Source organism: Amaranthus tricolor, chromosome 2 (assembly GCF_026212465.1).
Source record: "Amaranthus tricolor cultivar Red isolate AtriRed21 chromosome 2, ASM2621246v1, whole genome shotgun sequence".
Classification (NCBI taxonomy): domain Eukaryota; kingdom Viridiplantae; phylum Streptophyta; class Magnoliopsida; order Caryophyllales; family Amaranthaceae; genus Amaranthus; species Amaranthus tricolor.
In genome coordinates, this window is record NC_080048.1 from 13998874 (window position 1) to 14070962 (window position 72089).

General features: G+C 32.4%; 3 protein-coding genes across 4 annotated transcripts; 2 read left to right on the top strand and 1 right to left on the bottom strand.

Moving 5' to 3' along the window:
- Positions 1-7926: 7926 nt before the first annotated feature.
- On the top strand, positions 7927-14425 carry LOC130804985 (BTB/POZ domain-containing protein At3g19850-like). Its single transcript, XM_057669575.1, has 3 exons — positions 7927-8228; positions 8347-9546; positions 13725-14425. Exons 1-3 carry the CDS (start codon positions 8166-8168, stop codon positions 14253-14255), a joined length of 1794 nt encoding a protein of 597 aa, XP_057525558.1. The 5' UTR covers positions 7927-8165; the 3' UTR covers positions 14256-14425.
- A 3042-nt stretch (positions 14426-17467) lies between these two features.
- Positions 17468-26378, top strand: LOC130805562 (uncharacterized). Its single transcript, XM_057670340.1, is given in 3 exon segments — positions 17468-18154; positions 22161-22371; positions 26269-26378. Coding segments are annotated over 3 exon segments (1008 nt in total).
- Positions 26379-31296: 4918 nt separating this feature from the next.
- On the bottom strand, positions 31297-47563 carry LOC130804986 (uncharacterized). 2 transcript variants are annotated; one of them, XR_009040119.1, is made up of 13 exons: positions 46745-47563; positions 45520-45636; positions 45241-45427; positions 44894-45063; positions 44571-44745; positions 40317-40378; positions 35000-35081; positions 33951-34008; positions 33586-33713; positions 32815-32898; positions 32670-32740; positions 31509-31742; positions 31297-31424 (listed from the first exon to the last, which is right to left on the bottom strand). XR_009040119.1 is itself a non-coding variant. In XM_057669576.1 (12 exons), exons 1-12 carry the CDS (start codon positions 47167-47169, stop codon positions 31604-31606), a joined length of 1698 nt encoding a protein of 565 aa, XP_057525559.1. In that variant the 5' UTR covers positions 47170-47563; the 3' UTR covers positions 31297-31603. The 2 variants fall into 2 exon arrangements, 1 of the variants encoding a protein (XP_057525559.1); XM_057669576.1 differs by having other exon boundaries at positions 31297-31742.
- Positions 47564-72089: the final 24526 nt, after the last annotated feature.

Here is a 72089-nt window from a genome sequence, read left to right on the forward strand (position 1 = left end):
AAAGTTATTGTGATGAAAATGATTATATGAACTTTGAAAATATTTGAAATTCATTTAGAAAGTATTTTCCAGTACCTATGTGTTAAGAAAATCTCTTAGATATTTTTGTTTAAATTATTCATTAAATTAATATTTTAATGGATTTTAAAGTGTTAAATACTCTAATTATAAAACATGGTATTAGATAAACTCTTGATCATCAAAAATATTTAATAAAACCATATTATAATGTCTCCAACAAGATTTGGCCAGAATATATTTAGTTTGGAATTTTTCAGGATTTTTAGTAATTGTTAAATTGTTTATCGGTAAATTGTGAAATAGTAAAATATAAAATAACTACCAAATAAAGACATGTGGACTTGAAATTTTTATCACATACCCATATAGACAGTAAATAAAATTGTTAAAATTTTAGGAAGATTTTGTTGACGTTTCAGGACCTTAATAATTTTTACTTGCTTATTAATAATCGGTAAATTAGAAAACGGTAAAATATAAAATAAATACTAAATGACGTCTTTTGGATATGAAAATTTTATGAGAAACATATGTAAATATTAGAAATATGTATAAAAATTTATATGGATTTTCATGACCATATATGGACTTAAATAAATTCTATTTGTTTTATCGATAAAATAATAAAATTATTAATTAAAAATACCTCAAGTGGTTTATAATGGTTATTTAAAATTTTATATCCCTTAAATTAGTTTCTAGAATATCAAAGAATTTTTATATTATTTTATTGGACTTAAATAATTTTAAATCGATTTTATTTTATTTATCGATAAAATGCCTATACAAAATAATAAATATCATACTTGACTTCTAGAACATTGGTATAATTTTATTAAGATATTTATTAATTATTTAATAATTTAATAATTTGTCAAATTAATAGAAATTGTTTATTTAATAAAAGGTATAATATTGTTAATTAAATTTGAGTAAAAATAGACCTATATCAAAAATTTATAATTGTATTAATAACCTACTGCCTGATAGTATAAAATAAGTTTAACTTAGATATTTTATAAATTTTATGGATTTAAGACACCATTTAAATAACGGTAAATACCTAAATTGTCGAAAATAATCGTAAGATCGTTATAAATTTGCATAACCAATTATAATATGATGGGACAACCTTAAATTCATTTTAAATAAGGTATTATAATGACTTGATTAATTTGGGTCTTGTTGGAGAATTAATATGTATTTTGTAAATCAATTATTGATTTTATTACCGGCAAAACTATCTCGTATTTACGAAAATGGTGTTTTATGAAATCTTTTTTCATAATTTTATAGACTTATGAATTATATTGTAGTTGGTTTGAATGCTATTGAAATTATAAGATATATATTATATACAAAAATATTTTAGCCTAAATGGAGGGTAGATATGCCACAGCAAATGTTGTGTGCATGATTAAATGGCTCACCAATGCTGAGCGCGTATTGTTCACAATACCATTGTGTTACACTTGCCGGACATGTCGCGAACGGTAGACCGACTACCAAACGAGTCATAGGATGACTCAAAGAGTACCCATGCAAACTTATGATATAAGTTTGAAATTGATTTGGATCCATTGAGATCTTATGATTTATGATGAAAAATGAAATTTAGAAATGACTATAGAACCATCGAACTGGGTTTGAATGATAATATGATTTATCAAATGAAAAAGCATATTTCAAAATGAATTTACTCAAATCAAAAAGATTTTAATAACTTGTTTGACGGACACTAGTGTGTTTATACTCAGCCTTTTTGCTGATACTATGCTTTGTATGATTTTCCAATGGTTTTGTTTTTCGAGTAAACCCCTATGGCACCTCGACGGAGAATGGATATGCGAGCAGAAGATGAACCCAAGTTACAGTGTGACTCCCCTTTTGTTTAGATCTCTTTATTGTAATTGAGAGACTATTAGTTTAGTTGATTAGGTTTGACTATTTTAAGGATGTAATTTGAACTTTGGACTTATATCGATTTGATTGTAATTTTCCTTTCTTTTAGATAGTAAACACTTCTGTTATATTGCTTTGGTTTTGGTTCAAGTATTCTACTTGGACATTGGTTTACCCTTTAAGTAAACCCTTAGTTGTGTTGGCAAAATTAAGCTTCTGCTTGATTAATAGTAAATTCCAGTCACTGTTGGCCTTCATAATTCGAGGCGGTTACATACATCTTAGAATATATATAGAGAATTTTGATCACTAAATATGAAATAGAATAATAGCCTTATTACTATAATCTAAGTATGGAAAATAAATATTCTAATATGTAGTTTCCTACACTCCCCCTCAAGTTAGGTTATAGGATTTCCAATGCCTAACTTGTATAAAGCATCTTCAAAGGCTTTAGTTGTGACTGTCTTTGTGAGAATATCAGCTAGTTGATCTTGAGATCGTACAAAAGAAAGGCTGATGACTTGCTTTTCAAGTTTCTAATTAACTTCGCATATATAAATCATTTTGGGCATATGATTGGATTTTCTAAGTCTAAATTAATTAACAATAAATTAGTTATGTAAATTTGTTACAGTTGAGGATTATAAAGAAAAAAGTCGTATATTCGATTTTGCCAATATTTCGATCCAGATCCGGTTCTAAAATTCAAATTAATTATCCAATTTTTAAAATCAAATCTCTAATAATCGGATTGGATATTTTTGAATATCCCTAATTTTAACCACATCAAAACTCCTCTTCCTTCATTCTACCATATAATAATTAAATTATTATTTACTAATGGCTAGTTAGCAACATACTCAAATAATACATAAAAAATTTCCTTTACTAATTATAAATTGGTTATTTATTAACCATACTTATTTTCTAGCAAAGGAAAATTGCTAATTGGCTTTTCAAAAAAGAAGCATAAACCAAAGCTTGGAGTAGGGTGTAAATCACTAGGGATTCTAGTTTGGTGTGGACTTGAGTTATTTTAGTGACTGATAGAAATTAATTAACAATCTTTTACAGGTTGGATTAGTAGGACAATAGATATTAGACTATATAGTTTTCTTACTTATAGTATAGTATTAAGGCTATTATTCTATTTACTTATTTAGTGATAGAATTCTCTGTATAAATTCAAAGTAGTATAACTCATTATAATCAACACAAACAGTGTTCTTAAATCCCAAATTCCATACTCTTTAATTCTTGATGGTATTAGAGCCGTAAGGTATAGATCTGAAAATCCGATAACCTCTTTAATGTTCTCATCATTTACCTTACTTACCTGTGATGATTGAGCCATTTGACGAGCCAACACAAACTCAACTGATCTTTATGGAGCAAATGGAATAAATGTTCCAAATGTTTCAGAAATTATACAAATCAACCAGCCGAACAGAAAACACATCTACAAACCGAATTTCTGAGAAGTTAACCTACCATAACTATACCAAATGGTGCAAAATGCATATAGCCATTGGCGGTCGAGGGCGGCTCAACCATATCACTATCGTACCTTCAACACCCACTAATTTAGAATACCCACAATGGGCTTAACGGGAATCCATGGTAATTAATATCATGGATCATTGAAAACATTGATGCAGACATTGTAAACCAGTTTCTAGACAATATCATTGCTCGAGATTTATGGTAAGGAATTGAAAATCTCTTGAGTAGTGGTAGAGACGAACACCAGATCTATGATTCGAGCTCAAAAGCAGTTACTTCAACAAAAGCCAATGATTTAAAAGAAGTTTACTTTAGCAAACTTAGTATTCTATGGAAAGAGATTGACAGACGGATGTCAAATCCAATGGTTTGTTCAGATGATACCACAACATTTAATAAGTTCATACAAAGGCAAATATTGTACCTATTTGTCACTGGAATTAATGAAGATTTAGACAAAGAAAGAAGGGATGCCCTTCATATAGACCTACCGCCGACAATTAACGTGGCCTATGACACTATATAGCGAGAAATTTCAAACCAGAAAATCATCACCGATATCTCATCATTAGCATCTAGTCCCTCAGAGATTGGAATAGGGCTAGCTATGCAAAACAGATTCACTCCAAAAAAACCAAGAAGATGACGACCGACGAAAACTCCGGTGTAGTCAGTGCGGTGGCTCATGGCATACAAAGGAGGGGTTTTTCAAGCTAGTTGGGTATCCGAATGGTGGGATGACCTACAGAAGAGGAAGACTACCACCAAGGCACTGATGAACTGGACCGGTGGCAAGATCCCACCTGGCGACTGCTGACCACCCTAGTGAGCTCACCTCATCACATGGTGCATCAGGTAAAGTGCAGGGCTGTGAGGGGGAAGGAAGAGTAGTAACCACAACAAAAACAAAAGAGAGAAGGGAGGAGATAGAAACAACCACAACATATGGGGACGAAGACAATAACTATCCTAATTCTCTTATTTATACTATGATCCTACCCACTCTAACCCTAAGAAAATCGGATGCCCCACAAAAATCAAGTCCACCCATTTCTTTTAACCAAATGACCACTTCCAAATTCCATACCCTTAAACATATGGGCCTCTTGAGTCATCAAGCTACCTCTAAGTGGATATTTTTTTATATCCATTCAAACCACACCCCAATCCCACATTCAAACAACCAATGGGGAATATATAATGGTGGATCAAGCGGGGCCAGTTGACATTTTATTTTCTCTTCGTATTAAAAATTACTTGTTAATACCCAGTCTGTCTCATAAATTATTGCTTGTTAATCAGCTAATCAAAGAACTTAATTGTACTGTTCTTATGACTTTTGATGGTTTAGTTGTGTAGGATGCTCGTACATCGTTGGGCATGAAACTGAACGGGGTAGTTTGTACTATGTGGATGAGGTTCACACAATGCTTGCTCATAGGTCTCCCGATCATTAATTATGGATGTGACATCGTCGTTTAGGTCTCATGTCTCTAGGTTATCTACCATCTCTACATAATTGTAATATCTCTTTGGATTATGAAGCTTGTGTACTAGTTAAGAGTCATAAACATTATTATTTTCCATTATGTCTAGGACTGATAAACCATTTGTTTTGATACATTCTGATATGTGGGGTCCCGCTCCCGAAATAAATTCACATGGTTTTCATATTATGTCTTATTTGTGGAAGATTGTAATCGTATAAGCAGGATTTATTTTCTTAAACACAAATCTGAGGTTTTGAGATTTTTGTTAAATTTTATAACATGATTCTCACCCAATTCCATACTCAAACACAAATTCTTCGATCTGACAATGGTGGTGAATATGTTTCCCCCAACTTGAAACGAATCATCTAAGAACATGGTCTAATTCACCAAACCACATATCCAAATACTCTACAACAAAACAAAGTCATTGAAAGGAAAAAACTTACCTTACTTGAAATATCCCGTGCCTTTATGTTTGAGTCTCATATTTCTGCTCATTTCTTGCTAGAGGCCATTGCTACTGCCACTTATTTTACTAACCGTCTTCCCACAAAGTTTTTCAATTTTCAGACTCTTCTTGACACTTTGAGCACCTTTGCCGCTATTTTTTCAACTCACTTTTTACGACCTGTGTCTTTGGGAATGTGGTATATATCCATCTCTCCAAAAGCTTAGAACTAAGTTAGAACCTCAGGCTGCTAAATGTGTCTTTTTCGGGTATGGGGTGACCTAGATGGGATATTGGCATTATGATCCTACTCAAAACAGATTGTATACCACTATGGATGGTGACTTCTTTGAAAACTCCTACTATTATACCCAGCCTACACCTTAGGGGGAGAGTGTAAGCGATGATCTAAGCTGTTTAACATATCTGTTAGTAGAAGTTCAAAACCCTATAGAGTAAGTAGGTATCACCACATATATTGTTACCGAAACCATAGTTTCACCACCTCTTTAGTTCACTCTAGTCCCTAAGCATCCAACTAAACAAGAGGTAACACTTGAGCCCCCCTTAATTGATATATCTAATGATGATGATGTGCCTAGTGTTGATGTACCCAAGAAGATATGAGTTACCACCCAAAAGCACAAGAGGTGTTCCTCCTAAGAGGTATGATTCGGAGTTTGAATCTCAAGAAACTCGATATCCCATTAATCGATATCAACATAATGAAGCAGTTAACAGTTATTTGCTGTGATCATAAGCAAAACCGCAGCAATTATTCTGGGTCAGAAGGCACTCCGCGAGGCGCGGAGTTGGGTATGTCTGCCTTTAAATTTTTTCTTCATTTTTTTTAATACTTATTTGCTGCGATCCTTAGCATAACTGCATCAATTAATTGTGCTACTGAGTATTTGCTGCGGTCAAGCCTTAAAACCGCAGCAATTAATTGTTTTTTTTTCTTATTCTTTTTCCTATTTATTGCTGCGTATATATGAAAATCGCAGCAAATTACACGCAGCAAATACGTTTTTTTCCATTAGTGCGAGGAAGTGCTGAATAATTATCTGAGACAACATTTGCCTTCAACACTTCTTTGTACTCTAATGTTCTACCAAAAACCACCGAAGAGGCTCTTCAAGATCCAAAGTGGAAGAAAGTCATGAAAGAAGAAATCACAACTCTTAAAAAGAATAAAATTTGGGATCAATGCACTTTACCTAGAGGAAAGAAAACAATCGGATACAAATGAGTTTTCTCAATAAAATATCATACTGATGAGATCATTGAGAGGTACAAAGCTCGACTTATAGCCAAGGGGTATCCTTAGACTTATGGGGTTGATTATTCAAAAATCTTCTCTCTGGTTGCCAAGATTGTTACAATCAAAGTCCTATTCTTAGTGGCTGCAAATATAGATGGGTTATTGTACCAATTTGATGTGAAAAATACCTTCCTCCATGGTGAAATTAAAGAAGAGGTCTATATGAAAGCAACATTGGGGTTCTTAGATGAGTTTGCATGGATCACAATAAAGGTGTAAACTCAAAAAGGCATTGTATGACTTGAAATCCCCACAAGCATGGTTTGTAGGTTCACTACAGCAATGAAGAAATTTGGATATGAGCAAAGTATTCCGATCACAAATTGTTCTTCAAGAAGGAAAAATGACGAATTATTGCTTAATTATCTATGCTGACGATATGGTCATCACTGGGATCAATGAAGAAGATATTACTAACCTTAAGAAGAAGTTGTTTATGGAGTTCGAAATGAAAGACCTAGGAACCTAAAAAATTTCGTTGGAATTCAAGTTCTAAGGTCGAAACGGGGATAATATTAGAAGAAGTATATGCTCGATCTTCTGGTAGAAATTAGGATGCTTGATTGTAAACTTGCTGAAACACCAATTTTCGCCAATTATAGGCTCCAGATAGTGCAAGACGGAGAGTTAGTCGATAAAGAATAGTATCGGAAATTGGTGGGAAAACTCATCTACCTATCCCATACTAGACCTGATATATATTTCATATGCTGTTGGGTAGTTATTAGATTCATACATCTCCCACAAGAATCACACATGGATACCGTAACAAAGATTCTTTGGTATCTTTGAACTAAAAATACAAATAACTGTTATTTGTATCTTTGGTTTTCAAACGATACACATAATGTGTTATTTATAAACCCTCTTATTAATTACCCGCGCGCAATATAAGATACAATAAGCTTAAAACCAAGATACAAATAAGGATCTTTTTACAAGTGTAACTTAAGTATTAATGTGTAAAAAATGTAATTATTTAAAAAAAAACCTAAATAATATAAGTATTGAAAAATCGGATATATATTCGATATTTGATCCGCATATTCAATTTTTTTCGAACCGCAACCGACTGCTTTTCACTATCCAAAAAAGCATATTTACGTAACCGAATCGATCTGGTATCCGGTTACACCCCCTAATCAAATTATAATTTTATCCGAAAAAAATGGTATATAATTCGACTAAAACATATTCGAATTGTCCATTAATAATTTATATAATTGTAGTTGCGTAGACAATAGTATTGTTGTTAGCTAATAAACTTGTATAAAGAAAGGGCAAGAATATATATTGGTGTTTTTCTGCCACCACACTACACATGCTGTCCTATATTCCTATTACCCGAACCACTGTCTGCTTCACCTCACGCGAACTCATTCATATGACATAACACTATAAACTCCCCCTTTTATCTTTCTCTCTCATTTCCATTTTTCTATTTGGGGCTTCGTTCAATGATAACTAGCAAACTATGGCAGACCAATGTGATCTTCAAATCCATATCAATTCCCAACAAACATTCTTTCTCAATCAGGTAATTTCCTTCTATACAATATTCTGCATTTACCATTCATTAAATGTTAATCATTATTCAACTTTATATTCATCAAATCAAAATCATTATTGCTTCAACAACTTCATATTCCCTGCAGAAAATTGTGTCAGCTTTCTCAGGGAAGCTCAAAAAATTGATCAAACAACAAAAGAAAAGAACCCAGATCAACAACCTATCCTTTTCCCTTGAAGATTTCCCAGGAGGCTCAGATGGGTTTGAGCTTGTTTCAAGATTCTGCTACAACAATGGCAGAATACCCATCACAGTACACAACGTTTCTCAGCTTTATTGTGCTTCACTTTTTCTGGGTATGACTGATAAATACTCAAGTTGTAATCTTTTACAGCAAACTGAAACATTTCTTGAAGAAATGTTCCATTGGTCTTGGGATGATGTTCTTGTTTGCTTAAAAACTTGTGAAAATTTCTTTTCATTTGCTGATTCTAGTAACCTAATTGATAAACTTATTACCACTTTACTTGCTAAAATTGCTCAAAACTCTGATGTTTCCCTCATTTTCTCCTCAAAATCATCCTCCTCTTCTTCCCCTGATCATACTTTATCCTCCCATCGAATTCGGCTCTCCAATTCATCAACAAAAACTACCCCAGATTTAAGCAAACAACTATCATCTTCAAGCAATAATCACACAAGTAATAACAAAGCATGGTGGTTTGATGATTTAGCTACGCTTTCTCCAATGGTGATTGAAAGAGTAATCAGAAATTTGGGTGCTTTTGGGAGTGATAACAACAGCTTATTACTCACAAAATTCATCATTCATTACCTTAAAACATCCCTTCAAGGAAAGAAAAACATCTCCATTTACTCCAAATCAGACTATAGTGGGCTTGCTGATACTGCTGTATATGGAGTAATCTTAATGGGAAGAACTGCATTTTCTTGCAGGGCATTGTTTTGGGTAATGAGACTTGTTTCTGGATTTGGGTTAAGTAAAGTTTGTAGAAGTGGGTTAGAGAAATTGATAGGAAGTATGCTTGATTGGGCAAAATTGGATGATTTATTGATATCTGGAAATAGCAGTGAAGGGAATAATATGGGAGGTGTTTATGATGTTAATGTTGTAATAAGATTAATTAGAGTGTTTGTACATTGTGAAAGCGTATCATTAGAGAGGTTAAAAAAAGTAGGTTGGTTGGTGGATCAGTACTTGGCAGAGATTTCACCTGATCAGAACCTAAAGATCTCCAAATTCATTGGTGTTGCTCAAAGTTTACCAGATTTAGCAAGGGATTGTTTTGATGGTGTCTACAGAGCTATTGATATCTACCTTGAGGTAATTTTCTTTCACCTTCCTAGCATAAACTGCATTAATATTCCTTTTCTTTATCTTTTTTTTTTTTTTACTGTCCTCTTGAATTTACTATGAATATTTTTGTTGCACAAACTTCACCTTATTGTTGAGTTACTTATTTTCATCTTGTTTGAGAGGACATCCATTTATTAGTTAAAAATAGAGGGTCTCAATGTATATCCGACAATCTTATATTTACCCAACCCTGTAATCGGACATGACTTGATCCCACTTTAAAATTAATTTAAACTTATGTAAAAACTAATTTGCACACAAAATACGATTTTTAAACCAACCCGAAGCACCTAACTCGAAATTGACCTGAAGACTCAAATGAATACCTCTAGTTCTCTAGTTAAATTTTGTTTTTACTCTGATCTAATTCACCTGAAATATTCTATTTTATTCTAATTCACCTCAAATATTCTATTTTATTCGAATTCACAAATTTATTCTATTTTTTCTTTAAAATGATTTATTTAATTTGTATATAATTTTGTTTTGGGGGCAAATCGAATTGAGGTTGAATGGATGTGTATTTCGTAGTTGTAATACTGTTGTCCATAGATGAGATGAGTTGGGATGATAGAGGTGTCTCTTGGACTTAAATTAGAGAGTACAAAAAAGAGATAATACAAAGGAGACAAGATGAGAGAAAAGACAAAGGAATCCCTACCCATGAGCTAATTGCGACCTTTTTTCCCTTCTTACATGGAATTCCCTCTCCCCACCGTCCTAATTTCTTGTAGCCTTCTTCATTTAATAATCTTGTACTCCTACTAATTTTTTTTACTTTTTTGAATTATATTACTATTTAATCCTCAATTATCATTAATCATGGATGCAATAGGTTCAAGGCTAAAATTGATTTATGGCGAAAAGAGTTTTTTTTTCGATTTTATATAATTTAGTCACTTCGAATTAATATATTAGTGTTAAAGTATATAACATACTTTGAGATTTCAACCATTAATTTAAACTTTTAGTTGAGATGATTTCTTGACAATTAGCTTATACGTACTCTTTCAATTCAATTTAATTCTATTATAAAAAAAGTGGTTCAATTTACATACTTTTGATTTGAGAGAATATGGTCAACTTATTAGAGATTTTCATATGAAATTGTCAATTTTAAGCAAAAGTGCTTAAATAAAATCTTTTTGAGTTTAAGTCAAAATGAAGTTCTAAATAATATTTCTACTTTATTATTACAAATGTTAACTTGTGAGTTTGGTTCATTGATCTCAATTCACAGGTTATATATACAATATGAATAGTTTATTAATTTAATAGTTCATCAAATAATTTATAAAAGTTGAAACTATTTTTTGAATAAAAAAAAATGGGGAATGTTTTGATGTTCTTATTCTCATATTAAAGCATCAAAGATGAAAAGGAGATGGAGAAAGAAAAGCTGCAGAAACAAAAAGATTGGGAAAAATGAATTGAGTTATTAATGTAAAGTGAATAGTAGTGATGCATTAGGGTTTGTTCAAATTTCACATTTTTAGGTAACATCACTATAAAAAAGATTATGTACCAAATGGTCCAATGCCATCCTTCCATGGCTAACCATTTTTTTTTTCTTTTCATGGAGATCGTTTTCTAAATTCTCATCATCTTAATAAATAATCAAACCTTTAACTATGTTCTTATTCCCCTTCACATTTTCTATCTCTTTTTATAACCAATTTTCATTTTGATTATGTGACTGTATATTTTTATTCATATGTAAGTTGTTTTACATCGAATAAATAGAAGAATATATACCATTTTTATCAAGGGGTAACTTCTACTGTTATCAATTGGTTTTAGAAGTGAACTTTTTATACTCTTTTTGTGAGTTACATTTTCTCCCATATTTATTTTCTAAATTCTAATACGTTTATTTTTTTTATGCAAGTTGAGTTGAGGAATGAAAAGAGTCAGTGAAAATTGAATTTGTGACATTTACTAAAGTAACATTTATTCTCCAACTATGACAAAATTTAATTCTCAAATTTCACTTTACACTTAAAAGGTTGACTTATATAAAGAGATGGTGATTTAAGCATTCTAATTATGTTAATTCCTTTACTCCCTTAATTTCTATATTTGCATTAAGTATAGTATGCATCAGGTACTCAATAAAATTGTTATGCATTAATTTGTCAAATAATAAAATAAGTAGGGTTTTTTTTGATAATGAATAAAATAAGTTAAGTTGCTTAATCAATATAGAGAGATTATTTAAATAATAAGAATAAAATACCCAATTAATAGGAAAATAGGTAGAATTCTATGGGGAAATGGCCGGCTAAAGTAATAAAAGCTGGATTATTTATACGACAAAAGAGTAACATTAATAATAAATTGATAATTTTGAAAACAATAAAGAATAAAATAAACGGAAAAGCTTGTAAGAAATACAATCACCTCAATATTGATGTCCGAGTTCCATTTGTTACACATCATAATCATTATATTTGAAATATCTCATCCATTATCTTAGTGTGTGAGAAGAGAGCCTACATCTATAAATAAAAACAACGAACATTGTTAAATTATAGGTGTTCAAATTAAATTTAATAATTTATTATTTATTCGACTTTATAACCAAGTATGATTTAACGCAATAAAAAAATTAATAATTATATAAAATTCAATATGAATAGAAAATTAATTTTAAATCGACCTAAAATTAACTTAATAACTCTAATGAATAATAGGATATTAGTTAAACCATGAAAAAGTGTCTACTTTTTAGGTGCCTTGTACTTGAGCTTTATGAAAGAGTATAATAAAATACTTCACTCGGTAACAATTTGCTTACTAAATCAATGAAGATTCTTGGTTTTTGTTTTTTAAGAATAAAACACTACAATCTATTGTGAGCCATCGTTGACTGTTTCAGTAACATTACAATCTTACCATTACTCTCATATGGACCCCTCAATAATAGACATCCCCCTTCCAGAAACAGATATACAAATATTACTTTGTGGCTGCAGCCTGCTAAATACAAGTACTCATTTAAATAACACAACACCATCATGATTGCAAAAATACAAATATTGCAACTAAAATGATTAATTATATTCCTTTTATCATCAAATTTCTTGGTTGTTAAAACTTACAACAGAACAACCACTATTATTCATTTATTGTAATTCACATACTCTACTCTTAGGACTTAGGAAATTGTCTACTTTTTAGGGCATTTTTTAAGTACACTCAATATTTGGGAAATATGCCTCTGTCGATTAAAAAATATTAGAAAAATATACCTTTCAAATCTCAGGATATAGTGTACAATATACATAAACAAATAGTAGTATTGCACCAAAACATACTTCATATATATATATATATATATATATATATATATATATATATATATATATATATATATATATATATATATATATATAATCAAATCAGAAGGATTTTAAAATGAGAAGGGTGAGAAGGATTTTTGTTTGATTTTTTTTTGTTACTATATATACAAAAAAGAATACTATGTTATAAATTAAGAAACATTTTAAAAATTATTTCACAGTTACCTTTCTGTGTAACATAGTTACTTTTGCAATTATGAGATTTTGGTTCAATCGTAATCATAGATTTTTTTTGATTTTAGTGAAATCAAGGGTGTAGAGTCGTTTTTACCCTTCTCATTTTCAACCCCTTTTCAATGGAACTCTCCCCTATATATATATATATATATATATGGTTGCGTTCAGGTGCAAAACACGGTACTATGCGAACAGTGAGAACCAAAAAATGTGTTACCTTTTTACAAAAAATGTGCTACTTTTGCATAAAAACCGTGTTACTTTTGTTTTTAAAAAAATCTGGTACTTTTTACCAAAAAATAGTAACTCTCAGAAAAAAATACAAATTCAAAGTAATACGTTTTTCTGAAAAAGGTAACACCTTTTTATGGTTTTCAAGGTCCTCATATAAGGATTGTTTTCACTTGAACTTTTATATATATATATATATATATATATATATATATATATATATATATATATATATATATATATATATATATATATATATATGCAACCTTTTATTCAATATTACAATATAAGTAGATATGAAAATAAAGCTAAACAGAAATGAGTTGCACTAATGAGCTCATATTTGGTGTACATGATGACCCCACAAAAATGCAGTCTCATCCAACGCTGTCATTTGAAGAAAGAACGAGATTATGTAGATGTCTCAACTATGAAAAACTATCCTTAGAAGCATGCAAAGATCTTGCAAAGAACCCAAGAATCCCTCCAAGAGTAGCAGTTCAAGCACTTGCTTCTCAGAAACATGTAAATTATGAGCCTCCAACTAAGTCAGATCAATTGGAATATTACTGTCAAACTCCTAATAAGATGAGCAACAACAAACAGATTGTTCTGTATGAAGAAGCTGCACCATTAACTCATCATGATCAGCATCAGTATTGTGGCAATCATCCAGAAGAAGGAGAGGGTGATGATGATGATGATGATGCTGATGATGATGATGAATATGAATGCATTTCAGAAGGTAGTGGAGATATGAAGTTGAATATACAAAGAATGCAATGGAGGGTCCTTGAATTGGAGAAAATGTGTAATGAAATGAAGGGTCAAATGTCAAAATTGGTGAGGCATAATAGATCTTTTAGTTCCCCTTCATATAATAGACCACCTCCTAGACTTTGTTAATTCCTTTTATTTTAATTTCCTACCCACCCTCTATAAGTGTATAAGATGATCATTTTTTCTTTCTTTTCCTTAAATTTTGGTCACATATTGGTATAATTAAGTTTGTAAATTTAAGGGCGTGTTTAGCTATATTTCAATATATAAGAAAATTGAAATTATGGCCTCAATAAGTCATTTCTAGTGTTTGCCTTGAGTCGAGAAACTTTCCAATCTGAAATCTAAATGTGTAGGTTTTATAATATGTTTGATATTTTGCAGAGCAACTAATGTAAGCATCAACTAGACTTCGATTCCTTTTCAAATAAATATAACAACTATTTATAAATTATAGCCATACAGTTTAGGTTTTAGTTATAGCCGCAAAGTTTGATAAAGTTACATTTAGAAGTTACTAATAAACAATTATACGTTAAGACAAATCTTACATGATCTCACATGAATATATTTTAACTTCTTAAAATACATGAAAAAATCATGTGCAAGTTTCTTTCTCCTCAAATAGAATATTTTTTTAGGACATGAAATGAAAAAAAAAACAAAATATAACATTAATTCATAAAATAAAACTAAAAGTATCATATAATAGTATTTTTTTTTTCATTAACAAATTATATTAAACTATCCTCCATTACTTTTTGAATAACTTCAACATCGTCTATGTTTCATTTTATAATTTCTCAGTGTTCAAAAGTTCATCCAATCGATTTTGCAAGTGATATAACTCATGTTGCTTTTCTTTCTCTATAGAATTTGTTGATGATATATTTCTTTCATTATGCACCCTTTTTAATCAATCCACCTAAGTAGCTAAAATCTTTTCCTCATTGAACATGGGACATGTAGTAAATCTACACCTTAAATATCAAAAGTTAATTAAGATAATTACAATTTTAATTTTTCAACCACAGTGACACTTTTCTTCATCGATATTAATGTCTAACATTTAATCAAAAAGATGATTAAACTAACTATATAATTAAATTAACTAAATTAAGTTTAAGAAATAATAAACTTCATGAATAAATTTATAATTAACTATTTGAATAAACTTGGAAATTAAAAGATATACCTTAGCTAGAAAGAAATATGTGATACGAGAAAGTAATTTTGGAAGAAGAATGTGATTTTAGATGGCATGAAAATTAGCATTCTAGTGTGTTTTAGAAAAGTAATGAGCCATTGGTACTAACGGTGACCCATTTAATGGCTAGTTTGACTTAAACAGTAATATTATTGACTAAACGAAAAAGAAATAACATGTTATTAACAACAAATCATTTTACAATACGTCAAAGAAATTCAATATGGCCAATTGCCGGCAGAAAGAACTAACAACTTTGGCCTTATTGACTCTTTTTACTTTTTAAAATGGTCCATAGTAACGTGGCGAATTTAATTTTGACTTAACCTGATCAGAGAAGCATATTTTGATAAATAATTTTTAAATTTACATTTTTTTTTAAATTTTCTTTGGCAATGCTTTTTTCAAAGGTTCCAAAAAAATGTTTATCCCAATAAAAAAAAAAGTTCCAAAAAATGTTTATATTGAAGCTGAGTGAAAACCCATAATGCAACAATAATTTGAAGATATATTAAAGAATAAAGCCAAATTTATGTATAAAAAATAGAGAAAATAATGTGGATAGTAGAGAAAGGTACGTATGAATCACAGGCGTCAAAGACAAGCTGTAATGTCAAGGAAGAAGCTTAGATTAGACTCAAGTAGCAGTATAATTAGTCCGTGATTACATGTCTATTTCAAATTGTATTCTATGTACAAATTGTTGCCTTCTTTTTTGTCTCGTTGGAAATTTAAGTTTTTTTCTATTTGGGCTGAAATTAATTTTATATTAAGATACCCTAGTCTCTAGTTTAAGAGGAATATTAAATTAAATGATACCAGCTAAATTAAACTCTCCTAATTTTGGACCCAATAATATACATCCTATTGTTTAAGCAAGGGTCGCATAGGTTTTAAATTAGGCTTTTCTCTCTCAAACGGTTACCTCTGCTCTCTCTCAAACGGTTACACATATCCCTCTCAAACAGTTCAGTTCATGGAGGCTTTGGCTTCGTTTAAGGAACGAGAGTGGAGAGGGCTTGCTTGAGTTTGCAGTAGCCAAAGAGTTGGTTATAACAAACTCGATATATAGAAAGAAAGAGGAGCAACTGATTACGTATAAAAGTGGTGGGCATGCAAGCCAAATCGACTACTTCTTAGTACGTAAAAGGGATTGAAACTCATGCTTGGATTGTAAAGTGGTGTCGGGTACGAAGATGCCCACCCAGCATAGGTTATTGGTGTTGGTGTTTCGAATGAGGAAGAATGTTGTCGAGAAGAAAATGGAGTTAAGGCGAACGATCATGTGGGATAGACTTAAAGGGGATGTTGCATCAACCATGTCAAGCAAGATCAATTCATTGGGCTACCCAAGTAAAGGCGATGATGCAAATCAAATGTGGGTGTCTATGGCTGAAACCATTCGACAAGTGGCTAAAGAGACATTAGGGATGACGTTGGAAAAACAAAAGGAGTATAAAGAGTCGTCGTCGTGGAATGAAGAGATGCAAAAGAAGATAAAGGACAAAAACAAGATAGTCAAGGAACTTTTGGCATGCACAAGGGAAGAGGATAGGATACACAAGAAAGAGATCTATAAAGAAGCAAAGCGAGCTGCAAAGAAAGTGGTAGCTGAGGCAAATAGCCGTGCGTATAAGGAATTTTACCAGAAACTTGATAACAAAGAGGGGGAGAAGCATACGTTTAAGCTTGCTAAACCCAGGGCCAGGCAGAGGTAAGACTTACGGAAAGTTAAGTACATCAAGGATGAGATAAGAGGACATCAAATTTTGGTGGCGTCAGTCTTTCTCTCAATTGCTCAATGAGACTAGGAGAGCAAGTTTGCGGGAACTATAGAGGGATCAATCTCTTAAGCCATCCAATAAAACTGTGGGAAAGAGTGATAAAGAGGAGAATCAGACAAGAGACGGTGATAAGAGAAAACCAATTTGGCTTCATGCCAGGAAGATTAACCACTGAGGCTATTCATGTTTTGAGGAGACTTATTAAAAAATATAGGGAGCAAAAGAAGGATTTACATATGATGTTCATCGACCTAGAGAAAGCGTATGATAGCATACCTAGTGACATCTTTTGGGATAACCTCAAGGCTAGAGGTATTTCACAATGTTACATTTAGGCTATACGGGACATGTATGACAGAGTTTCAACTAACATTCACACACTGGTGGGGTTAACAAAGTCTTTCCCAGTTAAAGTGGGCCTACATCAAGGATCGACCCTAAGTCCTTTCATTTTTACGATCATAATAGAGGAGATTTCTAAATCAATTTGGGAGACAGTACCCTGGTGCATGCTATTTGCGGATGATATTGTGTTGGTAGGAAAAACTAAGGAGGAGGTTAATAGAAAATTGGAAGAGTGGAAGACAATGCTAAGAGATAAAGGGTTGCTCATAAGTCGTAAGAAGACAGAATATTTGCGATGCCACTTTAGTGGGACAGAGTCAATAAGTGAACCTGAGGTGACAATAGGCGGTGAAGTTGTTGCATGTACGACAAAGTTCAGGTATTTAGGATCGGTGATTCACAGTAATGGGGAGATTGATGGAGATGTTACTAACCGTATACAAGCGGGGTGGCTTAAGTGGCAAGCAGCCTCTGGGGTGCTATGTGATAGGAAGTTTCCTAGTAGATTAAAAGGTAAATTTTACAGAGTTGCTATTAGGCCTGCAATGTTGTATGGGACAGAATGTTGGCCAGTAAAAAAGACGTTTGAACATAAGATGGAAGTTACAGAAATGCGTATACTGAGGTGGATGTGTAGCCACACAATGATGGATTGAATAAGGAACTAGGAGCTCAGAGAGAAGTTAGGGGTTGTGTAATTGCCTTGAATTATGAAGGCAAAGACTAACAGGAATTTAGTATTAATCAAGTGAAAGCTCACTTTTGCTAGCACAATTAAGGGGGTTACTTACAGGTTAAACCAATGTCCAAGTAAAATACTTGAACCAAAACCAAAGCAATATAACAGAAGCCTTAGCTGTCCAAAAGCAAGGAAAATTACAACTAAATCGAAATAAGTTTAAAGTTTGAATTACATCTTTAAAATAGTCCAAATTTAAACAATTATATTAATAGTCTCTCAAATACAATAAAGAGATCTAAACAAAAGGGAGTCAAACTCCAACTCAAGTTCTCATCCGCTCGCATATTAATTCTCCATCGAGATGCCATGGGGGTTCACTCTAAAAATAAAGTTATTGGAAAAAAATACAAAGCATAGTATCTGCAAAAAGGTTGAGTATAACACACTAGTGTCCGTCAAACAAGTTGTTAAAAAATTTTGGTTTGAATAAATTCATTTTGAAAGATGCTTTTTCATTTGATAAATCATATTTTCAAACTCAATTCATTGGTTTCATAATAATTCCGATATCTCATTTAATATCATAATCTCAATGGATCCAAATCAAATTCAAACTCAAATTATAAGTTTGCATGGGTACTCTGTGAGTCATCCTATGACTCAGTTGGTAGTCGGTTTACCGTCTGCAACATGTCCTGCAAGTGTAACACAATGGTACTGTGTACAATACGCGCTCAATATTGGTGAGCCTTTTAATCATGCACACCACATTTGTTGTGGCATATGTACCCGCCATTTAGGCTAAAATATTTTTGTATACAATATATTTTTTGGAATTTCAATAGCATTTGAAAAGTCGTAAATATCAACTTTTCCCATATGATAAACATATTTTATTTCCAACATAGTAAAACATACTTTATTTGCAACATAGCAAAATCAAATCATAATATTTTCCACATGGGTAAAACATGGTTTAACATAATTATATCATCACATAAATCTTTGTATTATATTGGGGCATCACTAACATGTATGGAAATACATCGTAACAAAAAGTGATTAAAATTCAATATGATTTTCCAAGGAAATAATGAAAACGTTTTGTTTCAATCCCTTTTAAAGTAAATATAACTTAAAGAAGTTTTGAAATTCATTTAAAACAACTAGAATATAGCTCATAAGTCTATAAAAACATTATCACAGAGATTTCATAAAGCACTATTTTCTTAAATACGAGATAGTTTTATCGGTAATAAAATCGATAATTGGTTTACAAAATACATATTAATTTTCCAACAAGGCCCAAATTAATCAAGTCATTATAATACCTTATTTAAAATGAATTTAAGGTTGTTCCATCGAATTATAATTGGTTATGCTAATTTATAACGATTTTACGATTTTTTTTGACAATTTAGGTATTTACCGTTATTTAAATGATGTCTTAAATTCATAAAATTTATAAACCATCTAAGTTAAACTTATTTTATATTGAGGCAGTAGGTTATTAATACAATTATAACTTTTTTTATATAGGTCTATTTTTATTCAAATTTAATTATCAGTATTACACCTTTTAATAATTAAACAAGTTTTATTAATTTGATAAATTAGTAAATAATTAATAATTAGCTTAATAAAATTATACCAAAGTTCTAGAAGTCATTTAACACTTTTATCAATAAATAAAATAAAATCAGTTTAAAATTATTTGTCTAAATAATATAATATAAAAAATTTTATGATGTTCTAAAAACTATTTTAAGGGATATAAAATTTTAAATAACCATTAAAAATTACTTGGGGTACTTTTAATAATTAATGTCGTTATTTCACCGATAAAAAAAAAGAATTTATTTAAGTCCATATATGGTCACGAAAATCCATTTAAATTTTTTCAAATGTATCTAATATTTATATAAGTGTGTCATAAAATTTTCATGTCCAAAAGAAATCATTTAGTAGTTATTTTATATTTTACTGTTTTCTAGCTTACTGATTATTAATTATCGAATAAAATTTATTAAGGTCCTTAAACGTTAACAAAAGCTTTCCAAACTTTTACCAATTTTAGTTACTATCCATACGAGTATGTGAAAAATTTAAAGTCCATATGTCTTTATTTTCTAATTATATTATATTTTACTGTTTAACAATTTACCAGTAAACAATTTAACGATTACTCAAAAATCATGAAAAATTCCGAACTAAATGTATTTTGGCTAAATCTTGTTGGAAACATTATAATATGGTTTTATTAATTATTTTTTATAATCAAGAGCTTATCTAATAACATGTTTTATAATAAGAGTATTTAACACCTTAAAAACCATTAAAATATCAATTTAAAGAATAAATTTCAACAAAAATGTACAAGAGATTTTCTTAACATATAGCTACTGGAAATTACTTTTAAAATGAATTTCAAATATTTTTAAAGTTCATATAATCATTTCTATCACAATAACTTTCACAAAGTAGTGTTAAACATGCCTTTAAAAATATAATAATTCATAAAATCAACATGCATGATGCCCACAATATAATACATTTAATAAATTATTTTCGACTCAAAATTATCATTTTGACATTATTTTTCAAGATTTAAGAACTTTTTTTTGGGAATTTTATTTTTAAAAACAAGTTTATACACAAACTTTTCCAACTTGTTCTTAAATCGTTTAAAAATCACCCCATGGGAGATACCTCGATCCTTAGCTCCAAAAGTACTTCTCAACCTTTGGTACAACTTCTCAATAACTAAGATCCAACTCCTTTGCTACAATCATTTTTAAAGAATTCAAAAATACCATTATTTCGGATCTTTCTATGTAACTTGATGACTTTTGATTTTTAACTAAAGATTGTTAGATTTACTTACCCTTTTATATTTTTTAAATTTTGGAGATTGATTAGTATTGAGCAACACTTGTTGAACAAGTCCCACAACTTGAGAGTTTTTGGCTAGAAAACACAAATAGGAGATTGTAAGTTGATAGAAGAAAACTATTTCAAATTTTCTTCTTTTGGCCGAAATTTCTAGGCCTTCTTAGGAGATTATCTTTCTTAGTTATTATGATGAAATACCCATTTTGTATTAATGTTAGTTTATAGAAAGATATCATGTAAAAAGAATCTTACATGAACTAGTTTTAACAAAACTAGTAAAATAAAGGAATAAACACAACTTACTCTATTCTTAGTAGATTTCTTCAAGTTTGGTATCTATGGAAAGCTCATGAAATAAAAATTATTTTTATAAAATATTTAAGTTTCTAAACATAAATTTTCAGAAGTTTAGATGGTTTTTTTGAAGAAGATTTGATGAGAAAAGAAGGTGTTTTTGAGAATTGTAAGGTTGAACTTCTATTGTGCTTATGGATGAATTTAGGAGTAAAATGAAGAGTGAAAGAAGGTAGATGGAGCTGAAAATCTAGACAACAAATATGTGTTGATTTATCATGTTTGCATGTTTGTTATGATGGTGTTTTTGAGTAAGAACAAAAGGGGTTTTGGGTAAAGAGTTTGGTGGAGTGTGTAAGTGGGTTTTGGGGCTAAAAGAAGGGTAGTATGGCAACTAGGGGCTGGCTGTTTTGGGGCTGATTTGATGTGATTTTTATCATCAACTGGGTCTAATATGGTGTAATAAAGGTTTATCTAAGATAGTTTAAAGTTTAGGTAAAATTATTGTACATGTAACAAGTTATGTAACTTGTATTTCATGTGCAATAATCACTTGTATATATGTATGAAATACTTAATTTATTCCCAACATGGGTAAATAAAGTTTTCGAATAAATATTATAATTTTTTCTAATTGTTGTGGGTAATTGCTCAACTTTAAGTTTTACCTCCAAACTTTATGTTACTTATGATTCATAACCACGTTACAAATTAACAAGTTTCTAATCATCGTAGAATTTTTTTTAATTACTACCATCACTAATTAAAAAATATTTTAGATATTAAATTCGTTATTAAAATGAAATTAATTTCTGCGACTGTTTCAGGTTGCCCCTCTTTCTGCAAAGATGCGTGAAAATAGGTTGAGATGGTTTGGGCATGTGAAGAGAAAGACTAATGATGCCCCCGTAAGAAGAGGCGAAAGCATCATAGTTAAGGGTAAGAGAGGTCGAGGAAGACCTAGGAGAACCTGGGAGGAACAGATCAAAAGGGACATGCATGAGTTGCAACTCTCTGCGGACATAACCAGGGATAGGGGTACTTGGAGGCGTCTAATTCATATCTTAGATTACTGAGTCTTTCCCCTTACTTGTTGAGGTCCTTGTTCCTTGCCTTTTTATATCGCTCTTTGAATCTTTTTACTTAGTTCTTATTTTTCCTTTATTTAGTTTTGTATGCTTAGTTTTATGTATATTTATCTGTCTATTATTGTTATAGGTCAAACGTATGGTGCAGGTCGGCGAGTAAAGGCAGAAAAAAAAAACCTCTTCAGAGGATCAGTTTTGAGCCGGGGGACTCTTTGACCGCATCCTCCTTAATGGTATGGGCTGCCGTCTTTCTTCCCTCCCCAAACCCTACTCATAGGTCCCTATGAGTGGGATACACTTGGTATGATGATGATGATTGTCTAAGAAAGCTATGGGAGAATTTTGTTCTAAGAAGATATCTTATTTTAGGTTAAACTTAAATACAATTTGTATAAAGTGAAGAAGCGTAATCTCTATTGTTAGTGCAAGTGCCAAAACTCTTAATAATGATAATGAATTTCAACACTTGATCGAACATGTCTTAGATTGTATTTTAGAGAGGAACGGTGAGGATGTGTAGATTGATGGTGAATTAAGGTTTGGAACGATCGATAAGGTGCATAATGTGGGGCAAGTGATGCTTCACTAACGGGTGGAACTATGCCTTGAACGAGTCAAGGCATAGCATGAAGGTTACTCAACCAAAGCAAAAACAAAACAACAAATAGAGGGAAGTAGTTGTTGCTCGTTCGAGCAGGCAGTGCAGGATCAGGCAACAACATCTGATGTAACAGATGTTTTTTCTTAATCTTAAATATTTTGACAAATTCAATCATCGTTTCGTTTTATTATTTCTAATTCCGTTCCGAATTTTATTCCAATTGTTCTTAAATTTTTGATTTTCTTTTTATATATTTTATTTCTCTTAAATTTAAATATTAGGTTTAAATTATGAGTTTTTTTAATTATATTTGGTAATTTCATTTTTTTTCTCTCTATCTCTCTCGGAATAATAATAATATTGTACATTAAATATTAAACCTTGCTAAATTAACTATATTTACAAAATCTAATTTTTTTTTTATAAACTATTTTACGATTTAAAAAAATAATATAAATTAAAAAAAAATTATCTATGAACTTAAGGCTACATGTCAATCTAAATTAATTTATATGATTTATTCATTTTAATTTCCTAAAACAGCATAATGGAAAATAATTTTAATAAAATAGTAAATCTAAATATTTTTGTACGAAAATTTTTCTGTATATATATATATATATATATATATATATATATATATATATATATATATATATATATATATATATATATATATATATATATATATATATATATATATATATATATATATATATATATGTATATATATATATATATATATATATATATATATGTATATATATATATATATATATATATATATATGTATATATATATATATATGTATATATATATGTATATGTATATATATATATATATATATGTATATATATATATATATATATGTATATATATATATATATATATATATATATAAATATATATATATATATATGTATATATGTATATATATATGTATATATATATATATATATGTATATATATATATATATATATATATATGTATATATATATATATATATATATATATATATATATATATATATATATATGTATATATGTATATATATATATATATATATATATATATATATATATATATATATATATATATATATATATATATATATATATATATATATATATATATATGTATATATGTATATATATATATATATATATATATATATATATATATATATATATATATATATATATATATATATATATATATATATATATATATATGTATATATATATATATATATATGTATATATATATATATATATATGTATATATATATATATATATATATATATATATATATATACATATATATATATATATATATATATATATATATATATATATATATGTATATATGTATATATATATATATATATGTATATATATATATATATATATATATATATATATATATATATATATATATATATATATATATATATATATATATATATGTATGTATATATATATATATATATATATATATATATATATATATATATATATATATATATATATATATATATATACATATATATATATATACATATATATATATATACATATATATATATATACATATATATATATATATATATATATATATATATATATATATATATATATACATATATATATATATATACATACATATATATATATATATATATATATATATATATATATATATATATATATATATATATATATATATATATATATATATGAGATATAATTTTTGTAGTAAATTCGTGAATTATAGTTGAGGATAAATATTATTATTAATTTTTGCTAAAAAAATGCATAAATTAATAAATTTTATGATTTGGGTTAAAAATATATAATTCTGGAAAATTAATTTATTTTACTACAACGGTACATTTATTTTTCATTTAAATAATTTTTGTGAAGCTTTTTGATATTTAAATTTTAAAGAAATAAATTAATAATCTAAATTGTTATAATAGGTGAAATGAAAGAAAAGTGAAAAAGATAATGAAAAATATTTTATTTTGGTGAATAAAAATATAAAGTAACTCATTTAATAATAAGTTAATTTTTAAAATATTTTTTTGGTTTTTAATCTTAAGGAAAATAATTATTCATGTACTATATCTAAAACTAGGCTATTAAGAAATTAATTCAATAAAATAAAATTTTATTTTCTTAAATTTGCATGAATGGTCTAGGATCTATATTAAACCCAATATGTCCTCTTTAAGATATTTTTAATATTTATTTATGATGGAATTATTTATTTTATCATTTATAATAAATAGATATTTATGAAATTGATTATTAAGAAATTAATAAAGCTAATTGAAAGTTAATCTATAAATAAATACTAAAGACCCATTTAATTTTTGGTTTAGATGTATAATAAATAATTATTTATATTTAAATTGTTATAAATTTTATTTCTATTATATGTTATTGTAATGTTGCATTTATCTAAAAAACAGTAACATGATAATAAAAAGGCTTGATAGTAAGGAAATGCCGAACCATGTTTTTGGCATTTAAAAAACGTGGGACGTGTTTTCCGGCACGTAAAATACGGCGAACACAGTGAGATTATTTAACCTAATTTGTGGCTCGAGGAACATTGTAGTGGAGGAGTGACAACTCCTACTAAGTTAGGGGTTTTGGTTTACCTCACCCTAACAGACCCTTACATATATCAAACAAAGATCATATGTGTTGCATTCATTAAATAAGTTATCAAATTCCATGCCCTAACACTCAAGAAAAAGTGTTAGTAAATCACGCCTTGGTACTCAAGCAGAAGGACTAGAATTTTAATATATAAAATTAACATAAAAAAAATGAATCCTCTATATTGCATAAATCATTTTGCACATTACTTATTGAAATGCACATATTGGTACACTTGTATCATGTTGGCAAGTTTTTATACTCGGCTTATTAGCTGACGGATTCCCATCGGTTGTTCCCTTATAATGGGCAGATGCTGCAAGTGACTTTACATGAGGTTATTAAGAAGCTATTGTATCGTCTATGTAATATTAGGATATAGTATATATGTAATTTATATAATGGGTATGTAATAACGATAATTATGTATTAAAGCAAGATGTAATATGTAAAATTATATTTTAATTTTTTGAGTTTTTTTTTTTTGAAAATACTTTTTTTTTTTTGCAATAATAACGACTCGATAGACTTTCGGTTTAGCATTACTTAATATTATATTATATTAAAACTATATTTAGGAAAGAACAGTCCGTTACATCTGAACTTGGTGCTCATTCAAGCAATGGCCAGGCTCTTTCGATCACCCACTTTGGATTCCAGTTCTAAGCAGTTTTTGGTTCGAATGTGATTGACGGGGCATTATGTTTCTTAGTTAATGTTATGTTTATTGTTGTTATTGTGATGTTTATTATATGAAGTTAATATGTTGTTTAATGGTGAGTTATGAGGTGGTTCTGCAATGATTTATTCTTCCTCTATAAAATGATACATCATATATAGAAAATACACACCACAAACTTGTGAGAGGGCTATTACAATGTAAGAAACTTGAGTGTGTTCTTCTTTGTTTAGTACTGTGATCTTGATAGTTTGTTCTCAAGATAGGGGGGGCTATTTATATGGTATTGTTGAATGAAAATATAAATAAACTTCATTCGAGGAGAAGGTATCCAAGATACCTCATAAACACATTGTTTCCATTCTATTGCTTTTGTTTGCTAATTCTCATATTGTTTTTCATTTAGATAACCCATTGTAGCATTCCTTTTCATCTATTGTGTGTTCAAGTTGAATTATCCATGTGTTCAAGTAAAAACACCCTCTAAATCCATTTTCTTGAGTTTGAATGCGGTTCAAGATGGTTGAATTAGGTTGAGGATCTTTAAATAACCCTACATAACAAAAAGATTACTAATCCAAGGGTTGACACTCGAGAAAGAATCTTTGATACTTTCGATGAAGGTTCAATATAAATGTGAATTTATAATGCCAAGGATTTCTTAGATAGAATTTGGAGAAAAACCTTTTTCGTTAGGAAGTTTTGGAGTATTTATAGTAGATGATATTGTATCAATGGTAAAAATTAACCAGTTTTTATTTTACTAACTGATATTGAATCAATGATGGAACTTGACTATTTCATGGACTATTTATTGACTATATTATGAAGTCCAATCAATACTAGGGTCTTGGACTCAAGAAATTGGCTCCACACACATAAGGTTTTGATGTCGGATGATAAACGACGAATTGTGTATGGAATATTAATGATTATGCTCTTCTAAAGAACTTTTAATGAAGTATGTCAGCCATTCTTACTTATGAAGGCTTATACTCTCTTTCCCTTTGAGTTTGTATCATATGGCTCAAAAAGCTCTCACATTTTGTGTCATATGGTGCTTTCTTAGTCCTAAGGAATTAGAGCATGTAAAGGCCTAAGAAATTGAAAATGAGGGGTAGAATAAAAAACATTCATATTTACTTTACTTTTATCTGTAATATCGAAAGCCTCATTTCATCCCTTCTTCTCTGCCTTTTTGCTTCACTTTTACTTTCCTTTTGAATGCTCAATTGTTGCTATTTTTTTTATAGCTTTACTAGAACGATCAAGATTGATCTGGATATATACAGGTCATTATAAGATTCAGATGGTATCATGGACAATTGTAGGGCTTACTTAAATTATTTGTGTCCCAAATGAATCGTTCCACCCTTAACATTTTGTAGATTGAGACATAATGAACGAATATATGTCCTACTAAAAGTGGAAAATAAAAGTTCAAATCATAACCTTTATTTGGTGAATCAAAAGGCCTCATCAAACCATCTTCAAAGCTATAAAGTCTAAACAAACATTAAAAGGATGTATTTGTAAACATCACAAAGAATAACTTAAGACATACAGTGTCCTACAAGGTTCTTCTCATTTCCATGTCCCCAACCTGTAAGCACTCTGCCAATCTTCAATAAGACAACATTATCGCAGCCAAAGTTGTTAAAATCGGGATTCTACTTTGAATTGTTCAGACCTATAGAATCGAATCGGTAGAATCGAATCGTAGAATCGTAAGATTCTACAATAATCTTAAATTTTCAATCTAGTCATAATTATTCACCCCAAAAGTTTAAGTTTCTCAATTAAAGTTTCATTCACTTCATTTTTAAGATTGAAATAGAAAAATATTTAATAATTAGTTTAAATCTTCATACCGATGAAGAAAATTATTTTTAAAAATTAAGATGATGGATCGTTAAATTGCAAGAAAAATTAAAAAAATTAAGAATAAATTTATAGAATCGAATCGTTAAATCGTAGGATCGTCAAATCGTCTTATGATTCTACCTCACAAATTTTATTTTAATTAAAATCGCAAGATTCTACCAATTTACGATTCTACCTATGATTCGAATCGCTCACTTATTTTTGGATCGCAAAATCATAGAATCCTGGATCAGAATCGTGATTTTAATAACCATGAGTGAAGGTATAATCAATAAAGTACATATTAGAGACAAAAATATAAGCAATGAAATACTTAAATAAATAGCACACACATTGTTCATTCTTCATTGCTCATTCTTCATTGATCATTGTTCATTGTTCATTGATCTTTGTTCATTTTTCATTGTTCATTGCTCATTGTTCATTGTTCATTGTTCATTGTTAATTGTTGATTGTTGAGTGTTCATTACTCATTGCTAATTGTTCATTGTTCATTATTCATTGCTCATAGTTCATTGTTTATTGTTCATTGCTCATTGTTCATTTTTCATTGCACATTGCTCATTGTTCGTTGGTCATAGCTCATTGTTCATTGTTCATTGATGTAACTCTTTCTTATTCAATTCCACCTTAACTCTAGTATCCCTATGCTTATGAAGTTGCTTGAATTGTCAGGTCGACAATGCATCAAAGAGTTTAGACGTATACACGTGGAAAATCTAATCGCAAGGCAACCTCCGATTTATAATGTTGTATATCTTGTTCGGGTCATCATATGTAAAGTATGTACCCACTGTGACCATTATGGTCCCTATAGCCATGGGAACAAAATAAATCTCTTTGGGTTCCCTTTGGGTGATTCTCTTTTTAAAATCCACCTTTCGATTATTTTTGAAAATTCGACTTTTACCTTGATTTTCTTTTTAAGGTCTTACTCCTTCACCTGGTGTAGACGGTTTTCTTTGAAAAAATAAAAAATTGAACACATGTTACAAAATGAGTAGTTATCCCTTTTTGTTTAAGAAAACTAAAAAAAAAATTTTAAAAAAGACAATAAAACAATAAAACCTAATACCTTTATCTTCTTTCTATAATAGTAATATTTGTCATGCTTTCTTTATCAATACAAAAATTAAATAGTAAAGCAAATATGCCATGAAAGCTCCATTACTAATCTTTTTCATTGTCTTGATCTTCTTCATTACCTTCATCTCTTCTCCATTTAACTCATTCAATTTTTGATTTCAATTTAACATTTTTATTATTTCACATATTCACCATTTCTCTCTCCAAAATCCCTAAAAAAGTATTGATATCCTTCTCTAATTTAATCTCAACTTCCTTATAAATAAAGTCGAAGATAAATCTAACTCAGTGAGGAGAGGGTGGCCTGTAGAGGATGAAGAGGGGTAGTTAATTTTATTTTTATTTTTTTCTGCTTTTTAGTTGTTAAAGTTAAAAAGTAAAGAAAAAAAAAATTAACATGTTACGGTCATTTGGACCTTTGAAAGAAAATTAAAGAAAAGGTTGAATTTTTCAAAATTAATTAAAAGACGATATTTTTAAAAGAGAATCATCCAAATATGAGATATTTAAAATTAAATTTTTCTTTAACTTGATAGATGGAATAGTAGAAATTTTTTTGTTCTTGCCTTACTCTCACACTATAGACCCTAAAAGGAGGAGCAATTGAATGAGAGAATGACTAGAACGTCGCTCCTTAGAGAAAAGTTCTAGGTGTTCACTATTGGCTCCTAAGGTTTTGACAGGATTTGAACTGTCATTTGCGTGTTTGGTGGTCTCTTAATAACATATTGACGACCCACCCCTTCATCTACACATAAAGGATGTTTTGTCTTTAAGGTTTTGTGTTATGGAATGGCTTAGTTTTTCGTGATAGTCATTTTTTTCAAAATTTGTAAAAAAGAAACAGGTTAGAAAAAATTATAAGGCCTCTATCTAACGCTAAATTGTTAATGTGAAGGGCCGAAAACAATTCATTTACACACAAATATGTCTTGTGTGAAGGTTGAGATAATGTGGATGGTGATTTGTTATTGGAACCAGCTTGTCCAAGATCACTAGAAGATTAACATACATAAATTGGCCTAGAGAATTGCATGTGGAGACCACCTCTGTGCTTAAGTCAAAATAGTAATTGCGAAATGGGTGCTTAGATTATCAATATTGAGTGCATTATCTTTAGCTTGGAGAGATAGTTATAGTGTGTATATTCATTGTCTAATGCTTTAGTGAATGCTTATGAAGTAAGAGTGTAAATGCTAGAAGTCAATGTAGAACGAATAATGGAAGCAATTGATATGATTTATACAACATGTATTAAGAGGGTTACATTTATAGTAAAACTTGTTGTGCGTATAAAAAAGCATGGTATAGTTAATAGTCCTTTTTTGCCTTTTGCTATGGATGTTAAGAATGATGTGACTATAGTTGTCCATTCGGACGTTCGAGTGAATTTCAAGTATATCATATCAATTCGAGTTATTTCGATTTTTAAATATATGTAAATATTTTGGCAATCTAAGTTTAACTTTTATATACAGGCTATTTCGAGTCACATGGGGTCATACTCAATTTTAGTTAATCGGTTCAATTTTAGACAACTCTACATGCAACGTTAACTTTCTATTTGTCTTACATCGTAAGTCAAATAGGTGTCAAGCTTTAAGTAGAGTTGTGAACCTCTCATTGTTGGAGAGATTAAGTCCGTCAGCAACTTGGTTTAGTACATAAAACGTAGTTCGTACTTTTGATTCCTTTATGTGTATGCCAGTGTTACATTACTATTCAGTAATGTGCTTAGAGCATGAACATCCAAGAGAATATCACAATTCACATCCTCTAAGCACCCTCTCTAATTTCAGAGAGCAAAGCGTTCATTGTCAATGATTACCTTTTGATCTAACATATAGCTCGGGGTGCAGACTTGGAATGTCAACCCAATCAAGCAATCTTTAGGATTCAAGGCCTTACGAATGAACAATCGGTGCATACAGCGCATGGAAAGGTAAGGTAAAGGAAAGGATTCAAGGCCTAACGCTAAATATAATTTTGTAGGGATCCATGGTACAATGTCTGCATATTGTATAATGCCCTTAAGCTCTTTAAATGTCTATACACAACCTAAGATAGTAGCTACTGTGGTTCCACCTACAAATTCAAATAGAAAAATTATGATTAAAAAAGCTCACTCAATATACGAATCAAGCATAGATAATTAGCAGAGCTAATTACCCTAAAGACCAATTTACGTGAAGATAATGATACAGCAAGGAATGAGGCTGATGGGTGTTTCGAAGTCGGGAACACTGGGAGTATGGACAGAGCAATCACAAATCATGTTCACTGCTACTACCTTGAATAGGCTCTGATCCACATATATCCTCTCGTTGTGAATCAGTGAGCTTTCGGAGAGACCTATATTGCAAGCGAACACTTTCCCCACTTCCTAGTATTTTGAGCAAATACCTGATGTGGCATTCAGAAAAAAGGCTGTTATAATGCTCAACAAGAAGCACAAGACTCTGACACACACACACAAAATACATACGATATATACTCCTCAATCCTCATAAGTTTTCGCCACTGAAAAATGTTAGCGCTATTTATAGGGATGGGGAAAACTTGCCGAGTGAGGGAGTTTATGGGTTTTGATGGACATTAAAAGCTGAACCTCAAGAGCTAACAGAAAAGATTCTTCCGATTCGAAAAGTTTTAACTGCCAATTGGTCACAAACTGTTTGATTCTGCAGTTGATATGCTCTTTAAACCACTACTGCGCATTTTCCTGATTAGATAATGTACACCCCTCTCCCTTCCTCTCCCACTATTACTCCACAAATTAAGGAAAAAGAAGCTGAACTTGGGAAATAATGTATTAGCTGGCTGCAATCCTGAATAGAAAACAGTGGACACAGTAAGATCTAAGCCACACAGATCTCTCAATCCGCAACCATGCAAATGTGTCAAGGTAGACATTCTAATCGGCATGAAACTATGGAAAACATCGTTTGAATAAGATGACACAAATAAGGAATATGCATGGTTAGACCTTAGGGCTGGCAACATTCATTAGAAAGGAATGTTTATTTGGGTACGAGTTAAGAAGAGAAAATTCCATAAAAACTGCTATCTCTCGTTCTGATGTTGACTATGATTCTCCCAAATATTAGAAGTGTGCAAGCTGGCCAAATAAACTCTTTGGAGTGATATCATGCATAATGAGAACTTTCAAGCATTTTCAAAATTAATAGTAGCACTGAATGAGACAAAAAAGTACGAAGGCCAATTCTTAACACCAAAAGATTTTCCAGCCAATTTGCATACAGTTCATTAATTAAAACGAGACCAAATTGGAACAGGCATGCTTTTAATTCAAAGTTTTAATCAACTCACCAGCCATTAAGACACTGAGATGTTATTATAGCTTCTTTTCCAACAAATTTATCGGGTGTTCTACGATTCCCCTGCACGAATTACAGAGTCAATACATTATGGAAAAAAACTATCTTGAAGATATTGGGATCATCAAACAATTCACCTTGATCACTACTTTCTCATTTACAGAAAATGGATACTGAACTGCTCTTTGCAGACCACTATCTGAAGTAATAATCCCATTCTCCTGGAAACGTTTTGCAAAAGGAACATCAAAAAGGATCAAACAAAAAAAAATGAGACTCCTCGGTACCAAATCTACACCCTAAGGAAAAAAAATGAAAGCAGGTTTCAAACCATACCCCATACCCATAAAGGATGCCCATAAGCGGGCAAGAAACTATGATCATGATTTGGGGAGGGACGGACAACAAACCATACCCATAAAGGAAGATACGGCCAAAGAGTCCCTCACCAGTCATAAACCATGTCCTGGGAGAAAAATGCCCCATATGAACCAATTATCTTAAGCACTCAATATTTATAAAAAAAATTAATTGGAAAAAAGGGTAGCAAGAATAAGCTAAGACAAAATCATAGGTATATTAAGGGTGAAAAAATAAGGCAGCCAACTCCTTAAAATATAGATATTAGGGCCACGCAAAAATCAAATCAATAAGATATTAGAATCTTCATATAAGCTCAAATATCTGTGAGAGTCTGAGATAAAAAATCCCAGTAGGTTGAATCATAGTGTAAAAACAAGGCAGCATCGCATCATACTGGTTGCGTTGTAAAGGTGTTCAAATAACAAACCGATATTTACAGTGTTTTAAATGTGTAAAAAAAACATTGCATACCGCAAAATGTAGACAGCTAACAACCTGACTACAGGAAAACAAGAGAGCAACAAAGCTAGTTATAACAATAGTACCTTATTATTAATTTTCCTTCCCAAATCTATCTGATGACCAATTTCTTTTCGTCGCTTTCTAAGTGCTGCATTATGGAAAAGTCTTCGATCATCCTCATGCTTTACTGCTGCAGCAGCAGCTCTTAAAGCTGCATGAAGAACATCCAATGACAAAAGACAAAGTCATTCAAAAACGCAAAGGAAAGTAAATTGGGATTAAATTATTCTCAATTGCATAGAACAAAGTCCTTGAATGAAAGGAAGTCCTTCTCTAGTACTAAGGTTATCTAAGTGAGATAGTGATAATAAGCAAAGACAATTTTTTAATTAAGTATTAATAAATTAAAGCTGAAAAGCGAACATAGAAGTCAATTAAAGGAGAATACCATGGTTCGGAATCAATGACTGGGTGTCAATCTCCATGTGACATAGCATGCACCTGGACTGTCAGGCAAATAATCAGCGGTCATAACTTCTCATTGTGTGAGTCACAAATAGCATAGAAAAACAGCATGTATGAGGCTATTGTCCCAAAAAAAAAATTGCAACTTTTTAGTAAATTCACCACGCTTCCGCCATTCCTAATGTCCAACAAACATAATTGTACAATCTCGCCTTCACCAAATGTATTGATTACCCCATGCCCAAAGCCTAAGAAACAATGGTGTCTAATAAGATAAGATATTACTACATAACAATTACAACAGGAAATGCACAGCTATTTTTGTGACTACCAAATCTCAATCATCCTTACATTTTACAAAAAGATAATCTCATCCAATCTTACTTGAGTCTTATATTAATTTTTTCAGCACTCTTAACTTTCGGGATATACTTTCTGAAACACTTGCATAAACTTAGACTAAAGACAGATTCACATTTCCGCAGTAATATATAAGAATCAAGTGATGCTCCCAAGGTCGAAAATATCATCTTCCCAACCCCAAGATATTTGCAGGCTTACGTGAAAATATCAAAATAGACTGGTTTGCGTTCTTGCATTTTCCCTCCTTTAACTAATTGAAAAAAAATATATTCCACCTACTCAACCTTTAGATAAGGCATCAAGAACAACTACATCGGGCACTATTAGTTACTTTGTTTCTGTTGCTTCTAATAAATGTCAAAAACAGCACATGGAATTTAGGGATGACACATGTATCCACAAAAATACAGTGAGATAGATAAATTCCTTAAGGTAACATATTTTAAGATAGACAAGAAGTACCAAAGAACAGAAACAAAAGATTTCCCATGGTATTATGAACAAAAAGATGTACTCAGATTTTTTTAAGAAAAAAATATAGATGTATAATAGGAATTGAGCCTCCAAACATTGCAAACCAGGCAAATATAAGACTAATAGCCTAATAGGATGAAATACAGCAGACTACCATCTAGTCTATAATTATGAAATATAGTAATCAGATATTACCGTTTCAATAACCTTTCTCAGCATGAGACCCCCAAATGAGTGTCCACATGAGACAACCATTGCATCTTCGAGAAATGTACCCCTGCACATCAATCAAGTAGAGCAAAACAACTGAGTTCTATACACGGTGATGATTTTATTTGTTTTTGGAATTATTTTGGACAATACGGTAATTTATAGTAAAGGAACAAAAGTCCCAAAATAAATTTATTTAGAACTTCCATGTCGAGAGATAGACAATCCATCAAAAGTAATACTCGATGTGTCATCAAAAGTCAAAATGGTCGAAATTTCTGGATTAATTGAAGAATATTGTGCAGAAATAGTTGTCGAGACCCATCAACCTTGGCATACGAAGGGTCGTCGAACGTGGTCTGCATTGTCCTGAATCACGCTGATGCGCACGTGCTTGCCGAATGATTTGAGAGGTCATTTGAATTGTATGTTATTTTATCATTAGTTTTCAGTAGTAATACATTTTCTTTTATTATTATGAGTTTTAATTAAATTTTTATTAGGTAAATATAAATAGTTTATCTGGGTTTATTATCTTATCTAACTTAGAACATAATTAAAGTTTTTTTTCAATACTTTCTCCATTGTAAATTGTGAGAGATTTACTTATTCAATTTTAAATTTGTTTGGCATTCATAATTCTTCATTCTGCTAGTCTCATTTAGTTTTTATTCACTTTTTCTCTTTATAAAAAATATTTTTATTTTTTGTTTGTTTATTGTTTATAATTGATTCATTCATGTTTAGTACCATGACTAGGTTAACATTTTTGTTTTGTTGATTACTTCCATAAATAGTGAGTAGATCTCTTTGGGCTAGGGTATAGATGAAAGTTTTGTACGGATTGGTTTAGGAGATCAAAACGAATTAAAATGGACGCAAATTTAGATTAGTAACTCTCTCGTAATTGTGAATTAAAGATTTAAATTGTTTTAAGGTTTAATTTTGGAAAAGTACTAAAAGATTAGATGATAAACTTAGAAGATTTATATTTAACTAGCAAAACTTTAATTAAAACTATTAATGATAAAAGGAAATGTACTATTTATAAAAACTAAAGATAAAACAAACAACAATTTAGCAGTATTAATCGCAATCGGGAGTTTGTTTATCAAGAAAAAAAGGTCAAAGTAATATGTTTCAAATGTGATCATAAGTGGAACATGAATCACCAATGCAAGGAAAAAGGACTTAGTTTGCTACTTGTGGTAACAAAAGAGGCAAATGGTGAGACTAGCAATTATGATGAGAACTATGTGGTGCAGGAACACCCTTCAACCCAGTGTCACATGATTCGGTGGTTTTACCCACGAATCACGATTCGGTTCACTCGACCCGAATGGGGTTCATTCGCCAGTTCAATCGCCAATGGGCACGAATCAATTTCGGCGTTGTTAAATGAGAAAAGTGGGCAGCAGAAAGAAAAGTCTAGCAAAGCTATGAGGAAAAGATATTACTAGACATCTACAGTGCACAGAAGGAAAAGGTATTATTTGATTATTAAAGGCCTCTATTATGGCAGGAAGAAGACATAGAAGGTTTCTAGAAAGACGTGAAAAAAAATTGAAGAATAAGACCACTCCCATTGGTGTGGAACTTTTCTTTGAGTAGAAATTTTTTGTGAGGTTTTTACTCCCATTAATAAAAACCCACAAAAAAACATACAAATGTTTCTAAAAAAACTCCGAGGGAGTGGAAATTTTTGGGACTTCCGCACAAGGACTCCACCATTCAAACTAAATTTTAAAATAAAAACTAAGAGAGTAAAAAGAAGGGATAGAGTTAAAAAAAGTAGGAGGGAGAAAGTAGTGAGGAATTTTTTTTGTTTTCTCATTGATGGGATAAATTAGATTAGTAAATATTTCCACACAAAATTTGATGTAGTAGAAAGGAAAAGTGTTGAGAGAGATTGGTGAGGAAATTTTTTTTATTCACCATTGAGAGTGCTCCAAGAGTCAAGACTCTTGGTGTACCGAGCATACACGATTCTCAAGATTAAAACTCCTTTAAAAAAGGCGAAAGTAGTTTAAATTTTTTTTATATTTATTTTAGAATTGTACTTGACAGCTGTACTACTCCCTTCTTATTTATTATTTTAATTTTTCTTTATCTTGTGACTTTATTTTATCTTTAAATGTTTGACATTTTAAATAAAATATAAAATGATATTAAAATCGAACGAAACAACCTAAACAAACGAACAACATAAATGTCGAGTAGCGAATAGCGAATCGCAAATCCGAATCCGTACAACGAATTAAACCGAATCGTGAATCGTGTGACATTGCTTCGACCCCTTTAAGTGTTTCACTAAATGGTGTTGTTCGAATAGATAATCCTAAACTATGAAAGTATGAGGGGAAGATTAATGGAAGTGAGGTAATGGTTAATGGTTATAGAGTATTTTGGGTTGGCTCAAAATTTTATTTCTTGGGGCAAAATGGGAAAAATGGAATTGTGATTGGAAGGAAATGAGGGCTTTGGGGTTACTCTTGGTGATGACAAGGCGATTTTGGTGTATGGATAGTGTAGGAATGCATTGTTCGACTTGGGATTTGTTTCGATAACCGAGAAATTTCTTCCTTTAGAACTTAGGAATTTTAATGTAGTGGCAAGATAAGTTGGGGAAGATATACATTAGTTGGAAAGTGGAAAGAATACCTGATGAGATTTCAGCTTGAGAGTAAGAACATAACATTGAAAGGGGATCTCGCACTAGGTAGGTAAAAAATTTTCTTGATTAAAGAGATTAAGTAGGAAGGAGGTGTGATATTTCGTGGAATTAAACAAGTTAGAAGTTCCATAGGTGGAGAAGATGTAGGACAATTTAATTGTGAATGTTCTCGGTTTCTTTAAAGGTGTTGTGGATGAGTGTTGCAATGGTTTTTCAAGGTAATGACCACAAGCTTATTCTCAAAGAAGGGGGGAAACCCAATTAGTGTTCAGATTCAGAAAGATGAGATTGAAAAGTTAGTGGATGATATGCTGCTTGTTGAAATAATTAGGCTGTCTTAAAAGTACTTTCTTGAGCCCGGTTCTTTTGGTAAAAAAGTAAAAATAGGGTGGGTTGTAGCGTTTTGGTGTTTTAATAAGGAAGTGGTGCCATATAACTTTCCTATACTGGTTATAAATGATTATTGGATGAATCATATTGTGCCAAAATCTTTTCTAAACTCGATCATCAAATAAGGCTTTGTGAAGAGGACACTCATAAGATCGCTTTTCGAACTAGTGAAGGTCATCATGAGTTCTTGGTGATGCAATTTTGCCTAACTAATGCTCCCACAACTTTTGAATCATTGATGAATGATATTTTTATAAATCCTTTTTGTGATGTTTTATCTTGGTATCTTTTATGATATTTTAGTATATAGAGCTTGTAAAAGCATGTTTACTATCTCTCTATTGTGTTGTCCACATTGGCACAACAATAATTATATGTTAATGTTCATTAGTGTGAGTATGGAAGGAATCTATAGCTTATTTGGGGCATTTGGTTTCAATTATAGGTGTCAGTTGACTAAGACAAAATGCAATATCACTATGGACTGTGCCTAAAATTTGAGAGACTGATAGGATTTTTGTGCCTCATGGGATATTATGGGCGATTTATCAGAGATATGCCATTATTTGACCCAACTCTTGTTGGAAAATAGTTTCCTTTGGGACTTGAGGTTACTACTATCTTGTAGAATTAAAGAAGGCTTTGAGTGAGACTCATGTGTTGGGGATACCTAATTTTGAGACCCTATTCGTGATCAAAGCATATGCTTCTAGGTAAGGTGTTGGAACGATGTTGATGCAACGCTTGCTCCTGTTGGTTTATTTCGGGTCCAACACTGTAGGGTAAGTCGATTTATCCAACGAAGTTCATAGTCGTTGTGCTAGCGACAATACTTGTAGGGCCGACGATTCACCATTTAGACAAATCGACGAAGCCTCAAATTCATAGAGCAGAGAGGTCGAGGCTGATCAACAGAAAATGGGTTAGTAAATTATTTTGGTCTGATTTTTAGATAAATTACAAGACTAGAATTACAAACCGTGCTGCTCATGCCTTATTTAAATATCCATCCCTGAGTTGGGGACCTTGGTGTTGAGACGTTTCATGCGTTGGGCGGGTATACAACAAGAGATTAAGGAGGACGCATTGTTGGGTCGCATTTGCACTGATTTACCGAAACACAAAACCTCACGTGCTATGTACCACCATGAACAAGGCTTTTGTTTTACATAGGACGTACAATGTTGTCCAAAGGTTCTTCACATATGCATGAGATTCTTCACAAGTATTATGTTTCTTTTGGGGCAGTCATAATGGGAATATTTTATATTTTTGCTTTTTGATTACTTCTATGAATAGTGAGTAGATCTTTTTAGGCAAGGATGTTAGATAAAAGTTCCTTATTCAAATGTAGATCTTAATGGTTGGATTGATATGATTTCATATAATATATGGTTGAATATAAGATTAAATGTCTAGAAGCTAGGTTAATAATGTTGACTATGTGAAAGATCTAGTATTAGAGTTTTATAATAAGTTTTCTAAGCTTTATTCAACGAATCGTTATTCTAGCTTTAAGATTGTAACCAAATTATCATACGAAAGTAGGTATTTAATTAAGAAAATAAATCTAATTGAATTTTTAAGGTTGATAGCAATTAATTAATAGTATTAGATGAGCCCGAGAGGGAATCTTAATATTTTCAAATAAATGTATCAGTTAGGAAGGGGATAATAATGTGATAAAAGATAAAACTAATTCCCCCATTCAACCCAGTAATTATTGTGTTCATCAAGCCTACCAACTTCATCTACATTTGATCAATGAACTAGTGATCAAAATAACCCGGTTGCGCATTTAATTATCATTAATATTCTAAAAACATGTTTTTATGGCAAACAATTAACTCAGTCATTTTAGTTCAGCTTGTTATGTAGTAGGCATTAGAAAAAAGTACAAATCAGCTCTAACACTTCCTTTGGGATCGACTCGTACTCACTATACTACTAAAGTTAAGAATAGCGTATTTAAAATTTTAGTTTTGAAAGGCTAACGCTGATCACTTTAGTTTAACTACATTTAAACGACAACAATGCTAAAAGCTTTAATCCCAAAAGATTAAGGTCGGCTAGAGTTTCACTCATTTAAGGTTTTTGAAAACCAAATTCATTGAAACTACACCGGAAATGTAGCAGTGAAACATTAAAGAACAAAAACCGAAAGAACCAGCAAAAAAGCAATAATAAAGTAAACAAAAACACATACTACTATTAAATAAAAGAGGGGGGAACACTTACGATATGGGATCAGAAAGAACACTTCTCAATGACGGCTCCTTGTTAACATGATTTTGTTCCACCTGAAATGCACAATGTTACAAAATGACAAAAATTTTGTTTGGTGTAGGTACCAAAAAATATTAGTCACTGTGCGAAGGAACTAACAGGACTATATATTAGGTGTCATAGCTTAGGGAGAGAGAGAAAAAATATCGTAGAATATGTTTATATTTCAATGGGGCCAAAGCTTTATAATTCTTGAGTTTCAGATTATAATGGACTAAAGTGAAATGGTTCACCAATCATGTGTACTTATTTATGTGAATTTGCGCCTAACATTTGCTACAAAGGGTCTATCGAAAACAACATTTATGTTAGTTTTATCATTAACAAAGGTAAGATTGCGTATATCCGACCCTCCTAAATCCCACCCTAGGTGAAAGTCACTTAATGGCAATGAGGTAATGGAATGTCATTATTGTATAGTTGTGGAATGATTCTGAAAACAACAAATGAGGTTACACAATAATAAAATATGTATGGTCCATTATCCATTATCCATTAAAATTTCTCAAAAAATGAAGTTTTCGATCTCAGTCTTCAATGCCTAATCTTTGTAACTCTTCACTAGCACAATCTTTCTTAACAATAGTTTCTATTTTTCCCATATGAAGAAGGCTTGAGACCATGATCACAACAATTCTTTGTTGTAGCATATGCAAATTCAATTCCTATGTGCAAATTCAATTTCTCAAAAAGTTGTCTTCGTTCAGAAAATTGCATGAGACAAATTAAACTCAGCACAGTACATTGTAAGTTTAGCTTGGTCTAGTTCTATGTGCACGCTTACCAAATTCAATTCCTAAAATCAAATGAAACTACTCAATAGTTGATAGCTCCAAAGTCCAAAGATTTAAAACATCATGAAACCAGCAAACAAGGGAAATATGCTGCCCTCAGTTACCTATAATAGGATTCTTTCTAATATTCTCAAAACTCATATTTATCTGAATTCCTAATTTCACAATCCAGAGAAAGAAGATTGCATGAGTTACAGATCGACACAAGAATGCAGTTCGCTACTTGGGTTGCTACATAACATTACACAGATTCAATAACTTAGAGATAGTAGCGTATATGGAATGCATTCGCAAGACAATGATTGATTCAGTGACATGAAGATGACAAAATTTTGAGTTTCTAATCTTATCAAGGTACCCATATATATATGTGTGTGAGATAGTGACTGATGGAGAAGGGCACTTTGTATAACACAAAAGTAACACGGGCTGAGGATAGTGAATGATAAATCATTCAATACTTAATAAAAATAAATAAGATAAAATAGCATTTAGCCCATGGAATAAACATGAGACACTTCTATTACACGATCGCTTTGTAAAGGATTCTGATTTGATCTTACCAAATCACAAAATCTTGTTATGAATATTTATAAGTTGTTATTTTAACATATTAGCCACTATTTAATTTTTTTAAAGTGTATTAAGTTCTAAAAAGTCTAGAATATCTTTGATTTGAATATATCTTCTAAAAAATTGAAATTACTAAGATAAAATGGATTATTTCAAGTTAACAATTCACATTGAGATGTCAGCAAAAACGATTTGTAACACTGCGAGGTGCTGTGTTTGCGACATGGCAATTGTTACCGCAGTCGCCAAAACATTTATTTCTCTTTGCAGATGTTGCGACAATGGTCACAATGTAAAGGACAGTTCACAGTGTTCCAGCTCATTTCGGGGACATCGCCTTGCAACTTGTTAGCTCAAAATATATCTAATTTCTCATAGGATACATTAAAGCTTATTATTAGGACTTTTAGATCCTAACACACACTAAAAAAAGATTATAGTCTCAATGTACCTCTCAATTAGCCTCATTTTATATTTTGGGTCGTTATGCTCATTTTGCCTCGTGCTTTATTTGAAAATGAACCCTACTAACTTGTTTTAATCTCATCTCCACATTTAAATTCTCTTTTAATACAATGCACGCAATTCAATCTCTTTATTCATTTAATATCAAACTAATTATAGTAAAGGGCAAAAAATAATAACTCCTTATACTCCTCTTTAAAACAACCACAAACTCAATGAGCCTAATTCACTGCACTAGCACAATGGGGTAATGGCTAATATGTTAGAAAATATGAACTCATAATGGCTTTTACTACATGATTTAAAATCACAGGTTACGCTGCATACTAGGGCTTTGCGGAACGCTAAGCTCAAAATTTATTATAAAGCACCCATATTAAACCAAATGACCCTATTCCATTTCATGATTTACGACAACAAAAGTCAAGAAAAGAAAAGGCCCAAGAAAGTAGAAAGCGGAACACATAGAAGCAACTAAAGTATATAGGGTAGTCCTGGTGTCACGATATGTAACTAATAGGCACTACAAAATCCATTACCCAGAAATGAACATTACAAAATCCATTATCCAGAAATAAATATCGTGTTCAGATACAAGTTCAGGATTGCGAGTAACTCATGCTCAAATAATTCACCAAGCATTTATAGAAAACCAAGCTTTTGAGCTTGACCCTAAAATCAAGAATATATAATCACATTTCTTGTTTAGAGTTACTTCACAGCAATCATCCAAAGGGAAAGGACAAAACATCTTCACGTTATTTAATTGGTAACGTAGTTAATCCATCCCCTAAGAAGTCCAAATTCACCAATAAATCAAAACTGGTGCGAGAAACTTGATTAGATAGTTTGGTTGAATAGCCATGTCCAAATACAAACTTGTGACAATAAGATATGGAAAAAGTGAAATGATAAGACTGTAAACATTACAATCTATGCCTTTGATACAGTTTCTAGACAGCCAACAAATAAAATCAATTGACGCAATTAATTGTTGTCTTTCCTTGCACTCATAAAAACTCTAAACTAGACAAGAGTATCATGCTCACAATAGACAATACGGTCTAAAGTAACTATAGAGGGTAATGAGAATGTTCCATCATATTAACTTGATACGTTCTGAAGTGACTATAGAGGGTAATGAGTTAAATTTCGTTCTTGTAAATCTAGAACTTTCTTTTCTATCTCCTAAAACTACTTTCTGATTTGTCATTTGTATATAGCTATTATGCATAAAACTTGTTGGTGCTTGGACGCCCAACTATGACTTCCACTTCATCTGCTGTTTCTTTTCATAATGAGGTGAATTGCAAAGGGACTATAAAGGCAACAAGACGGGTCACCAAATACATTGGATTCTTTGACACCAGAGAATATATTTGATTTCCAGCAAAAATTCGGTCTCCAAGGACTCTACTGCTGTATTATTATGCGTTGGACTGTTACGAACAAAGTACTAATTCATGTTCACAATGGAAATGAAGTTCAGAGTCTCACAAATGGAAAATACAAAAAAAGACTAAATAATTCAACTTCGAGCAGCTTGGAATTCTCATAATAACTAATAAATGAAATTAAAGATCGATAATTTCATGAAAATTTTCTTTCCTTAGATTCTATCTCTACTTGAAGCTTCCTTTATAACTAATTTATGTTTCCATTCCCTATTTACCACTACTAAGCAATTCAGCTACACAAATAGTGGTAAATGAACCAGCTTAGTATTACTAACCTAGTAGGGGTTGGCAAATAGGACATGGCATTTGAAAACACAAATTGGATAGGAAAGAAATTTCAAGAAGGCTAAGAAGTTAGTTAGACAAATGATTCATTCTATATAAGAGAAAGTAGGGAAAAGAACATCAGAAATTTTAAAGTTCTATTTTCATTATTTTTTATCATGGGAGCTCCAAGACAGTCCAAGTCCCTGAACTATCCTTTTGTTTTATGTATTTTTTCTTCTACATTGTGTACAAAATGTAACATGGATGAGTACTTAGTTTGTAACGGAATGCCTTAACAATTTCTCAACCAAGATACCACCAATTCCAACTATCATTTTTTCCCTATAGTCTCTCTTTTTTATATTTTTTACCATATGAACATGGATGAGTAATCAATTAGTAAAAGACCACCTTAATAATTTCTCAAGCAAGAGAGTATCATTCCGAATCAACTTTCAAAATAATATTTTAGACGTGCCAAATCAAATAATATACTATGTGATATATTTATCCTACATGGTTTTGGTCACACAACAATCTAGAGTTTGGTTTCCCTTCAACAATTCTAATTTAGCTAACATACCCCTCTATTCAATGTTTAGCAGAATGCTTCTTTTAGCAAAGCTTGAGCCTCCTAAAAAAAGACTTACATAAGTATCTTCAGTGTGATTGCACAAAGCATCTTCTTCAGCACAAAGATCATCCATGAATTGGCTTACGGATATGGGAGCATAACTGTGAGGAATGACATGACCGGCTGCAGTAATAGAAGAACAGTCCAAAATGGCATTGCTCTGTGGCATAAGCATAAAGGCTAATGATGTCCTGCAATATTGAGCACCAGAGAAGTAAGATTTACTCTTTCCATCATCCCCCTCTTTCTCTAATGCCCTTTTCATGGAAAAAGGAGTTGACAGTGGAAAACCCTGTCTAATTACACTGTCATTATTCAAGCGAAGACAGTTTCAAATACCTTCCAGCACCAACACCAGCAACTGAAGAGATATCAGCAACCACACGATGTGAGACAGTAGGACGAAGGCCAGCTGTAGCATGACTAAGTGCCTTCCCTGTCAGTAACAAAACAGAACTGGAACCTAACCCACTATCTGCCAGGTACCATCGACCATTGGGGTCACAGACCTAAGTACACAAACAGCTGATGGAAATCATTTGAGGACCACAAACTATATAGAGGGAAAGCAAAAACATTAAACCCACCAAATAAGAGCGCAACATAAAAGAATGTAGGAAAATGAGTAATCGACAAATATAGTTGTAATGCTTGTTAAAGGAAAACATAATAAAGGGTCCAGTTACCTGAAGGCCGGGAGCATCAGACGACACAAGAGTTAACAATCCCTTCTCAAAACTAACAGATGATTTCCCCCCACTAATAGTCCCTTTTCCATTTTGCAAAGAAGCCGTAAAATAGGTTGCGACAAGCATAGAGGAGGACTCCTCACCAGCAGGTAGTGGATTATCATCAAGCAGATGGTTAAAGATGCTGCTCAAAGAAAATTACAGCTATTAGAAAGAACAGGAACTATACAAAGGAGGAGAGTGTGGAAGAACAAAAAGGTATGATCAGCTACTTACTCGCTACGCAGACGGAGATGCCTGGCAATAGCACACAACACAGCACGAGCAATCTTACCCAAGCATCTAAAAACTTCAGCCATGCACGGAGGAGAAGAATCATTATCTTCTAAAGTCCTTCATACAAAAGTTGATCAAGTGTCATTTCTCAATTCGTAATTCAGGTAAGCATACACAACATAAATCAATAGGCATTCATGCATATTTACATGCATAAGATCAGTAAAGCAAGCAAAAAAGAAAGACATATTTTACACTTTAGCTATTTATTAAGGTAAGGATAACAAAAAAAAGGCAGTGCCCACATTTACACGAACAAAACTCCAAGAGTCACATTTGAGGTTTGTCCAAATCATGATTCATGAGAGATGCATCTATGTGGGATATATGATCTTTAATGAAACTCCAAAAGGCAGAAAGCCAGAACTAGTCCGGAATATTCTACAAAATAACACTTTGGCCATCATAATGCATCTAAAAGTATTATTCCACTGCAATAGCCTTACAAAATTTATATTCAGTATCAGCTACTGTTGGCAACCACAACACCATGTTGGCCTTGAAAGCATAGACACTTATAAATTAAGACAAAGTTGGAATACCTTGTACGAATCCCCCCCTCCCCCCCCCACCACCCCCCAGCCTTCAAGACAATTATTAATGTGGATTTCATATGTTAGATAACCGAGGCACAATCCCTTTTGCTTATAGAATTAAATAATTCAAAACATTTTATTCCATCAGCGCAGAAACTCCACCTCCTAGAACATTCGTCAATCATCTACATCACTCAAACACGGAAAAAAAAGGAAGTTCATGAAAGTAGATTTGAATGTCAAACTGGTTCTTTTATGTTATTTTACAGAATCCAAGGGTCATATTGCAATCTCACCATCAAAGGTCAATATAATCCCATTTGATAATGTGTTGGAACCACAAAACAAAAATCACTAAAATGCTAAGATGGTACCATAATCAGCTTCTCCTAGCAGAAACTATAAGCTCAATTTAGGCGTCGAATCATATCATTAAAACATACTTGTCTCTACGATAGTCTAAATCAATCCACAATAAACTGCACATCTTACAAGCTAATCGTACCCTTATCTCATTAAGGCTCCTAGTTTCTAAACTAGTCCTACAATTCAATCAAATTCCATCATGTGACAACCAATAAGACATCAAATCAAGCTGAAATTCAAGTAAGAGCAAAAGTTAAAAGTACCTTCCAGCCCTATACTTGTAAACAGCTCTGTCTCCTTTACCAACAGTCCCAGTCCTATTCCTGAAATACAACTTAGCCGACTCCAACCCGCACCGCATGATTGCAGCATCATTGCTTCCGAGCTCAATAACCGCCGCATTATGTTTCATAAGGGACCCAGAAAGAGCTTCCACTGCCTTCAGGTAAGCCCCACATGAGGCTCCGTCGTACGGAGAAATATCCGAAAGCCGAACCCTGCCCGGAACAAGTTTATTTTGGAAAGAATTAATGCGCACGGCATGAAGGGAGGAGGGTGGAGGTGAAAAAGAAAGCGGAGCTGGTTGACTATGGTAGTGATGGTGATGATGATTTTGTGGGCCGTTGCTGCTGTTGTTGCTATTATAATTATCGTTTTGTGGGAGTGACTGAGACATCATCCTCACCATCAACAACAAGATAAACAATTCGCAAACAACATTTGCAAATCACTCTCATTATATTGCAGGGGTTTTAGAGCGATCAAATTGTGGGTAGTTTTAGGGTTTTAGGGAATTTCAATTGGGTATGAAAATGAAGCATTGAAGGTACAATATTGGGGAATTATATAGATGAATATGTGTAAAATTGAATTGTTTGTGATTTGAGTAAGCTACATAGTAACAGAAAAACAGCAGTGTAAGAAATTGAAGAAGAAAAGTGAAAGTCAGATGGGTTTTTCTGGAATTTGTGAGGAGAAACGTCGACTGTTCTTGCTTAGTAGTCGACGGAAGCAATGAACTAGAGAGAGAATGAAAGCGGGAGAGAGAAAGAAATGGTGGTGACTGGTGGCAAGTGGGAAATTCTACGAATTGTGTTTTGAAATTAATATTCGCCGACAACTTTTTATATATTGAATTTTACTAATTGCCCAAAAACTAATTGGGAAATTGTAAAAAATATTAGTAAAATTGTAAGAAACTACTTAATTTATATATATATTTTTTTTAAATTACCTTATGTAAAAGTTTTTGCAAAAAACTACCTTATACAATATAAATTTTACAAAAGACTACCTTTTAACGGATTTCATTTGTTGACCGTTAATTTTGGTCGTTGACCATCACGTGACTCTTATAATCTCCCTTCTTCTTCATCTGATTTTCGCTTGCCTTGGTTTCAGAAGTTTTCTCTCACATGATTTCCTCAACCATCTAACTCCTAAATTCGCTCCCATCCTTCTCCTAACTTCATCTCGTTGAAATTTCTAACCTATACTGGTATGTACTACTACTCAATTATGGTTTTCTACTTCATTGTTGCATTTTAGGCATAATTTAAAATTTATTTCATTTTAGAAATTTGATTCGAATTGTTGCGTTTTTTCTTTTGAATTTGTTGTTTTTTATCTTGGAATTTGTAAATTGATTGTTATTGTGTCTGAATAATGTATTAGGGTTCATAAAATTAGCAAAATCAATAAGATGAAGAAATTGAAAATTAGGAAAAAAGCAAGTAAGTCGAAAAAGGACTCTGAGTTAGCAACTGAGGTGAGTAATGTTAGGGTAGATGAGGTGGAGATTGAAAGATTTGATGTGGCACATAAGGTTGTGGATGAATTGGAAAGAGCACTTGTAGATGTTTATGTTGGGCAAAAGGGACCACCAAAAACAAATAGGGGTTATAAAGACTATTTAAGTGCTAACCCTAGATCTAAAACAGATAACTCGGCTGCTATTTCCACCCTAAACCTTACAACAAATGAGAGAGCCCACATAGAGCAGCAAGTTCTTGATTTTGATGATAGTAGTGATGATGATTATAGTTGTGGTGATGAGGATGAATATGAGGATGATGCTGATTTGTTTGCAGAAAATGTAGTTTATGGTCTTGATGATGAAATTAGATTGTTAGTAGATAAGGAGATAAGGAGATTGATGAAGAAAACAATAGAGACATATACTATGATGGAGAAGGGGATGAACTGGAGTCTGATGATGATGATTTGGGTGCATTGAATGATGATGAGGAAGGTATAAGTAGCTATCCTACATTCAATCCTGAGGTTGATTTCAAGGGTAAGATCAATTTATCTTTAGGCCTTAAGTTTCCTTCGACATATGTGTTTAGAAAAGCACTAAGGTACCATGCTATTGAATGTGGTTACAATTATTATTACCTGCATAATGGTAGAAGTAGGATTAGTGTTTATTGCTACAATAGATGCGATTGTAGTAAATCGAAAGCAAGAATTGTGAACTGTGTTTGTGGGAAGGAAAAGAAGTGTTATTTTAAGGTTCATGCTGTGAAGTTGAAAGATGAGGAGACACTTCAAATAAGGAGTTATTTTCCCAAGCACACTTGTGGTCACCAACACCAAAATAATAAAGTTACTTCTTTGTACTTAGCTGAGAAATACATAGAGGATTGGAGGAAAAATCCAACTTGGGAATTAAAGGCATTTGAGAAACGTGTTAATAGAGAGTTAGGTTGTGAAGTGAAGTATTCTAAGTGTTATATGGCTAAAAGAATTGCAATGAAAATGTTATTTGGTGATGCTAGTGAAGAGTATAGCAGGGTGTGGGATTATGCGGAAGCAATAAGGAGGTTTAATCCAGGAAGCACTGCAATCGTTAAATGTATTGGAATAGACACACCCCCACCTTTGTTCCAAAGGATGTATATATGCTTGCCAGCATGTAAGGAGGGTTTTTTTGCTGGCTGTAGGCCTATTATAGGTGTTGATGGAAGCTGAAAACTTATTGGGATCCCTTGTAAACATGCCATGGCTTGTATTGTTCTTAGAAAATTAGATGCCAACGAATTTGTCCACGAGGCGTATTTTGTAGAAACGTATGCAAAGACGTATGGTCCAAAGTTTCATGGTATGCCAGAACACAAAATGTGGCCCACAACCACTTTAGCCAGACCACTTCCTCCATCATTCCGAAAGATGCCTGGAAGGCCTAACAAGAGGAAAAGAAAGAAGGAAGCTGATGAAGGTAAGAAGTCTGCATGTGTTGTCAGAGAATTCAAGCAACGAAGATGTGGTAATTGTGGTAACCTAGGTCACTACAAAAAAGGCTGCAAGAACCCACCCAAACCACCACCAACAAAGATCAAGTCAAAGGGTGGAAGACCTAAAAAGGGATCTTCTTCTACTCAACAGTCTACAACAAATGATGTGCCTAGCTCCAGTAGTCAACAACAAACTCAAACTGCATCTACTTCATGTGTAATGGATCAAATTAGTCAAATATAGAGCTATATGTAAGACATATATTAGTGTAAGTTTTATGAACTATGTTGAATTAATGTAAGACATATATTAGTGTAAGTTTTATGAACTGAGAATGTACTATGTTGAACTATATGTAAGCAAATCAGTATATGAACTGAGAATGGGTGCAGTAATTGAACTTAGTGTATGGAATCAGTGCTGTGTTGAATGAGTGTACTGAACTGAGTGTATGTAAAATCAGTGTGTAAGTCTATGAATTAATGTACTGTGTTAAAAGCAGCAAGCAAGCAAGCACAATGCAAGATTAGTGTGTAAGATCAGTGATGTGAATGTACATTGAAAATCAGTGTGTAAGCAAATTGTTGTATGTACATCATTCGATTTTGCTGTGTGTATGTTGTGCTAACTGCAGCAAGCAATCAAAAAATGATACACACTCATTCAAGGATCAACACACAGCAAACAATGTATGTACATCATTGATTATCAGTGTGTAAAATCAGTGTGTAAGCAAATTGTTGTGTGTATGTGGTGTTAAGTTCAGCAACCAAGCAAGCAGCAAATTGCAAATCAGTGTGTAAGATCAGTGATGCGATGTACATTGAAAATCAGTGTGTAAGCAAATTGTTGTATGTACATCATTCGATTTTGCTGTGTGTATGTTGTGCTAAGTGCAGCAAGCAATCAACAAATGATACACACTCATTCAAGGATCAACACACAGCAAAATGAATACAATGTATGCACAACCAACACCCAACTAGGTCATAAACTTAACTCATCCATAAACAGAAAGCAAACACAGCCTTGATTATGGACAAAATAAATACTTAATTCATTCATCATGATCATGTTACAATACCCCAATAGGTCATAAACTTCATTTACTAGCCTTGATTAATACAACCAACACCAACAAAAAACAAAAGAAAAACCTTAATACAAAGCTTGTAATCTGATTTCCATGCTTCCTCTCATTCATCCATTTCTTCTTAATCTTTTTAATTTCTGAAATAGTTTGTTCCTTTTTATGTTCCAAGGAACAAACCATTGAAGTCAAAATCTTGATTTCGGTTGCTAATTGTCGCTTGTCCTCCACAAGTTTGTTAGTCACTTTTCTTTGCCAAATAGTCATTTCAGGTTCATCAATCCATTTAAACTTTTTGCATCCCCTCCAATTTGTATCAGGATCATAAAAAACGCAAGTCATAAACCTTCTTCCAGGATTTTCCTTGGTCCATGAAACCCTCCTTGCGAATGGAACTCCACACCCACATTTTTCAGGGTTCGAATTTCCGGTTGAAGAAGAAGAAGACATTGCTAGTTAATTGTGTAATAATTGTTGGAAAAAATTAGGGTTCTTTGAATGATTTAGGGATTGGAAATCAAGGAGAAAGAGGAATAAGGAAGATTTTAAGAAGGAATAAGGAGAAAGAGGAATAGGCTGCGAAATGAGTATTTAGGAACAAAGCTTTAGAAACAAAGAAGCTCATTTAAGAAGAAGGGAGATTATAAGAGTCACGTGACTGTCACGTGATGGTCAACGGCCAAAATTAACGGTCAACAAACGAAATCCGTTAAAAGGTAGTCTTTTGCAAAATTTGTATTATATAAGGTAGTTTTTTGCAAAAACTTTTACATAAGGTAGTTTTTTAAAAAAGGGTGTATAGATTAGGTAGTTTCTTACAATTTTGCCAAAATATTAATATTTGTTGAATCTGTTGAAAATATACTTAATTATACCTTAATTTAAGAAAAAATTATCCAAAATAATTTAATTTTTCATCTCATATATTAAGCTATTTAACATCAACTAATACAAGTAATATTTTCGACATTGTCTTCATTACAGCTTCTTCTTAATTCATCTTGCTTAAATTCCAATTGTACTCCATTAAAACAAAAAAAAAATTCACTCTTCATCTTCCTTTACTTTTTTTTTCATTTCATCTAAACTACCACATCTTGTTTTGTGGAGATGGTGATGACATTGGTGGCTGTTGTGGTGGATGCGATAGTTGTGGAGTTGGTGATGACATTAGTGGATGTGATGGTTGCGGAGCTAGTAATAATATAAGTGATTGTTGTGGTGGAGGTAATGGTTGTGGAGATGGTGATAACATTTGTGGTTGTTGAGATGGTGATAACACTTGTGGTTGTGAAGATGGTAATGACATTGATGACTATTGTGGTGGAGGTAAAGGCTGGGGGAAATAGTGATGACATTGATGGTTATTGTGGTGGAGATCATGACGCTAATGGTTGTAGCATAACAAAGAAGTGGAACAAGCCAAGTATACGATCTTAAGGGAAAAACTGAGTCGGAGAACATTGAAGTGAATAATGTAGAGGTCTAAAATTGGACGAACAAAGTCAATAATCTCTCTTTGCAGAAAATTGTCACTCAACGAGAATTGGCTTGAGAGAGAGAAAAAGAGAGTTAGTACTTAGTAGGAAAGAAACCCAGATTACATTGATTTGACGAAAGAGAGCAAGAGGGAGAATTACTTAAAGGAGAGGTCAAGAGCCAAAGGGTGAGTGGGATGAATGGATAAGTGGGATACATATCTTCTATTGAAGTATCAAAGCTTTATTGAATAAGAAAATATTGAATTCATTTGTGGACATGAAGGTCTTGTATTTATTAAGTTTGGCAGACAACGATGCACAAAACAGTTAGTGGAATTGTAGTCACAATCACCTCAAGAATCAAGAGCACGCATTATACATTTAGTAAGACTCTAAAATTTAAGGCCAAGTAGAGTCATGACTCATGATGTAGGTATCTATTATTGATCTGAATCGAACAATAATAGAATCTTGGTTAATATTAGCACCATAATATCAACTTGGGGAGAAGGAGCAAAATTATAGATTGGAGAGGAGTCCTAATTGTTCACATTAACTTCTGCGGAAGGGGCTTCTTACATCTTGACCACCGAAACATGTCAACAACCATGTTATCACCCTCTTCAACACATTTTTCACCATTTGAAGGATGAAACTGGTTCTGGCACTTATGTGACTCTACTTCATTTGTTAATAAGCTAAATGTAGATTTAATAATCTGCTCACGAGTATAGAAAACTCATATCTACATTCGAAGCAACACTATTGGGTACCAACAGATGTAGCTAGAGAGATGAATCATTTTTCATTCATGGCACATCGACCAAAATTTGAAACATAAAGAATCATAAAATTACAAGCAGGCAACTAAAAGGTGCATATACTCAGCGTCATGCAATTAGTTTATTAAAAAATTAAAAGATTAAATTTAAATGGCTCATCAATTCATACAAACTTCATATTTATAGTCAATCCAAACTTCATCGTTATCATTAATAAGGGTAAAGTTATGTATATTCAACCCCCAAGCCCCATCTAAATGAGAACCACTAAATGACATTGGGGTATGGAATGTTCAATTTGTTGTAAAAAATACAACCAGAACTCAATAGTGAGTCAGTGACCAATATCTAGAAGAACTAGATTTTAGCGACATACTACCTACGCGCATGAGTTTCTAAATATAGTACATCTCCCTTCTTCAAGCGTGTGATATGTACAAAGGCTTCTTTAAGCCCTTGTCTGCTACAATACTAATGATTTATTTAATCCTGAAAAATGGAAAATGAGGACATAAAATAATATGCGAGTATTAAAGCTAAATTTAAGACTACTATGGAAGACGAGAAAACAGGTAGGCTCCACTTTTAGGTTCACACCATCTTGAAAAGTGTTAATGCATAAAACTAATTTGAAAATACGAAAAATAAACCCTATTTTAGGACAAAAGAAAAAAAATGTACATATACAATAGTCTAGCATATATTGAAAGAATGACGGTAATATTATTCTAGATTTATCCTGTAGATCAAGATTCTTAGTATGTATGTGTAAGCTCCCTTTTCATTTTTGAATAAACTAAACTTTTTAATTTTCACATCAAATCATATTAGCATTAGACAATAAAGCCTTTAAAGGAAGTAACTATAGATGATTATACCTCCAAATAGGATGGATTATCAAGTGATTTATATGACAAGGGACAATATGAGGTTTATGGATAAATTTCATTGTTTCAACACATCATATGTCAAGTTGTCTCTAAGAAAACGTGAACTTATTCTAGTTGTTTCTCTTCTCGTACTCTTTTGAGAAATACATTTTTACTCCCACTTGTTTTCTTAGAATAAACATTATGTTAAAACGAAAACACATCATCACAAGTAACAAACACTTTGTTTTTGTTTCAATTTGTTGAAGTCCCTTAAGTCTATAAGAAACAATTCCATAATGTTTCAAATGACTATATAACTCTTGGTCCAAATACTCACCGCCATGATCTAATCATAAGGTATTGATTTTTCAAGTATATTTCTATTTCATTATCCTATGGCTTTTGATTTCAATGTTATAGGTCATGTTTGTCATACTATTTGACAAATTTAAACAACTTAAAAATTTCTTAAACATTAAATAATTAGCATTGTTATTAATTATAAAGAACAAACAAAAGAATAAACTTATCGATGTTACAACAAAGATTGAGATAATATTTTTTCTAATATTAATTAAAGATAATATTTCTAAATGATTGTACAAGCATGACGCTATGAACATTCATCCCGTCAAATCTCTTTTGGAGATTCGACTCCATGCATGATAACATCAGACTTGTTACCAAATTTGAGTTATCAATATTCACTTGCTTAGCATTTCTCTCAAAATACCTAGCATAATAGAGAAGCTCTACAGGGAGTGGGCTGTCAAAAACAATTTATTTTCCTTTCACACCTAATAATAAATCTTCAGTTTCTTTCCTTGTTGAGAAAATTCTCCGTACTCAATTGTACTTCTCATAAGATTAAAAATTTTATTCATTAATTAGTTACGCATAATCTACATTTAAGAAATGCAATCATTTAGTATATCAATAATATGCAGAATTTAAATCAAATTTCAATACTACACATTTTATTTTATATAAAATTGGTCCATGAAATAAAATAACCAGAATCCTATTGATTAAAATAGCAAATGAACTTTGGTCTACTTTTACTACTTAAAATCGCAAGTAATCACATTACTAATCATAACTCTTCATGATTTCCAACATGCATTAAAAAATAACTTTATTTTATTAAGCGTTAAATCCTTTAAGTTACTTAGATGAGTTATTCCCATTGATTCTTGCAAGTTTAAGTGCTAAATCCTTTAGAGGTTCCTTAAGATCTCACCATACTTCCATCAAATTAAAACTGACACTCTACTTTTATAGAACCTATCACTACTGATTTGAAGTGAAATAAGTTTAATCAAAGTGAACTATGGTGGAAAGTGAACTATGGTTAAAAGTGAACTATGGTTATATGTCAAAGCCTCAGATCATCTATCAAGGCCTTGAGACATTTAAGACTTGAGCTTTTAATTTTATTAGTGCCAAGAATAGATATTATCATACCTAGTGTAGACTCAATTAGGAACGGGAACAGCAACAAGAGGGGGGGTGAATTGTTGTTGTTACTAGTTTAAGCGTTTTTGCCCTGTTTTTGCGGAATTGAATAAAATAAATAAAGCTTAAACTTAGAGCGAAATAATTAAAAGAGACAAACGATTTTTACGTGGAAACCTTCTAGGCCTAAATAGAAGGAAAAACCACGACCCCTTGGGATTTCTAAATTCTCCACTATGTTTAAGGCAACTCGTTACAATTACATTAAACATCTTACTTCACTTGAAGCGCATCAACTAGGCCAACTCTTCTCTCTTAAATTGCTTCACTCAAAGCAACAAACTTAGCTTCACTAAAAGCTAATTCTCACCACTAGCTTCACTAGAAGCTTTCTCCTTAGCTTTACTCAAAGCTAATCTCTTCTCTAGCTTCATTAAAAGCTATCTAATTTCCCCCTTAGACTCACCCGAGTCTAATTACAAATTCTCTCAAAAACCCTTACAAAGGATAAAAATTCTCTAAAAATAAAATCAATGAGTTGCACAAGAAAATATTATAAATTAATTGGCATTTTTAAAACAAAATTTTCTTGTAAAAATTCTCCCATAGTTACGTATGATTTAATGGCTCGTACTAAGGCAAGTTTTTATGAATAACCGAGTCTCTTATTTATAGAGCTAAAATCCCTAAGAATAAGGAATATTCCAATCCATTATTCCATTATCAAAAGATCATGGGAGTAATGTGGATAATGCAGCCATACGGTTATTTGACTAAGTCAAACCAGACAGAAATAACCGCTGTCTTCTGTTCCCTTCAAGCAGCAGTTTCTTCAATAGCTGTTCCTGTTCCCCAAATTAATGGCTGGAACGTTTTTGCTATTAATAGAAACGGTTAATCTTAGTGGGAATGGTTGCTTGCTAATTTTTAGGAATAAAAACCAGTTAAGAAGATAGCTAAGACTCATTCAACAACCACTAATTCTATTTTTAGTAAATCCAATATTTACTAAAAATAGATCCTAAAATAAAGGATCTAGGAAAATAAGGACGTTAATTCATTTTTTTAAGAAAAACGATTTGCCAATTAATTTTAATAAATTACTACTGCAACAAATTAATTTTATTAAATACATTAACTAAAAATAATAATTAAAATATGATAATCAGAATTTTTAGTCAACGTAGTCAACCTTCAGCTCAGGAACAGTGTGCTGTCTCCAGACTTCAGTTTAGCTAGAACATCCAACTTGGGAACAGTAGACCTGCTGTCTCCATTTTACATCCCAAGCGATATGCTTCTCCTAACCTCTTTTGAAACCTTTTGACATGTACGTTTCCATAAGCTAAATCATAGGTACTATCAACGATCATTATCACGACCGGATATCGACCTGCACAATCTCTAAAAACATGTTCGCTTAAATAAAGTGTAGTCATCATCAAAACTCAAGAGGTCCAACACCTAGGAGCATTAAGAATAATGTTCCCAGATTTGATACATTTTACCTCACATTTGTCCTTGTCGAAAATTACTTGATTTCCTTTGTCACAAAGTTGAGAGATGCTAAGGATATTATACTTAAGTCCATCAACAAGTAGCACATCCTCAATCAAATTAGATGCATCATAAACAACTTTACCAACACCAATAATGTTACATTTTGCTTTGCCATCAAGAGTGATAGTTCCACCATGTTGTTCTTTAAGTTTCGTGAATAAAGATGCCTTTCCACTCATGTGCCTTGAACATCCACTATCAAGGATCCATTTGCTAGGTACCTATATAACCAAAACATCATACCTTTCGGCTAGACCACTTGTTAAATTTGTTGTCAAATTCGGAGTCAACCATATTAGGTGGTCTCATTCCTTTGACAACCCAAATTTGCTTAACATGAGATCTAAGTTGGACCGGATAAGTGTTCTTAATGATTTGAGGGTCGGTTCTTCTATAAAGACATGCAAATTTCATATGACCCTTCTTGCCACAATATGAACAAATAGGTCCAAGCCAATTGCCTTTAGCTTTTGCAAAGTGGTATTATTCTTTTTAGGAAAAGTGTTTCGATTATGACCAATACCATTTTTGTCTTTAGGCACTTGACTTGAATCTAACATTTTATTAAGTTCTTTTTTGAATTTTGTAAATTTGGCAAGTGAGTCATTAAGAGATTTGCATTTCCCAGTCTTTTGAACAGTTTAGGGAAGTCAGTTTTCGTTTTAAAGAAATATTGTCATCTATCAGGGCCCTGACCTTACTATCGTGGCCAGTCGTTAAGGCCTTGACCTTAAGTTTGAAAACAGTTTTTGATTTTTCAATTTGTGATTCTAGATCTGACTGAAGTACATCCAACTTTTGTAATAAACTTTCTTCTCTTATTTTAAATTCAGAAATTTCATTTCTGAGAGAGTTCATTCCAAGAGTTGATTGTTCCTCATTCTTAAGAAGATTTAACAATATATCTTTAAGAACTTCCTTAGGTCCATTAATAAGATGTTCTATGGTTACCTCAATAGGAGAATCTGGACCTTTGGTGGAGTCTTCATGCGCCATGAGGCAAAGATCATCACTATTCATTCTCGGAATCACTTGAGGAATCTGAATCACTCCTAGTAGCAAGCATGGCTTTCTTTTTGTCATTTCTTTTATAGTTGTCCTTATTTTTGTAGTTCTTTCTTTTATCATCCTTCTTCCTTTCCTCTTTTTTCTTAGGGCAATCCTTGATAAAATATTCTGTAGAACCACATTCAAAACAAGTTAGTACATTGGATTTAGAAGAGTTAGATGGCTTACCTCGAGGATATCTTGAAGATTGAGAAGATTCTCCTTTCTTGAAGTTTCTTCTCATCTTCAAGATACGTGAAAGTCCGCGAGCAACTAGAGCAAAGGGATCATCATCTTCATCATCACTATTATCATCGGATGAGGAGGGCTCTTCAACTTTCGAGGCCTTGAAAGACATGTTCTTGACCTTCGAAGGTAGATCTCCCTCATCTTCTTGCATGGCAAGCTCATGTGTGAGAAGTTTGCCAAGGAGATCATCAAGAGGCAGCTTTTTCAAATCTTGAGCTTCCTCTATAGCCGTCACCTTTGGTCCCCAATTACCCTTTGTAAGACATCTAAGAATCTTCCTCACTTTCTCTTCATTTGTAAAGGTTTTTCCTAAGGAATGAAGATTGTTTACTATTAGTGTAAAACGAGTGAACATCTTCTTAATGGATTCATTGGGAGCCATTTTAAACAATTCGTATTTGTGAAGGAAAATGCTAATTTTGGTTTCCTTAACTTGACTAGTGCCCTTATAAGTTACAACAAGTTTATCCCAAATTTCTTTGGCAGAAGTGCAAGAGGAAATTCGATCAAATTCATCACCAATAAGACTACAGTAAAGAAGGTTTATGGCTTTGTAATTTTTGGCTACGAGTTCAAGGTCGTTTTGTGTAAAATCTTCTTCAGTTTTCGAGACCTTGACTCCATCCCTTTCTATCATAGGTTTCCTAGGACCATTCTTAATAATATCTCAAATTTCAAGGTCTTGGTCAATAATAAACATTTGCATAAGGGAACGCCAATGATCAAAATTGTTACCACAAAAGAGAGGAGGACGATTAGAAACACGTCCTTGAGCAAAGCCACCATCACCTTGTGAATTCATTTTAAAATGCCTCACTGATGGTTAAATCAATAAATGTGAGTTAGGCTCTGATACCAATTGAAGATTTAATAAGGGTGGTGGAATACTCTAGAAGGGGGGTGTTGAATAGAGTATGACACTTTTTCGCAAACAACAAGTCAGAGCCTTGACAAGGCTTTGTCATGGCCTTGAACTAAAAACAGTTTAAGTGTTTTACGGAAATAAGTTTAACAACTTGTTCCTAGCGAATGAAAACAAAACGTAAAGTGCAAAAATTAAGAACACAATGATTACAGAGTTTAGCCCTCTAATAGGACTTTATTTCTACCCTTGAGCTTTCCTTTGCTCGCAGGCTTTGGGCAAAGTCTCTTTATTCACTTTCACTTAGAGTTCTAGTATTACGAGTCTTAGAAGGAGGTCACATTTATCTTCTAACAACTCCCCATAGCCTATTGCTACCACAAACTAGACACTCAATTCTTAGTGAACTAAAGACACTTTTCTTTTCCTCCAATCTCCCTCTTATCTTAACAAAGTAAAATAATGTTTGTTTGTTCAAGACTTTGTGTATAACTCAAAGATAGAACCCAATGGGAGTTATACAATATTAATTACAAAATGCTCTTAGGATGATTACAAGTAAAACCTAAAACACTATGTAGTATCGAAGGTCTTCTTGAAAATTATAAGCTTGTGAGTATTTTGTGGAGGATTCTTTGAAAGACCTTTTTTGGCTCTTGAAAGCTTGATGTATATAGTGTTGTATGATGCAGTGGTATACTTGTATGTCTTTCATGAAGCTTTTGGAAGGTATCACTTTAAATATGAGTATGAGTAAGTAGCTTGTTTTGGCTTAGGCTGGGCTTCATCACCATGTATGTAGTTTGACTTGCTTTCTTTGCCTTTGATTATGTTGTTTATGGTTTAAGATGGATTTTGCTATCATGTTGTAGTGTCGTTAGATTGAGGGCGAGAGTCGATTTTTAACGATAATCTATGCTTAAAGGTTGGGACATCTCCATGAGAATAGGTAGATGCTTTGATTGGAAATATCGAATGTGTACTCCATGTCTTAAATTATGCTTTGCTCCATGAGAATAGGTAGTTGAGTATGTTTAAGAAGCTTTTGTTGTTCGAGAGAGAACACTAGTATTTATGATACGTTCTTCCCCATAACAAAATACCCATGACCTTAGGTTAATGTTAGTAAACACTACATTGGTGAGAAAGCCTAGCCTATGCCTCTTAATTTATTAATCACTTTATCCTTGTTTTTATCGTTATTTACTTTCATGTTTTATTTTCATTAAGTACTTTTAACTCTCTATTCTAATTATCTCTATCTCAAAACATCTATATATACGTTTTCGAACCGACTGACTGATCGAGAAACCATTGACTTAACACCCCACTCCCTGTGGATTCGACCCGTACTTGCCGACATACTACGCTACGCCGTGCACTTGCGGTATTACTATTGAAGGACATAAATTCCCGATCACTTGGTATGAAAGGCTTTCAAACTTTTTAATGGAAAACGATTTTAAAAGAGGGTTGATAGACAAGACACTATTCATTAAAACCAAAGGTAATGACATGCTTATTGTTCACATTTATGTTGATGATGTTTTGTTTGGTGCCTAACGAATCTCTTAGCAAGGAATTTTCCGATCTTATGAGTAAAGAGTTCGAAATGAGCATGATGGGTGAATTGACAATATTGTTTTCAAAATTTGAATTTCAAAACTTAAAGTTACAACCAATTTTTAAAACTCAAAATGTAATATTTTTCATGTAATTTTTTAAAAATATTCTTTCTATTATACTTGTACAAAATATTCTTTATTCTTTTTAAATATTCTGATTTTGGGAAAATATTGTTTCCTAGTATTTTTGCAAAATAAGGAAACAAAATAATTTTCTAATATTCCTAATACTACACGGCTAAAGGGGGAGGGGAAGTTTTAATTTATGAAAACCTTTCCTAAAACTACGTAAACCCAACCGAAAAACCACTCCCCTTACTCATAACCCACTGCAATCGTATCTCTCTCTCCCTTACAACTCACCCTAAACCGTCTAATCAAGCTAACCCTACTATCCTAACCCATCCAATCACATTAAACCACCCCACACTCTCACAGCACATCACCCCTTACACCCTCCATAATTACCCCCTAAACCGTCATCTCTCTTAACCCCAACCCCTCTTTATTTACACAAACTGTTGGCTCTCTTAGGTTTTGATGATGACTACACTTTGTTTAAACAAATATATTTTTAGAGATTGTTTGCAGATCGATATCCGGTCTTGAAAAGGATCGTTGACAGTGCCTAAGACTTAGTCTATGAACGTGTACTTGTCAAAGAATTCCAATGAAGTTAGATAAGGTATATCGCTTAGGATGTCAAATGTAGACAGGAGGTCTACTGTTTCCAGGTTTGATAATCTAACGTTTGTGGAAAAAATGGTAGCAGTGCATTGTTCCCAGACTGTAGTCTGAGAAGCTGCGTCAGCTGTAAAATCCGATTTATTAATTTTCTGATTTTTTAGTTGATGTGATTTTTTAGTTGATGTATTTGTTAAAATTAATTTGTTGCATTAATTATTAATTAAGTTAATTGGCAAAATATTTAATAACTACCTTTCTAATTAACCGTGTGTTATTTTTAAGAAGGGTTGAATATTTCAATTCTTGTTTTTCTTAAAAAGGATTTTATTTTACCTAAATTTAGAAAAGTAACCAACCCACCTATTCTTAGTAAATAAGGGAACCGTGGCTCTTTTGCTTTAGCAATAAGATCCACTCATTTTTTTATTACTAATTTAATTATTAATCGTAGGTTTTATTCTTGTAAAATGAGATCCACTTATTCTTCTTATTTTTAGGAAAAAGGAATAGTGAGCAGTTACATTGCTATTATTAGCAAAACAAGCTTTATTAATAAAGCATTCGGCTGTTCCAAAATTGGTGCATGCATATAAGCCATTAAAAATTGCACGCAAGGTTGAGAAAAATAAACAAGAAATATTTTATTCAAAAATTGCCAATTAACTTATGATATTTTCTTGTGCAACTCTTTGATTTTATCGTTAGAGAATTTTTATCCTTGTAAAGGGTTTTTGAGAGAATTGTTGTAACTAGACTTGGGTTGAGTCTAGGGGGAATTAGAAAGCTTCTAGTGAAGCTAGAGAAGAGTATAGATTTGAGTAAAGCTAAGAGAGAAGCTTCGAGTGAAGCAAGAGAAAGAGAAAGAGAAGTTGGCCTAGTTAGAGAAGCTTCGAGTGAAGCAAGTTGTTTTATGTAATTGTAACGAATTGCCTAAAACATATTGGAGAGTTTTCAAATACCGAGGGGTCGTGGTTTTTCCTTCTATTTAGGCCTAGAAGGTTTCCACGTAAAATTGTGTTGTCTCTTTACTTTTTCGCATTTAAGTTTAAGTGTTTATTCATTAATTTAATTCCGCAAAAACAGGGCTAAAATACTTAAACATATCGAAACAACAATTCACCCGCCCTCTTGTTGTCGTTTCCGTCTCTAAAACAGTCTACAATTGGTATCAGAGACATGTTCCTCATTTGATCTGGAAACCCTGAGAGCAATATCCTGGTATATTTTTAGAGATGTCGACAATGCATGAACGAATGGAAGAAGGGTACTCTACTCAAAGACCACCTATGTTTGATGGAAAATTCTATACATATTGGAAGAATAGGATGGAGATCTTCATCAAAGCCGAAAATTATCAAGTTTGGAGAGTCATCAAAATTGGAGACTTTGAGGTAACAACTACAAACTCCAATAACGAAATTATTCCCAAACCTATTACCGAATATGAAAAAGAAGATTTTCAGAAAATGGAGATGAATGCTCTTGCCATCAAGTTACTTCACTGTGGTCTTGGACCAAATGAACATAACCGCATTATGGGTTGCAAATCCGCCAAACAGATTTTGGACCTGCTGGAAGTTACCCACGAGGGAACAAGTGAAGTGAAGCGTTCCAAGATTGACATATTGATGTCAAAATATGAATGGTTTGTAATGGAACCAAGAGAAAGCATCCAAGAGATGTTTACTAGATTTACAAACATTACAAATGAACTTGTCTCTCTTGGAAGGCTTATTCCCACCGATGAACAAGTAAGGAAAATTCTAAGGAGTCTCCCTCAAGATGAACGCTGGAGAGCCAAAGTCACAGCCATCCAAGAATCCAAAGATTTCACAAAGTTCAATCTGGAAGAGCTTGCTGGCTCCCTTATAACCCATGAATTACATCTGGGAACAGCAGACAGTTCCAGAAACAAGGGATTGGCTCTAACAGCGGCTGACCAAGAAGAATCAGAATGTGATGAAGAGGAGGCTGCCTTGCTGGTACGTAAATTCAAGAAGTTTTTCAGGAACAACAGATACAATAACCAAAGAAGCAATAAAGAAAGAAGATCTGCCAATACTAAATCCAACCTTGAATGCCACAAATGTGGAAGTACCAACCACTTCATCAAAAATTGTCCTATATGGAAGAATGAAAAGGGCAAGGGAAAGGCAAGGGAAACAGGAAGACTACCAAGCAAAGGAAACCTCAATAAAACCGACTTTCGCAAAGCCATGATAGCTGTATGGGGAGAATCCGAGAGTGATGCTGAAACTGAAAATCCCGAAGAAGAACAAACAACTAACCTATGTCTCATGGCCTCACATGAAGACAAGTCCAAAGGAAAGGAGCTAATTCATTTCCTAATCATTTGTTTAAATTGAATAGATATAAATTAATAGAGTTGCTTATGGAGACACGAGGCAAATTAAAAGAATATAATGATAAATGTCTCCAACTTGAAAAAGACCTTAAAATAAGTAAAGACCATATTTCCTATATAAATACCTTTAGATCTGATGTTTAAAACAGATTTTTTAATTTGTTAGATCAAAATATAATTTTGAAGGAAACAATGGAAAGAGTGAAAAAGGATAATATTATTCTTAATGTTGAATTAACTCAATACAAATTGCTAGGCTTAAACAAGGAATTAAATGATACATCCATAAATGATTTATGTTCTAATTTTCAAAGATTGAAAATCAATTTAGAATCTAACCAAATCGACAATGATAAATTAGAATCTGAATTAAATTCTAAAGGAAAAGGAAAAATCAAAAATGTTCCCAAATGGATTCTAAATGCTAAATCTAAAAATTCAGAAGGCCTAGATCACTATAAGAATAATAAAAAGAAAAAGGTCTATGTTGATCTCCCAAGTAGCAAAATCTGCACCTTTTGCGGTAAAACTGGACACTTAAAAATCCAGTGTGCAAAAAGGGAACAGTATACTGTCTCCGACAGAAAATATGTCGATTGTATTTGGATTAAGAAAGTTGATTCATGTCAAATCAACAAGGAACCCAAGAAAGACTGGGTTCCTAAGCCTAACAACTAAGTTTGCATGTAGGTTCTAGTGAGGGGGAACAACTCATGGTATCTCGACAGTGGGTGTTCCAAGCACATGACAGGTGACAAATCTAAATTTCTGTCACTGGAAACCTATGATGGGGGAACTGTGACTTTCGGTGACAACATGAAAGGTGAAATCATCGCCAAAGGAAAAGTAGGAAAGTCAAGTTCCCATGCAATTGATAATGTATTTTTAGTCGAGAATTTAAAACATAATTTACTAAGTATTTCTCAGTTCTGTGACAAAGGTATCTCTGTAAACTTTACTTCTGAAAAATGCATTATTTCTAGGAGTGACACAGGAGACACTGTTCTGGAAGGAATCCGAAAAGGGAACACTTATGTTGTGGATATCAACACTGTTCCCAAATCGAGTCTGACTTGTCTCAATGTCATAGAAGAAAAGCCTCTTCTTTGGCACAAACGTCTAGGTCATGCTAGCTTTTCTTTAATTAATAACTTAAGATCAAAAGACCTAGTAAGAGGATTGCCATCCATAAAATTCTTGAAAGATGAAATTTGTGATCCTTGTGCCAAAGGAAAACAAGTGAGGTCGTCCTTTAAACCAAAGAATGTGGTGACCACTTCAAAACCGCTTGAACTAATCTATATGGATCTTTGTGTACCTATGAGAATTCAAAGCCGTAGTGGCAAACGATATGTATTTGTTATTGTTGATGATTACAGTAGATTTACATTGACTTTATTTTTAGTAAGTAAAGATGAAGCTTTTTATGAATTTGTTTCTTTTGCTAATAAAATACAAAAATCTAGTAATAATTAACTTGTTCACATAAGGTCAGATCATGGTAAAGAATTCGAAAATTCAAGCTTTATGAATTATTGTGATGAACATGGAATAAGTCATAACTTTTCCGCACCTAGAACACCACAACAAAATGGTGTGGTAGAAAGAAAGAATAGAACATTAGAGGAAATGGCTAGAACCATGTTAATTGCTAGTGGTCTTCCTAGAAATTTTTGGGCCGAGGCTGTCAATATTGCATGTTATATTTTAAATCGGGTATTAATTAGACCTATCACTTCTAAGACGCCCTATGAATTATTTAAATGTAATTGGATTAAAATGGGTATTTCGGAACAAATTTGATGAACATGGAATCATTGTAAGAAACAAAGCTAGACTCGTGGTTAAAGGGTACAATCAACAAGAAGGAATTGATTACACAGAGACATTTGCACCGGTAGCAAGGTTAGAGGCTATCAGAATTTTAATTTCTTTTGCTGCATTTATGAATTTTAAGTTATATCAAATGGATGTGAAATGTGCTTTCTTAAATGGTTTTCTTGATGAAGAAGTCTTTGTGGAACAACCCCCTGGCTTTGAAAATCCTTCTTATCTTGATCATGTCTATAAGCTTGATAAAGCTCTTTATGGGCTAAAACAAGCTCCTAGGCAATGGTATGAAAGATTGTCTAAGTTTTTGATTGAAAATAACTTCTTAAGAGGTAAAATTGATAAGACCTTATTCTTTAAGAATAAAAGTTTCGATATTTTAGTTGTTCAAATTTATGTTGATGACATTATTTTTGGTGCTACTAATGAATTGCTTTGTAAAGAATTTGCTAACTTAATGAGTACTGAATTTGAAATGAGCATGATGGGAGAATTAAATTTCTTTCTTGGTTTGCAAATTAAACAAACAGCTAATGGAATTTTCGTTCATCAACAAAAATATATCAAAGAACTTCTAAAGAAATATGGACTAAATAATGCTAAAATTAACACACACCATGGCTACAAATGTTAGATTAGATGAAGATACAAATGGTATTGATGTTGATCAAACTATGTATCGAGGCATGATTGGTTCTTTATTATATCTAACTGCAAGTAGACCCGATATTTCTTTTAGTGTTGGTTTATGTGCTAGATTTCAATCAAATCCCAAAGAATCACATCATACAGCAGTTAAAAGGATTCTAAGATATTTAAAGGGAACAGATGACTTGTCCCTATTTTATCCTAAAAGTGATGTTTATGATTTGAAAGGTTATAGTGATGCAGATTATGCAGGTGATCTAGTAAACAGAAAAAGCACTTCAGGTATGGTACAATTTCTTAGCTCTTGTTTAGTTTCATGGTGTTCCAAGAAACAAAACACCGTTGCATTATCCATTGCTGAAGCAGAATATGTAGCAGCAGCAGCTTGCTGTTCCCAAATGCTTTGGATAAAACAGCAGCTAAGAGACTTTGGTATTAAGTTTGAATGTGTGCCTATTTATTGTGACAATACTAGTGCCATATGCATATCTAAAGATCGAGTGCATCATTTTAGAGTTAAGCATATCCATATAAGACATCATTTTCTTAAGGACAATGTAGAAAATAAAAATATCATTGTTAAACATGTTAATACTAATGAGCAAATAGCAAACATCATGACTAAACCACTTCCAAGGGAACAACATGAAAAGATGAGATTAGAACTTGACATGATTAAGCTTCACTAAAGTTTATGACAAGCATTCTCCTCAAGGCAAAAGAAAATTGGAAGGTTGATTCATCCACAAAAATCTTGGTTAATGGGTTAACCATTAAAAAGGTTCAGGTATGCAGTTATTTAAAGTATGTACTATGTTTTCCTTCTAAATGCATGATTTATTTGATCAAACCAAAGCAGCATTTGTTTTGTGAAGATAGTCCCCATTTAAAAAAAAGGGGGCGTCTTCAATTATTTTCTCACATTTTATTATCAATATTATGATTGAATATTAATGGTCAACGAATTTTAAATGAGGGTCGGATCAAAAACCGTTATTAACTACCCATTATTTTGTTCAGACATTCACAATTAAATAATGGGACGTGTAACTCCCCTTTAACCGTCCTTTCATCATCATTAAAACCCCTTACATATCACGTCACACCATCTCACATCATCACTCCCACTTTACAATTTTCAAGTAACCGTCATCTCCCTCACTTACTCACACTTCTCCGTCTTCACATCCTCCATCACCATGAAAACCCCAAAATCAGCATCAAGTAAGGCAACCAAGAGAACACCAAAATCCTCAAACCAAAACCTCTGAAAATAGTTCATCCGTCACCTCTCATTGCTGCCCCACCATCAACCACCAACGAACCTCAACTTTCTGACTCACCAAGCATTTCCACCATGCGTGCTGGTCCCAAACGCCCTACAGAAACACCAAAAGGCGATTCATCAACCAGACCAACCAAGAGATCTAAGCGAGCCGACCCAAATAGCGCCGAAGAAATTTTGAAGCACATGTCAGTCGGTTTCGGGTTAGAAAAATACTGGTATGCCTCCACTCCTTTCCCACAACTACATGCCATTTTAGAAAACCAATCTTGGGAAAATTTAATGTCTGACTTATGTTGTAACCCTATTTACCACAATCTCATGCATGAATTTATTTCAAATTTTTCTATTGAAAATGGGGTTTGTTCGAGTACTGTTAAGGACATCAAAATAGAGTTCAACAGTTTAATGTTGGGAGAATGGTTTGGTGTTCCGCTGTAGGCTTTGATACGTATTATGTCGGGTCAAAGATTGTCTTTTCAGGGATAAATGAGAAAACCGTCCTTAAGTTTTTAGGGATACATGAGAAAAAGGGAAGGATTAGTCATAATTCACTGTCCCCACTTCATAAGTTGCTTTACAATATTACACGCCGTTTCATTTTGCCCCGCAATTCAAAACGCAGTGAAGTTAATCTTCGTGACGCCACACTGATTTATTGTTTGGCCAATCATATAAAAATTAATTTTCCTTCTTTGATGATCTCACATCTTTCTGATTGCATAGAGAAAAAGTATCTCGTCGGGTATGGTGGTTTGTTCACTTGGTTTTTTCGTAAGTTTGGAGTTCCTCTTGATGATTTTCTGTTCCCCATGAGTCCTAATAATAAAATTGGTGCGAAATGTTTAAATAATTTGCACCTACGCTTAAATGAAAATGGGATTCTTGAGGATGTTAAGGAGGAAGTTGATATAATGGATTCTGATAAGGAGGAGGAGGAGGAACAAAAAGATGAAAATAAGGATCAGGAGACTGTCCCCAATGCCCTTGATAAAGATGCAGAAGCTGGACCTCCAAGGGAACAGGGGGAAGCTGTGATGGAGGAGGCAGCCTCCAAAGAAGAAGAAGGTGAAACACTGGATGTAGATGACAATACTGATGATGAAGCCAGTGATAAGGAAGTTAGGGTGCCGGTACAGGAGAAGCCCACAATAACACCTAGAAAAAGTAGGAGGCTTGCTTCTAAAAATAAACAACCGGTTGTTCTGGATGATGACTCTGCCAAAACTCCTTCACTAAAACCAGCACTCCACCTACACATCACATTCCATCACCACCACCATCACCTATCCCATTTACACCACCTCCAGTTACCACAACCGTTTCACCACCACACACCTCCCATGGTCTAGGTTTTGATGAATTCACCACTAAATCTTCTATTCCCACAGCTCCATCTGTTCTCTCCCAGCTCACTGATTTGAAGTCTCAGCTCTTTGCATTTCAGGATGAAGTTCGTGTCTCACTGGCATCTCTCTCCGATCAGCTTAATCAAATGGAAGCTCGACTAGGAGCAAAGCTTGATACGGTTGAAGTGCAGACCGAATATGTTGATGAATAAGAGCATGATCCTTGACTCCTCTCCTACTTAATCTTGCTGACCAATCAATCAAACAATCAATCATTGAAACATTTATCTTTATTTCAATGTACCACTGAGGGTACAATGTTTGTAATTTGATACTTTTCAAACTCTGCTGCTTATTTTCTTTGGTTTGTGACATTTAATCTACTGCACTATTAGACTGCTTATTTAGTATCTTCTTTATTATCACTGTTATTGCCTGCTTCTCTTTTTATATTGCTATTCTCATATGTTTAGTGCTGTGATATGAAGCCTACTTTCCTTTTTGATTGCTGTCAAAAGGGGGAATATTTGGAAACAAACTTATATAGGCATTCCTCATGACTTAGTTTAAACTCTTATTCTTATTTTGTTTTTGCCTAAGGTTACTATGATGAGTTTAAACTCTTATTCTTATTTGGTTTTTTCCTAAGGTTACTATGATGATGGTCTGATAAAATGAAGCTCTAATAAGCTGCTCTGATACTTACGATAAGCTCTGATCTGATTTTTTTTTTATTATATTATCAGTTTTGAATATGTTGGTGACTAAATTGAAAAATGAAAAACTCTAAGCTCTGATATAATATGCTGGACATGACTTCGATATTTTTTGATTATATTATACTTAGATTTTATACTTCTAAATTATTTACATTTGACTTGAAATATATATATACTGGTGATTCCTTGAATATGTGCTCTGATGTGTATACATATTGCATATCTACTTTGATACTCAGTATTTCTATAAAAATGTTCTAATCATGCTTACATTATTAATCTTAGTAATTTGTGTCATTTTAGATTTATTTAAAGACTTAAGCTATAAATTTTTATAACCTGTTAATTGTTCTGATTATGCTTATGTTGATTTTAAATAATTCTAAATATTAGAGTAACATGTTCTGATATATGTGCTTGGTAAATTATATTGTAACGAGTTGATTTACTAAGTTATGTAGAGTAGCTTTAATCTCTGGCATGCTGTATGATATTGGTTTTACTCTATTTTGTTTAAGTTTGTTTAAAAGTTTGTCATCATCAAAAAGGGGGAATTTGTTAGCTCTCTTAGGTTTTGATGATGACTACACTTTGTTTAAACAAATATATTTTTAGAGATTGTTTGCAGGTCGATATCCGGTCTTGAAAGGATCGTTGATAGTGCCTAAGACTTAGTTTATGAACGTGTACTTGTCAAAGAATTCCAATGAAGTTAGATAAGGTATATCGCTTAGGATGTCAAATGTAGACAGGAGGTCTACTGTTCCCAGGTTTGATAATCTAACGTTTGTGGAAAATGGTAACAGTGCATTGTTCCCAGACTGTAGTCTGAGAAGCTGCGTCAGCTGTAAAATCCGATTTATTTATTTTCTGATTTTTTAGTTGATGTATTTGTTAAAATTAATTTGTTGCATTAATTATTAATTAAGTTAATTGGCAAAATATTTAATAACTACCTTTCTAATTAACCGTGTGTTATTTTTAAGAAGGGTTGAATATTTCAATTCTTGTTTTTCTTAAAAAGGATTTTATTTTACCTAAATTTAGAAAAGTAACCAACCCACCTATTCTTAGTAAATAAGGGAACCGTGGCTCTTTTGCTTTAGCAATAAGATCCACTCATTTTTTTTTATTACTAATTTAATTATTAACCGTAGGTTTTATTCTTGTAAAATGAGATCCACTTATTCTTCTTATTTTTAGGAAAAAGGAATAGTGAGCAGTTACATTGCTATTATTAGCAAAACAAGCTTTATTAATAAAGCACTCGGCTGTTCCAAAATTGGTGCATGCGTATAAGCCATTAAAAATTGCACGCAAGGTTGAGAAAAATAAACAAGAAATATTTTATTCAAAAATTGCCAATTAACTTATGATATTTTCTTGTGCAACTCTTTGATTTTATCTTTAGAGAATTTTTATCCTTGTAAAGGGTTTTTGAGAGAATTGTTGTAACTAGACTTGGGTTGAGTCTAGGGGGAATTAGAAAGCTTCTAGTGAAGCTAGAGAAGAGTATAGATTTGAGTAAAGCTAAGAGAGAAGCTTCGAGTGAAGCAAGAGAAAGAGAAAGAGAAGTTGGCCTAGTTAGAGAAGCTTCGAGTGAAGCAAGTTGTTTTATGTAATTGTAACGAATTGTCTAAAACATATTGGAGAGTTTTGAAATCCCGAGGGGTCGTGGTTTTTCCTTCTATTTAGGCCTAGAAGATTTTCACGAAAAATCATGTTGTCTCTTTACTTTTTCGCATTTAAGTTTAAGTGTTTATTCTTTAATTTAATTCCGCAAAAACAGGGCTAAAATACTTAAACATATCGAAACAACAATTCACCCGCCCTCTTGTTGTTGTTCCCATCTCTAAAACAGTCTACACAAACACTGAACCTTACTCTCTCACTCAAACACAACCCCAAAATCGAGACCAACTTTCTCTCTCTCTCTATCTCTCTCTCTCTCTCTCTCTCTCTCTCTCTCATTCTGTGTTCTTCCTCCATTTCTCCAAACTCCTTTAACTACACTCCTTCACTATGGCTCCCAAGCGCAAATCCATTGCAATAAAAGGAAAATCAACCATTCCCACTCCACGATCATCCAAGCGTAGACAATCAAAGCCCGGAGTGTCCTATAAGGTGGATTCTGATTCGATCACCACTCCTACTGCCTTATACCATAACTCTTCCTCTAATGATTCAAGTCTAGAGATCACAAAGGTAAACACTACCGCCATTGATAACTCTTGGTTTAAAAGTGATGAACACAAGAAAAACTGGAGTAACTTTCATAATCGAGACATATGTTCTTCTGATTTCTTAGAGATTGACTTCTTCAAAAATTAGAATTTTATATGCTTCGACAAATTGCAAAGTTCTCCATTTTGGAGCATTGTTAATTGTGGTGAAGAGCAATACCCATTTTCCAAGAGATTTTCTATGCAAACTTAACTATTTCGGACGAAAAGGGACTATTGCTT

Coding starts and splice junctions, on each gene's coding strand:
- LOC130804985 (XM_057669575.1), top strand. CDS start 8,166: ATGGCAGACCAATGTGATCTTCAAATCCATATCAATTCCCAACAAACA. Junction 8,229..8,346: donor AAACATTCTTTCTCAATCAG/GTAATTTCCTTC, acceptor TATTCCCTGCAG/AAAATTGTGTCAGCTTTCTC. Junction 9,547..13,724: donor CTATTGATATCTACCTTGAG/GTAATTTTCTTT, acceptor ACAAAAATGCAG/TCTCATCCAACGCTGTCATT.
- LOC130804986 (XM_057669576.1), bottom strand. CDS start 47,169: ATGGTGAGGATGATGTCTCAGTCACTCCCACAAAACGATAATTATAAT. Junction 45,428..45,519: donor CATCTCCGTCTGCGTAGCGA/GTAAGTAGCTGA, acceptor TTCTTTGAGCAG/CATCTTTAACCATCTGCTTG. Junction 33,714..33,950: donor GTCATTGATTCCGAACCATG/GTATTCTCCTTT, acceptor TTCTTCATGCAG/CTTTAAGAGCTGCTGCTGCA.